Source organism: Lampetra fluviatilis, chromosome 64 (genome assembly GCF_964198595.1).
Source record: "Lampetra fluviatilis chromosome 64, kcLamFluv1.1, whole genome shotgun sequence".
NCBI classification, from domain to species: domain Eukaryota; kingdom Metazoa; phylum Chordata; class Hyperoartia; order Petromyzontiformes; family Petromyzontidae; genus Lampetra; species Lampetra fluviatilis.
Genome location: NC_136338.1, coordinates 2,505,973 through 2,578,061, shown reverse-complemented (window position 1 = coordinate 2,578,061; position 72,089 = coordinate 2,505,973). Strand labels below are relative to the sequence as shown.

The 72,089-nt window shown below is 50.3% G+C and overlaps 1 protein-coding gene across 17 annotated transcripts; it reads right to left on the bottom strand.

Moving 5' to 3' along the window:
* Nucleotides 1-11,451: 11,451 nt before the first annotated feature.
* On the bottom strand, nucleotides 11,452-60,454 carry CSDE1 (cold shock domain containing E1). 17 transcript variants are annotated; one of them, XM_078882185.1, is made up of 22 exons: nucleotides 60,383-60,454; nucleotides 50,268-50,800; nucleotides 41,986-42,169; nucleotides 40,974-41,098; nucleotides 34,298-34,387; nucleotides 33,417-33,548; nucleotides 32,002-32,099; nucleotides 31,266-31,359; nucleotides 30,375-30,503; nucleotides 29,437-29,562; nucleotides 28,400-28,612; nucleotides 27,039-27,212; nucleotides 25,718-25,873; nucleotides 25,209-25,220; nucleotides 23,180-23,293; nucleotides 21,145-21,389; nucleotides 20,022-20,134; nucleotides 18,484-18,603; nucleotides 17,041-17,231; nucleotides 15,700-15,863; nucleotides 14,834-14,966; nucleotides 11,452-13,820 (listed from the first exon to the last, which is right to left on the bottom strand). In XM_078882185.1, exons 3-22 carry the CDS (start codon nucleotides 42,167-42,169, stop codon nucleotides 13,773-13,775), a joined length of 2,661 nt encoding a protein of 886 aa, XP_078738311.1. In that variant the 5' UTR covers nucleotides 50,268-50,800; nucleotides 60,383-60,454; the 3' UTR covers nucleotides 11,452-13,772. The 17 variants fall into 17 exon arrangements, with proteins under 17 accessions (XP_078738311.1, XP_078738299.1, XP_078738300.1 ...); XM_078882173.1 differs by lacking the exons at nucleotides 50,268-50,800; nucleotides 60,383-60,454 and adding an exon at nucleotides 48,529-48,665 and having other exon boundaries at nucleotides 31,266-31,347; XM_078882174.1 differs by lacking the exons at nucleotides 50,268-50,800; nucleotides 60,383-60,454 and having other exon boundaries at nucleotides 27,069-27,212.
* Between the last annotated feature and the right edge of the window lie 11,635 nt (nucleotides 60,455-72,089).

Below are 72,089 nucleotides of genomic sequence, written 5' to 3'. Positions count from 1 at the left end.
TCATCTGGCCCAACACCATGTGAGACTAGGCTCTAAGGAAAGCTGTCTCGGGTGTGGACCAATCAACTTCAAGGATAGTGCATACATTATCAGAGTTATGTTTTTTTTGTTTGCATTATGGCTGCAGGTATTGTGGTCTATGCAAACATGACTCCTTGTAAAAAAGGTGTCAGTTTTGTTGCAGCGGTGTGGTTTATGCCAAAGCCGTAATTATAATATTCAAATATGCTCAAAATTCCCCCCCCCCCCCAATATATTGCTATACAAAAAAAAATTGCGATGCTATGTAGTGGAGTTTGTATGATCTCCCCCTGTTCTACAGAGTGTGAGTGAGTGGAGTTTGTACGATCTCCCTCTGTTCTACAGAGTGAGTGAGTGGAGTTTGCATGATCTCCCCCTGTCCTACAGAGTGGATGAGTCAGTGGAGTTTGTACGATCTCCCTCTGTTCTACAGAGTGAGTGAGTGGAGTTTGTATGATCTCCCCCTGTTCTACAGAGTGAGTGAGTGGAGTTTCTATGATCTCCCCCTGTTCTACAGAGTGTGAGTCACTGGAGTTTGTGTGATCTCCCTCTATTCTACAGTGTGAGTCACTGGAGTTTGTGTGATCTCCCTCTGTTCTACAGAGTGTGAGTGTAGTTTGGATGATCTCCCTCTGTTCTACAGTGTGAGTGAGTGGAGTTTGTATGATCTCCCTCTGTTCTACAGAGTGAGTGGAGTTTCTATGATCTCCCCCTGTTCTACAGAGTGTGAGTCACTGTAGTTTGTGTGATCTCCCTCTATTCTACAGAGTGTGAGTCAGTGGAGTTTGTACGATCTCCCTCTGTTCTACAGAGTGAGTGAGTGGAGTTTGTATGATCTCCCCCTGTCCTACAGAGTGGATGAGTCAGTGGAGTTTGTATGATCTCCCTCTGTTCTACAGAGTGAGTGAGTGGAGTTTGTATGATCTCCCCCTGTTCTACAGAGTGAGTGAGTGGAGTTTCTATGATCTCCCCCTGTTCTACAGAGTGTGAGTCACTGGAGTTTGTGTGATCTCCCTCTATTCTACAGAGAGCGAGTCACTGGAGTTTGTGTGATCTCCCTCTGTTCTACAGTGATTGAGTGGAGTTTGTATGATCTCCCTGTTCTACAGAGAGTGAGTGAGTGGAGTTTGTATGATCTTCTGTTCTACAGAGTGTGAGTGAGTGAGTGGAGTTTGTGTGATCTCCCTCTATTCTACAGAGTGAGTGAGTGGAGTTTATATGATCTCTCCCTGTTCTACAGAGTGTGAGTGAGTGAGTGGAGTTTGTGTGATCTCCCTCTATTCTACAGAGAGCGAGTGGAGTTAATATGATCTCTCCCTGTTCTACAGAGTGTGAGTGAGTGAGTGGAGTTTGTGTGATCTCCCTCTATTCTACAGAGTGAGTGAGTGGAGTTTATATGATCTCTCCCTGTTCTACAGAGTGTGAGTGAGTGAGTGAGTGGAGTTTGTGTGATCTCCCTCTATTCTACAGAGTGAGTGAGTGGAGTTTATATGATCTCTCCCTGTTCTACAGAGTGTGAGTGAGTGAGTGGAGTTTGTGTGATCTCCCTCTATTCTACAGAGAGCGAGTGGAGTTAATATGATCTCTCCCTGTTCTACAGAGTGTGAGTGAGTGAGTGGAGTTTGTGTGATCTCCCTCTATTCTACAGAGTGAGTGAGTGGAGTTTATATGATCTCTCCCTGTTCTACAGAGTGTGAGTGAGTGAGTGGAGTTTGTGTGATCTCCTTCTATTCTACAGAGTGAGTGAGTGGAGTTAATATGATCTCTCCCTGTTCTACAGAGTGTGAGTGAGTGAGTGGAGTTTGTGTGATCTCCCTCTATTCTACAGAGTGAGTGAGTGGAGTTTATATGATCTCTCCCTGTTCTACAGAGTGTGAGTAAGTGAGTGAGTGGAGTTTGTGTGATCTCCCTCTATTCTACAGAGAGCGAGTGGAGTTTATATGATCTCTCTCTGTTCTACAGAGTGTGAGTGAGTGAGTGGAGTTTGTGTGATCTCCCTCTATTCTACAGAGAGCGAGTGGAGTTTATATGATCTCTCCCTGTTCTACAGAATGTGAGTGAGTGAGTGGAGTTTGTGTGATCTCCCTCTATTCTACAGAGTGAGTGAGTGGAGTTTATATGATCTCTCCCTGTTCTACAGAGTGTGAGTGAGTGAGTGAGTGGAGTTTGTGTGATCTCCCTCTATTCTACAGAGAGCGAGTGGAGTTTGTATGATCTTCTGTTCTACAGAGTGTGAGTGAGTGAGTGGAGTTTGTGTGATCTCCCTCTATTCTACAGAGTGAGTGAGTGGAGTTTGTATGATCTTCTGTTCTACAGAGTGTGAGTGAGTGAGTGGAGTTTGTGTGATCTCCCTCTATTCTACAGAGTGAGTGAGTGGAGTTTGTATGATCTTCTGTTCTACAGAGTGTGAGTGAGTGAGTGGAGTTTGTATGATCTCTCCCTGTTCTACACGGGCTACCGCATTCGTTTTCCAGCCACCTCCCATCGCTGAAACAAATAAACTCATACTGAGCACACGAAAAATGCCCAATCAGAATCACTTGCCTGACGAGTACGCAGTTGTACGCATGCACGTGGAACTTCCTTCGCACCGTACGTAGCCAATCGTGCTCATCACAGCGGAAGAAATAACAAAGTGAAACACAGTTGGGAATCAAGACAAAGATCCCCCGTGTAGCCTTAACAGACTGTCGGGGCAAGTGCTGTTAGCGAGTAGCACCTATGAAGGCCGGAACGGCACACGAGGGGGTGGATGTCCAGCACCACGCCCGGCCGCCTTTGTCTCCCCAGTGGCGATGTTTACTACACACAAAATACAAAGATTCCCCGTGTAGCCTTAACAGACTGTTGGGGCAAGTGCTGTTAGCGAGCAGCACCTATGAAGGCCGGCACTGTGGCACACGAGGGGGTGGGTGGCCAGCACCACGCCCGGCCGCCTTTGTCTCCCCAGTGGCGATGTTTACTAGACAGACGCACCAGGGTACTCAATTTGAGACTGAGTCGACGTAAGGGAAGGCTCCTGAACCGGTTCAGATAAATCGTCACTGGGTGTTGGTGGCTGTGAGCGGGAATCGAACTCGGGTCGCCGGGCTCGTAGCAGCAGCAGCAGTGACGTCATCGCCTCCTGCCGCGAATACCGAGGGAGGACACTTCTGAGAAACACAACAAACGAAAAGTCTAGAAACTCATTGAGACTTTTTTTTCTGGGTAAACACGGCGTGATAATGGTGATGCTAGACAACTGGTGACGAAACCAAACACACACACACAAAAAACGTTCATGTGTATGCACAATGGCATGTGTTGGTTTTCACTAATTATGTTAGTGCTCCTTTATTCAACGAATTGACCACGTCTTGTTCACGGGACAAACCTTACTAATTGGCTGTGTCGGGTGGTGGTGGGTTGAACGACACATTTTTCTATTAACGCGATCTAACCCACCACCCCAACAAACATGGACGATATCGATCGCGAAAGCCACCGTCGTGTTAAACTCACATTTTACTTTCTTTGCACGTGGCGACACAAACACAGGCGGGGGGGGGGGTCCATGTCGTTCTAGCCCTGGAGAGAGAGAGATCACGTGGCCCCACACGGCTCTACAGCTGTGCGCGTGTACACGCGTAGCCTCGAACATCAAATCCTGCCCTGGTAGTCCCCGCTGGGACTTTTCGTTGCTCCAGCAAGGACGGAGATCACGTGGCCCCACACGGCTCTACAGCTGTGCGCGTGTACACGTGTAGCCTCGAACACCGAATCCTGCCCTGGTAGTCTCGCTGGGACTTTTCGTTGCTCCAGCAAGGACGGAGATCACGTGGCCCCACACGGCTCTAAAAGTGTGCGCGTGTACATGAGTAGCCTCGAACACCAAATCCTGCTCTGCGAGTTCCCGCTGGGACTGTCCGTTGCTCCAGCAAGGAGAGAGATCACGTGGCCCCACACGGCTCTAAAAGTGTGCGCGTGTACATGAGTAGCCTCGAACACCAAATCCTGCTCTGCGAGTTCCCGCTGGGACTGTCCGTTGCTCCAGCAAGGAGAGAGATCACGTGGCCCCACACGGCTCTAAAAGTGTGCGCGTGTACATGAGTAGCCTCGAACACCAAATCCTGCTCTGCGAGTTCCCGCTGGGACTGTCCGTTGCTCCAGCAAGGAGAGAGATCACGTGGCCCCACACGGCTCTAAAAGTGTGCGCGTGTACATGAGTAGCCTCGAACACCAAATCCTGCTCTGCGAGTTCCCGCTGGGACTGTCCGTTGCTCCAGCAAGGAGAGAGATCACGTGGCCCCACACGGCTCTAAAAGTGTGCGCGTGTACACGAGTAGCCTCGAACACCAAATCCTGCTCTGCGAGTTCCCGCTGGGACTGTCCGTTGCTCCAGCTTGCGTGAGTTAATCGGCGTAGCTGGGCCGCCTGGGGTGTCTCTCCCTCCTTAGCCCTCTACCCCCCCCCCCCACGTCTCATTCTCTCATTCTCATCAGCAGCCGCTCACGGCGGCTGTGTCGGCGTCAATGGGGAGTTGGGGGATTAGAAGGCGCTCGCCTATTCACGCGGAGTTGGCGGTCGCCTTCACGGGCTAACGGGGCAAGCCGAACGGCACAGCAAGCAGTGAGCACGCAAGTCGTCTGCCTTACTCCCCCACCCCTCCCCGCTATACACACACACACGGGTATACACACAAAGACACACACACACGGGTATACAGAGACACACACGGATACACACACAGACACACACGGATATACACACAGAGGCACACACACACACACGGGTATACAGAGGCACACACACGGATACACACACAGACACACACACACGGGTATACAGAGGCACACACACACACGGATACACACAGAGGCGCACACACACACACGCGGATACACACAGACACACACGGATATACACAGAGGTACACACACACACGGGTATACACACAGACACACACGGATATACACACACGGATATACACACACACGGGTATACACACAGACACACACGGATATATACACAGAGGCGCGCACACACACACGGATACACACAGACACACACGGATATACACAGAGGCACACACACACACGGATACACACAGACACACACGAATATACACACAGACACACACGGATATACACACAGAGACACACGGGTATACACACAGACACACACAGAGGCACACACACACACACGGATACACACAGACACACACGGATATACACACAGACACACACACGGATACACACGGATACACAAAGACACACACGAATATACACACAGACACACACGAATATACACACAGACACACACGAATATACACACAGACACACACGGATATACACACAGACACACACGGATATACACACAGACACACACGGATGTACACACAGACACACACGGATGTACACACAGACACACATGGATATACACACAGAGGCACACACGGATGTACACACAGACACACACGGATATACACACAAACACACACGGATATACACACAGACACACACGGATATACACACAGACACACACGGATATACACACAGACACACACGGATATACACACAGACACACACGGATATACACACAAACACACACGGATATACACACAAACACACACGGATATACACACAGACACACCCGGATATACACACAGACACACACGGATACACACAGACATACACGGATACACACAGACATACACGGATACACACAGACACACACGGATATACACACAAACACACACAAAGGCAAAGACCCCCCCCCCGCCCATAAAGCCTTAACAAATTGTTGGGGCAAGTGCTGTTAGCGAGCACCTATGAAGGCCGGCACGGCACACGAGGGGGTGGGTAGCCATGTTTACACACCGCACCAGGTACTCATTTCAGGCTGAGTCGATCTAGGGGAGGCCCAGGACCGGTTCAGATAATCGTCACTGGTGTTGGCCGTGGGCGGGAATCGAACCCGGGTCCGCAAGGTTCGTAGCGGAGCGACGCTAAACCTCTACACGACTGCTCCCCCACAACCAACTCACTCACACACTCACTCACACACTCATACACCCACTCACACACTCACTCATACACCCATTCACTCATACACACACACACTCACACCCACTCACTCATACACACACCCACTCACTCATACACACACTCACTCACACACACTCACTCTCACACCCACTCACACCCACTCACTCTCACTCCCACTCACTCACCCACTCTCACACACCCACTCACTCATACACCCACTCACTCATACACTCACACACACACCCACTCTCACACCCTCACTCACCCACCCACTCACTCTCACACCCACTCACTCTCACACCCACTCACTCTCACACCTACTCACTCACACACGCACTCATACACCCACTCACTCATACACACACCCACTCACTCACCCACCCTCGCAACCACTCACCCACTCACACACCCACACTCATTCACACACTCACTCACACGCTCTCACACCCACTCTCACACACACGCACCCATTCACGAACCCACTCTCATCCGCACTCACACACACTATCACCCACAAACTCTCACACCCACTCTCACCCCCACACACACACACTCACACCCCCACTCTCACCCCCACTCACAAACCCACGGTAATCTCCGTCCAACGCTAAGGAGGCAAAATCAGCCAAACGTTTCCCGATGGCTATTCAAAGGGCCCTATTTATTCAACCAACGGTCATTTACTCTCATAGAAGTCCATTAAAGTGCCCTCCCAAGACCCCCAGCCCATTGTACGAATTCTACGGCAATATCCCTCGTCTCGAGTCGGCCTAAGGGGTTAAGGTCGTTTACGATACAAAAGGAAATTGCGATTGAATTTGATAGCGGATTTGATGGTGGAGAGAGTCCATTGATTCTCACTTTAATAGATATCGTATGACAGCGGTGGTGGTAGTGGTGGAGAGTTCAATGGAGTGGACTTTAACATGCATCTTATCATAGTGATGGTGGTGGAGATTGTCCAACATTGCTCACTTAAACATATCTCTAAACATTGATGGTGGAGATAGCTAAATGGAGCTCACTTTAACAGATATCTTATCATAGTGATGGTGGTGGAGATAGTCCAACATTGCTCGCTTAAACAGATATCTTATTAGTGATGGTTGAGATATTCCAATGGAGATCACTTTAACAGACCTCTTAACATTGATGGTGGAGATAGTCAAATGGAGCTTACTTTAACAGGTTTCTTATCAGTGGTGGTGGAGATAGTCAACTGGAGCTTACTTTAACACATTCCTGCGGAGGGAGCTGGTAGGAACGTTGGGTTGCTCGGTCAATGGCCAGGGTCAATGGCGGCGTGGTGTATTCCGCAAATATGCCCGACTGTGAGGGCGGGCACAAGCCGGCGTGAGTAGGTTAAACGTTGAGTTTTATAAGGGCACCACGGGGTGACCAGCCTCTCCCCACCCAGCCCACCCCCCACTCAGCCACTCCCCACCCTCTCCACCCAGCCCTTCCCCACCCTCTCCACCCAGCCCCTCCCCACCCTCTCCACCCAGCCCCTCCCCACCCTCTCCACCCAGCCCCTCCCCACCCAGCCCCTCTCCACCCTCCCCACCCAGCCCCTCCCTACCCAGCCCCTCTCCACCCAGCCCACCCCTCCCATTTTTGGATGCACGACGGACGGACGGACACAATAATCCCCTGTGGGCTGGTGTAACCAGGAGGTTCCTACCAGTAACAGATCTCTCATCAGTGGTTGTAGAGCGCGCAGCTAACAATTGCCCAAGCTCTGCCGCCCTCTATATATTGATGTTCAGCCAATTCACTCGACAACATGTGGGGATGGAACCAGAGCGCAGCTGGAGAAAGCCCACGCAAGCGTGGGGAGTAGCAGCGTGGGACACGTGGAAGAGGTTAGTCCCAGAGATCGCAACCGGGTACCCGATACCCGTACCCTACCCGATACCCGTACCCTACCCGATACCCGTACCCTACCCGATACCCGGCTGGGTACGGGTACCCGTTTGCGACCCTGGTGCGGCCGGGTACGGGTAGGCCGTGAGTCACTGGTGAGTCACCGTTTGTCACTCATTTCCCAACGTCTTGTCTCTTCTCACAATTCAAGTTCCTAGAATCAACCCACCCGCGCCTGCAACATGGCTTCATCCCAGAGGTCGCAATTAGGTACCCGATACCCGTACCCTACCCGTACCCGGCCGGGTACGGGTAGGGTACGGGTAGGGTACGGGTACCCGTTTGCGACCCTGGTGCGGCCGGGTACGTGTAAGGAATCAAAACCCGTCGTGAGAATTATTGTTTTATTTTTATTATTTTATTATTTCCATTCTACGTGACTTTACCGAAAGATATTGTTAGGTTTTTTCGGTAAAGTCACGTAGGTAAAACATCAAAATTAATGAAAATAAAATCAAATAAAACAAAAATCACGACGTGGCTGTGACGGTCCCACCTGATGACGGAGATTTGTGTTGCCTCCGAAACGTCGTGATTTTTGTTTTATTTTATTTTCATTAATTTTGATGTTTTACCTACGTGACTTTACCGAAAAAACCTAAGAATATGATTCCTTGCAGTCACGAAAGCTTCAAATCTAGAATTTACCGAAAGAACCAAGAAGATTAATCAAAACCCGTTTGCGACCTCTGGCTCGTCATCATTTGGGGCTCCGTCGCGTTCCCCTGGAAAGCCACGGGATGGATCCTCCTCTGACACTCCACGGAACGGGACTTTGGCAACATTCGCGTGATCCACCAACACTCCCACCGCCCCAGCGCGCTGGGGTTACAGGCCACGCACGCGTGTAACCACCTCCGGCCGTCCTTGGCATGAGTTTAAAGCGCATTTGGCTGCTCGAAAGTACGCACATTTATTCCTTCCGAGGCCACAATGTGTTACCGACTAACGTGTTCCCGAGACGATTTAATCGCGCGCGCGCGCGCGCCACCACCACCAACGAATTTCTTCACAAAGATCGGCGGTGACCACCACAATCTCGACACACGAAGACACAACGGGGGTAGCGGTGGGGGGGGGGGGTCTTCTGCCGTGGCGCTGTCACGAGGACGCCGCGAGGCCTTTGTGGACGGTGCCGTCAGCTGGGGGGGGGACGCGCAGTGGGAGTCTATGGGGCTCTGTGGGAGTCTATGGGTTTCTGTGGGAGTCTGTGGGTCTCTGTGTGAGTCTGTGGGTCTCTGTGAGAGTCTATGGGGGTCTGGGAGTCTATGGGTCTCTGTGCGAGTCTATGGGTTTCTGTGGGAGTCTATGGGTGTCTGTGGGAGTCTATGGGGCTCTGTGGGTCTCTGTGGGAGTCTGTGGGTAGCTGTGTGAGTCTGTGGGTCTCTGTGGGAGTCTGTGGGTAGCTGTGTGAGTCTGTGGGTCTCTGTGGGAGTCCATGGGTGTGTAGGAGTCTATGGGTCTCTGTGTGAGTCTATAGGTCTCTGTGTGAGTCTATGGGTCTCTGTGGGAGTCTATGGGTCTCTGTGTATGTGGGTCTGTGTGAGTCTATGGGTCTCTGTGCGAGTTGAATTTTTTCACACCACACGTAGCCAACCCCGACTAATTGGAGGTGCTGGGGAAGGACAACTATGGGTCTGTGGGTGTCTATGGGTGTTCGTGGGAGTCCATGGGTGTCTGTGGGTGTATATGGGTGTCTATGGGTGTCTGTGTGAGTCTGTGGGAGTATATGGGTGTCTGTGCGAGTCTATGGGTGTCTGTGTGAGTCTATGGGTCTCTGTGCGAGTCTATGGGTCTCTGTGAGTCTATGGGTCTCTGTGCGAGTCTATGGGTGTCTGTGTGAGTCTATGGGTGTCTGTGCGAGTCTATGGGTCTCTGTGTGAGTCTATGGGTCTGTGCGAGTCTATGGGTGTCTGTGCGAGTCTATGGGTGTCTGTGTGAGTCTATGGGTGTCTGTGTGAGTCTATGGGTGTCTGTGTGAGTCTATGGGTGTCTGTGCGAGTCTATGGGTCTTTGTGCGAGTCTATGGGTCTCTGTGCGAGTCTATGGGTGTCTGTGCGAGTCTATGGGTCTCTGTGCGAGTCTATGGGTGTCTGTGTGAGTCTATGGGTGTCTGTGTGAGTCTATGGGTCTCTGTGCGAGTCTATGGGTGTCTGTGTGAGTCTATGGGTCTCTGTGCGAGTCTATGGGTGTCTGTGTGAGTCTATGGGTGTCTGTGTGAGTCTATGGGTGTCTGTGTGAGTCTATGGGTGTCTGTGCGAGTCTATGGGTCTCTGTGTGAGTCTATGGGTCTCTGTGCGAGTCTATGGGTCTCTGTGCGAGTCTATGGGTGTCTGTGTGAGTCTATGGGTCTCTGTGCGAGTCTATGGGTCTCTGTGTGAGTCTATGGGTCTCTGTGCGAGTCTATGGGTGTCTGTGCGAGTCTATGGGTGTCTGTGTGAGTCTATGGGTGTCTGTGCGAGTCTATGGGTGTCTGTGCGAGTCTATGGGTCTCTGTGTGAGTCTATGGTTCTCTGTGGGAGTCTATGGGTCTCTGTGGGAGTCTATGGGTGTCTGTACGAGTCTATGGGTCTCTGTGCGAGTCTATGGGCCTCTGTGTGAGTCTATGGGTCTCTGTGGGAGTCTATGGGTCTCTGTGGGAGTCTATGGGTGTCTGTACGAGTCTATGGGTGTCTGTGCGAGTCTATAGGTCTCTGTGTGAGTCTATGGGTCTGTGTGAGTCTATGGGTCTCTGTGGGAGTCTATGGGTGTCTGTACGAGTCTATAGGTCTCTGTGTGAGTCTATGGGTCTGTGTGAGTCTATGGGTCTCTGTGCGAGTTGAACTTTTTTCGCACCACACGTAGCCAACCCCGACTAATTGGAGGTGCTGGGGAAGGTCAACAAACTATGGGTCTGTGGGAGTCCGTGAGAGTCCGTGGGTGTGTGTGAGTCTATGGGTGTCTGTGGGAGTCTATGCGTGTCTGTGGGTGTCTATGGGAGTCCATGGGTGTCTGTGGGAGTCTGTGTGAGTCTATGGGTGTCTGTGTGAGTCTATGGGTGTCTGTGAGAGTATAGTCACTGTTCGAGTCTACGGGTCACTGTGCGAGTCCATGCACGTTGAACTTCTTTCGCACCGTACGTAGGCCTAACCACGGCGAATCGGAGGTTGCCGTGTGACGCGTCGACGCGCCCGGCTCAGCCAAGGAGCGCGAGCTGCGTTCCCGAGCGCGGAGTCCTCTGAGCGGCACCCCCCACCCCCCCCAACACGCCAGCAGCAATCGACCGCTGGCACCTATGGCTGCTGGCGCGGCTGCCCTAGACGCCTCACCGATGCCCTCACCGATGCCCTCACCGATGCCCTCACCGATGCCCTCACCGATGCCCTCACCGATGCCCTCACCGATGCCCTCACCGATGCCCTCACCGCCCTTCGGCTCCTCCGTGGACGTGGAGCCGACGACGACGCAGCAGCAGCAGCAGCGAGAATTAGACGTTGCACACTTTATTAGGTATTACTTTATTTTTGCATTTCATTTTAACTGCTTCGGTTGTGTACTGCTTTACAAACTTTGAACAGCTTTTCAAACGAAAAAAAAAATGTCCTCGGCGATTCTGTTTCCGTGTTATTTTTCGTCGATGTTGTTATATATCTTTTTTTTTGGAGTTTTCATTTTATTCGTTAATCAGGCAATTTTTTTTATTTTATTATTCCGTAACCCCCGCGCGTCTCCCTCTCCTCCGTCCTCTTCCCGGCTCCCGGCTCCGCCGAAGCGCGGCACAAAATCAGGAGGAACACACCCCAAGCGCTCGTGTCGTTACGCGAGAGAGAGGCAGAGGAGGGGGCGGACGGAGCAACGCTTGCGACTCGCCAATGATTTCCACGGTGAAATGCTCGAGCATCTAGGCACACGTACACGCTCTCACGACACGCCCTGGGCCGCAAGAATCCTCGCCCCGGAATCCCAACGGATCACCCGCCCCCCCCCCACCCCGGTTCTCTTCCCCGCCCCAGAATCCCAAATCCATCTCCGGAACACTCTTCCCCGCCCGGGAATCCCAACAATCCCCGACTTGTTTCGCTCTCCAGAACCTCAACGATTCTCGACTTCTTTTCTCTCCGGAATCAAAGCGATTCCCGGATGTCCCCCCCCCCCCCACTCCCTTCTCGTGTCAGAATCCCAACGATTCCGGACTTGTTTCCTTTCTGGAATGCCAACGATTCCAGACTCGTTTTCTCTCTAGAATCCCACGCTATTCCAGACTCGCTTTCTCTCCAGAATCCCAAGCGATCCCAGACTGTGTTTTCCCCGCCGGGGAAATCCACAACGATCCCGGAGTTCTTTCACGCCCCGGGTGAAATTCCACGTCGATTCCCGGGGGCTTGTATATACGGTGCCACGCTTTAACACCAAACTAAACTTTTGGAGAAAAATGAAATACAAAATAGATGGCGGGCGGGCGACGCATTTCTCTCCCCACCCAATATCTTCAGTTATTAATTTTTTTTTTGGTAAAATTATCGCTTCAAAGGTTTACCGGCCTTAACACAAAAAAAAAATTAAAGGGACAAGGCGCGCGATTACAAGCAACATCTCAAAAGGCTGATGATCAGTTTGGGGGGGGGGGAGGGGGGGGGAAGGCGACGGAAAGGAATGGAAAATGAAAAAGGTGGGGAGGGAGGGTGGTAGGGGGATGCGGGGTAAGGAGGTGTGCAATTTCCCATCATTAAATAAAACGAACGATTTTTTGAAAAATTGGAGAAAAAAAAACAAACCCCAAAGTTGACGTCGTTGAACTCGCCCCTCTCCCCCGCATCCCCCCCCCTCCCTCCTCCAGTGCCGTTCAGCGGCAAACCAAAAAAAAACAAAGCAGCGGCAAATCTTCTCCGAGCTGATGATGGCGACACACACGTGCGCCCGGATACCACACACAGACACACACTCAGGCAGGCGTACACACACACCACACAGACTCTACAGCGGAGTAGCAGCAGCACCTATGAAGGCCGGCACGGCACAAGAGGGGGGGGGGGGGTCCAGGGTGGCCAGTATGATGTTGAGGCCACGCTTTGTCTCCCCAGTGGCGATGTTTACTACACACCGCACCAGGTACTCATTTGAGGCCGAGTCGACCAAGGGGAGGACCAGGACCGGTTCGGATAATCGTCACCGATGTTGGTGGCCGTGAGAGCGGGTCGCCGGGTTCGTAGCGCAGCGTTGCGCTAACCGCTGCACCCCACTGACACACACACACACACGCAAACACCTCCCGACACAAAAAAGCAGATGCGCGCGCGCACACACACATGCCCACACACACAAGGTCACACATCTGAAACCACACGGACACACACGCTGACAAACGGCACAAACACAGATACCACCTACGTGGACAGCCACACGGAGAAACATGGACACACACGCACGGAGGGGGGTCAGGCAAGGCCAAGGTGGGACGGATGGAGCTGGGATAGTAGGGGTGAGCTGGGCAGGGTTACAATGCCGTAGGGGAGGGGGGGGGGGTTGAGGGGGATGGTGGTGGTCGGGAGTGGTGCGATGCGGCACGGGTGGCCTATTGCAGCAGCAGACGGGGCAACGAGAGAGAGAGCTGATGAGCACGTGGCGCATGGGGCCGGCTGCGTTATAAACACGGGGGCGGCAGGAGACCGGCAGAGCCGTGGCTGAGCGTGCGGTTGAGCGGTAGCAGCGGCATGCGGCGACGACGACGGGGGTCAGACACACGGCAGCGGCCCCCCCGCTCCCACCCCCCCCGACGCGTCGCGAGTCTACGCCGCCGCCGCTCCTCGCTCGCCCGGCACCACTTTACTCCGCCACCCCGACCTGACGCAGCACTCGCTCCATGGTGAAGCCCTGCGCACGCGCACACACGCGCACACACACATGCGCACATGCGCACACACACATGCGCACAAACACACACACACGCGCACACACGCACACGCACACACACCCGGGGGAAGAGGTCACGGGCGGTCGGACGCAATCGGAGGCCAGGAGCGCGACCGGTAGACGTGGCCGGACGAAACTGAACGGAACGTGACGACGATCGCCGCTGGTATCGCGCGCCAATCTGCGACGGCGGCCGGCAGGCACGTGACACAATTGCCGTGAGGACGGTTGTAAATTCTGAGTTTAAGAATTAAAAGGCAGGTTGGGGAAAAAAACAAGCGGACTAATCACCATCTGTTACGTCTGTTTGGGATAGAGCGTTGCCCCCTCGCACGCTCCGGTTTCCTTTCACGTTTAAAACACTCATCAAGTGTTCTTGGTTCTTTCGGTAAAGTCACGTAGAAGGGAGGGGGGGGGGGTTAGAATTAGCGCCGGGTCACCGCGTCGACTGTGCGGTGGGGGCGTGTTACAACCTTACATCATTGTCGTGATCACCGTCGTAACCGTCATTATTGTTGATTTTAAAATAAAACAAAACAAATCACGACGTTTCGATCGCAAAACACAAGCGCTCGAAACATCGTCATTTGTCTTCTTGGTTCTTTCGGTAAAGTCACGTAGAAGGGAAGTAATAAAATAATACAAACAAAACATATTAAAATAATTCTCACGACGTTTCGGCCACAACGCAAGCAGCCGTCCGACAGACCTGGTCTTCACCTGAGGATGGCTGCTTGCGTTGTGGCCGAAACGTCGTGAGAATTATTTTATTATGTTTTATTTTTGTTATTTTATTACTTCCCTTCTACGTGACTTTACCGAAAGAACCAAGAAGATGAATCCCTGCAGTCACGAAAGCTTTAAATCGAAAGTCGTCATTTGTTTCATTTTATTTCTAACTACGTGACTTTACCATAAGAACCAGAGTTTTATTGTTGTTGTTATTCGAACACTTGGGCCCTCCTCCTCCTCACCTTGGTGCTGTCGGGGCCGCGAGGCTGTCGCGTGACGGTGAGGCGCGGGGCGCTGTTGTCGTCCAGGGTGAGGCTCTTGAGACGGCTCACCAGACGCTCTGGCCGCGGGGACGGAGTCATCTTCGACGCCTCGCTGCGTGTCGGGGGGCCGACAAGGGGGGGGGCAGGGGCGGGCAGGAAGTTGGCAGAGGGGCAGGGAGGGGGCAGGTGGCAGAGGGGTAGGCGAGTCGATCAGAGGGTGTACTTTCAAACCCCCTGGGGTCTGGCGTCTCTCACTTGATCGCCCTCTTCTCAGATGCGATTAAACTGGACAATGATGATGTTGATGCACAAACGGGAAATTGACAAACTCTCCACGCAGTGCGCGGCGAATGTGGTCACCACCCAGAACAGAACCGTGCACACGTCATGACGTCGACTCGGCGAGCGATTCACAAACACGGAGAGGGGGGGGGGGCGTCACAACACTCTGCTACTCCTGACGCAATCATCTGGCTCGACCACTACAGTGAGTAAAATCATAGCCGTACGTAGCTAACCGTGCTAATCAGAGGTGCGGAGGAAGGACAACAAACTCTGGGTCTCCGTGCGAGTCTATGGGTCTCCGTGTGGGTCTATGGGTCTCCATGTGAATTAATGGGTCTCTGTGTGAGTCTATGGGTCTCTGTGCGAGTCTATGGTTCTCCGTGCGAGTCTATGGTTCTCCGTGCGAGTCTAAGTATATATGAATGTTGACCTTCTTTGGCACCGCACGTGCCAAAGCGACGAACGAGAAGCAGACTCGTCATCGCGGCAACGATTTCGTCACGTCAATGGGAGTGCGAGAAAGCTTAGCGGCCGAGGCGCGCGCAAGCGTGTCGGCGTACCCGATGCGGCGCACGTTACAGGCACTGCTCTTGCTGGTGCGCGGGTTGAAGACGACGTGGAACTCCACCTCGTCGTTGGGCATCAGCTCGAGGCCGTCCAGCACCTCGCTCACGTGGAAGAAGAGCTTCTTGCTGTCGCCGACCTCGTACGCGATGAAGCCGAACTGAGCGCGTGCCGGAAGCGGAGGAAAGAAAAAATGCACAGCGATGAGAGTCGGAATCGGAGTCTGATTCCGATTTATCCCGGAGGAGTGTCGTCGATGGGAGCCGTGCGTTCGGTCGGGGTACGGGGTCGGCGGGTGGCATCGACAAACCGTACCAAACAAAAGTCGCTAAATATAAAGTAGACAAGTGTAAGGGTCACACGGCGTCACAAGAAGTCAGACCACCCCTGAAATATGATGTTACGAAGCTCTACCCACCCCCCCACAAAAAAAATGCTTCAAATCGCTTTAAACTATTGTCATTGTAGTGCGTATTTAATGTGGCGCTGCACTCTGATGTTGTAGGAGAAAACATTTATTAAAAAGTATATTTGATTAAGTAGAACGTGTTGTCTATATTTATTTATAAAGTTGCGTATTTTGAGTGACGTCACATTTCTCAAACCCCCCCCCACCCCACCTCGTCACACATCGTCACAAATGTCTGACCCCCCCCACCCCCCAGGTGCGTGACGTCATTTATGGACTGCCCCTTATCCAACAAGTGCCGCCTTTGCACGCGTACATCAGCTAAAACGTGGAGTGGTCCTGGGACCGCTGCCTTGCCCCCAAAGCTCGTGTTTTGGGTTTCGACAAATGGGCAGGAATTTACGAATCGTATTTGCCCGCCGTGAATGTCCACGCGATGATGATGATGCCGCTTCATCGTTGAGCCATAATTCGTGGCCCAGGTGGCTCAGTGTCTGTCAAAAAAACCCGAGCTACAGAGCTCAGCGGGGAGGGGGGGGCCTTACCTGTTAAATAAAAACATAGTTTGGAAGGCCTCGCCACAGAGACGATCTACCTCTCTGTGCCTATGTGTTACTCTCTCTCTGTGTATCTTGGTGATATCTGTCTGCTTATATGTCTGTCTATAGTTTTCTGGTTAGATTTTTGTTGCTATATCAGTTATACCTGATGACGATTGCTTGTGTTGCAATCGAAACGTCGTAGTGTGCTATTATTTAATTTATTACTTTATCTTTATACGTCACTTTACCCAAAGAACCAAAGAGTAGTTGGAAGCAGTAGTTAATTAACGCCACGCCCGCAGCATTAACCGGGGCGGACACCCGGCTGGAACCACGGACCCCCACACTTCATGCAATAACGCGAAAGATAGCGGAGTCACACCCACCTCACTCTTGACCGAGTCGATGTAGGCCCTCTCGAGCTTGCGCATGGGCGTGATGTTGCAGGCCATGAGCCCCCCCCCAGTGGCCGTGACGGTGCACAGCTGGAACTTGACGTTCTCGCCCTTCTGCAGGTACTCGCAGCGGCTCGCCAGCCCCACCACGCCGTACGGGAAAGTGTCGCCCTTCAGGGCGCCTGCAACAAATACGTGAGTCGATCGATCGCTCGCTCGCACGGGCGGCAAGATTCTAGCTGGCTTTCCAACAGGGTGTGCTATTCCATCGCCCCCCCGCCCGCGCACCCGATTTGATTTGTCTAGAATAGGGGCAGGGAAACTTTTTTCTGCCAAGGGCCATTTGTGTATTTATAACATCATTCGCTGGCCATACAAAATCATCAACTTAAAAATTAGCCTGTTATATTTGTTCTAGATTTGAAGCTTTCGTGACTGCAAGGATTCATACTCTTAGTTTTTTTCGGTAAAGTCACGTAGGTAAAAAATAAAATTTATGAAAGTAATAGAAAAAACAATAAAATAATTTATTACTTTATTTTATTTCTATTATTACTTTTATTAATTTTAATTTTATTTTTTTACCTACGTGACTTTACCGAAAAAACCTAAGAGTATGGTATTGATGATGTTGCTACTCGCAACTGCTTTTCCAGGTTTGCTCCTAGATTTATTGAATTTTGAGTCCCGCCTGCGGTTGCCTTGACAGGGCCAGACCAAATGATTTCGCGGGCCTTACACGGCCCACGGGCCGGACGTTCCCCACCCCTGGTCTAGAAGAACACCCCCACAGTGGCAACCCTTTCTGTGCGGCAAAAGTTGACAGGGCAACTGGCCCGTGAGCGGGCATGAGTGTGTCTGTAAGGAGGCGATGATTGCTGTTAATTGGTCTAGCCTAGGACACACCCCCATTGGCAGCTCTCCCTGTGCGGGGCACAAGGTTGACTTGGCATCACGTGAAAAGTGGCGCACCACAGTGGCGAGGAGATGTTAACTGCCTCGCTTGGTATACAGGAGGTCGTGGGTTCAATCACAACCCTGACCCCCTGTATATTTGAAGTTTGCATGTTTTCCCTGTGGAACGTGAGAATTTTTCCCCGGGTCCTCCGGTTTTTACATCCAACATTGACAATCGACGTCACGCGTTTAGAGTATATGGCTGCTACACATTTCCACGTGATGAGCCACTGCGTTGGGCGATCATGTGTGGCCGGGTCGCTTCTGAAAAAGAGTTACGCAGCTTCGGTGAGAGGGCCTTACACCACCGGGCGAAATAAAAAAAATAGTCCAGCTTTGTGAAAAGCGATTCCCCAGAATCGCTCGCTTAACAGGAGACTCTACAACAAAAAACAAATCGCGATGGCCGTCAAGGTTCGTGCGATAGCGGAAGGTCAGCGTCTTCAGCGAGGGGGGGGAGGGGTGAAAGGTACGCACAGTCCTCGGTGACCTCCACCAGCCCCTGGTATTCAGCCTGTTGGGGATCGACGCTGCGGAGAGGCCGGGCCACTTTGCCCAGGTAAATCGTCGGCTGCACGTCGTCCTTGGGTACGTTTCCTGCGCGGGGAGGGAGGGAGGGGGGGGGGGACCCACGGACATACCGGACACGCGTCTTTTTCACGAACCCGCGTGCTTTTCAGACGGCAAGCTTTCGGTAAAGCCGTCGAACAAAGGACGGGTCGGTCTTCGCCGCGTCGCTTCAAGGTGCGCTTCTGCGGCCGTCTGGAAAGCTCTTGCCTTCCGATATTAGGAAGCCACTGGGCAGCTATGCACTTTTAAATCATCATCACCATCATCTAGATTGATAAACTCATTTCATTAGAACTGTTGTCACACCCCCCCCGCACCTCCGATTAGCACGGTTGGCTACGTACGTTGCGCGAAACATACATATAAACCATCGTAAAAAAAACGCTGCCCCAACCGCCCAACTTCACGAGTGGACAAAGGCACGTCCACTACAGCCGGGCCATGCAGTTTAACGCCGTGCCAGGCCACGGTCATGTCATGCCGAGCCACGCTCTGCCATGCTGAGTCATACTTTTTCATGCTGTGCCAGGCCATTCCAGGCCATGCCAGACCACACCGTATCACGCTGAGCCAAAAATGGTAAATGTTGTGGTTTCACTCTTCAACACACCGGTGGGCTAAAGCAGTGAACTATTTGTCTTTTGTCAACGTGACACTTTTTTGCTGATTGGCCGTGTCGGGTGGTGGAGGGTTACGACACATTTATAAATAACGCGATCTAAACCTTTTAGCATGTGACCTGTTGTTCTCTTTTAGCCCCACCCCCCCCCCCCCTCAATACGTTCCATTCATTGGCTACCACACTCAGATAAGCTCCTCCCCCCCTCCTCTTGTATTTATGAACTTGTATCTTGAATGTTTTGCCTCACTTGATGCAGTAAATCTGGCTGTGACGGTCCCAACTGATGACGGAGACTTGTACTGCCTCCGAAACGTCGTGATTTATTATTTTATTTCTCTTCTTGGTTCTTTCGGTAAAGTCACGTAGAAGGGAAGTAATAAAATAATAAAAATAAAACATAAAATAATTCTCATGACGTTTCGGCAACAACGCAAGCAGCCGTCCTCAGGTGAAAACCAGGTCTGAAAACGGCTGCTTGCGTTGTGGCCGAAACGTTGTGAGAATTATTTTATTATGTTTTATTTTTATTATTTTATTACTTCCCTAAAGAACCAAGAAGATGAATCCTTGCAGTCACGAAAGCTTTAAATAGATATTTTATTTCTATTATTACTTTTATAAATTTCAGTTTTGTTTTTTACCTACGCGACTTTACCCAAAAATCCTAAGAGTGTGCCACACGATGCCACGCTGCGCCAGGCCACGCCGTGCCCCGCCGAGCGATGCTGAGCAACGCTACGCCGGGCTGCGTGACGCCACGCTGTGCTAGTCCACGTCCAACCAGGCCAAGCCACCCCGTGCCGCCCCGGCCGGAGCGACTCACCGCTGGTGATCTTGGACACCTTGTCCGCGCTCGTCTTGTTCGCCTTGGTCTTGGACAGCGAGTACTCCACGGCGTCACCCACTTCCAGCAAGTCCACGTCGCCGTTGTACTCGCTGTGCACGCACACAGATTCCCCCCCGTATAGGCTCAACGGAACGTTGGGGCGAGAGTGCTGTTAGCAGACCGAGCAGCAGCTACGAAGGCCAATACGGTACACAACAGGGGATGGGGTGGTCAGCAACACGCCCGGTCACCTTTGTCTCCCCGGCGATGATGTTTGATACACACCGCACCAGGCACTCGTTTAAAAGGCCGAGCCGACGTCGGTTCAGATAATCTTCACCGACGTTGGCGTTTGAGCAGGATTCAAACTCGGGTCTCCGGGTTCGTCCCGCAAGGACGCTAACGATTGCACTACCGCTCTCCCCACGCGTGCACACACACGCGCACACATACGCAGGCGGTCCCCCCCCCCCCCACTCTTACGACGTTACAATGAGTCCCTGGAAACGGCGTTGTCGTAATTTTCATTTTAGACCGAGTTGTGATTAAAGCGGGCTCTCAAGTGCAGCGGGTTCGATGGTCTCCGCCCGGCCACCAATCGCCGCACAAAGAACCCCACCGGTGTTACACCGCCACTCGTGACTCGCTTGCCCACTCGGGCACCCACCGTGGCCCCCCGTGGTTCCCTTGCCCCCGTGGCCCACGGGTAAGATTTCAAAAAGTGTATTGGTTTAGCCATGTTTGTTTGTTGTAGTACATAGTTAGACTGATGGCCTTAATCTAAGTTGTCTTGTGGTTGTTGTTGTTGCTTGTTTGACTTGCATCCCACTGGGATTTTTGCACACAGCGTTGGTGTACGGTGTTTTTTTCTGCAATATTTTGCTGTCTTTTTTGTATTTTCTGTTTGCACTCAGTCACATAGTCACTTTAAGATGTTTTCTTGTTCATGTTTTTGTTTTTTGTTTGTTGCTGTTGCACCCGATTCAAGAGCCGAATGGCTCACAGGGCTACACCTAATAAATGAACTTGAACCCATCCCCCCCCCGTGGGCCGTGCCCCCGTGACCCCGCGACCGAGTGGCCCGCGCGCAACCCCCCCCCCCACCCCGGCCCCCCGTCACCTGTAGTGGAAGAAGATCTCGGCGTTGTGCTGGATGTTCTCGATGAAGCCGAAGTTGTCCTTGAGCGTGGCGATGAAGCCCACCTGCCGTTTGCCACCACCGCCACCGCCGCCGCCGGAGATGGTGACACCTGCGCCGCCGCTGCTGCTGTTGCCCAAGCCGCCACTGGTGAGGCGGGTCAGCACCCGGACACAGGCGGCGCTGCGTTGCCCGCTCCTCTTCACCTCCGCGATGCTGAACTCCACCTGGTGGAAGCGAGAGAAGCGGGGGGGGGGGGGGCAGGGACGCGCAAAGCTTTCGTATCATTACATCGTCGTCGTAGTCATCGTCGTCATGATCGAACAACGTCAAGTTCAAGTTTATTTATTTGGTATAGCCCCTGTGAGCCATTCGGCTCTTGAATCGGGTGCAACCGCAACAAACAAAAAACATGAAGAAAAAACATTTTAAAGTGAATATGTGACCGAGTGCAAACAGAAAATCCAAGAAAAGACAGTAAAATATTGCAGAAAAAGCACCGTACACAAAAATGTGCAAAAATCTCAGTGGGATGCAAGTCAAACAACAACAACCACAAGACAACTTAGATTAAGGCCATCAGTGTAACTCTGTACTACAACAAACAAACATGGCCAAACCAAAAAACTTATCGAAAAATCACCAAAATAAAGCCATAAAAGCAAATGAAACCGTGGTCATAGGAACTGTGACCGAATTTTCACAATAAACGACGTAAACAACATGTACGACCAAACTCTGCAGCCATAGCTGGCTGCATGGGTCACACTCCACAACAGCAGGAGCATCAGTCGATTTCCTGCCGGGTGAAGCGACGCCACCGTAGCGGCCCATGGTGGCTAGGAGATGTTCACTACCTCGCCTGGTACACAGGAGGCCGTGGGTTCCCGACCCTGACGCCTGTTGCTGCTGTAATATTTAAATCCTTTATATTAAGTTCACTTGCTTGCGCGCTTACGACCGTGCAAATCTTTCAGTCGTTTTTAAACCCACTTCCCGTGATCCAATCGAGCTGACATTTTGCACACAGACTCGTTGTGCGTGACAATTTATTTTCGTGAAAATTTTTTTCCAAAATTTTACACTTTTTAGGAAAAAATAAATTATATTTAATTACCAATTGCTTAATGGTGGCAGGCAATCATCTGACCCATAGGTGGCAGCCATCTCAAGCCAGAGGACGAGAGGACTCTAGCCGCCACGCATATAAAGGATTTATAGTGAAAAACTTTGTTTTTACGGGTAAAATTTTGTTTGTTTGTATATTCTCCCCGTGGGTCGCGTGGATTTGTCTCCGGGTCCTGCGGTTTTTCCCCCCCACGTTTAGAATCAACGTGCCTTTAGATTATTTGGCCGTTATAAATTTCCACGTCGTGATACGCCACTTCGTTGAGCTATCATTTGTGGCCAGGTCGCTTCTGAAGAGCAATATAGCGCTCAGTGGGCCTCACCTCATAAGATAAATATTGTTGAAATTTAGATTTAAAGCTTTCGTGACTGCATGGATTCATATTCTTGGTTCTTTCGGTAAAGTCACGTAGAAGGGAAATAATAAAATTATAAAAATAAAACATTCAAAAATTCTCACGACGTTTCGGCCACAACACAAGCAGCCGTCCTCAGGTGAAGAACAGGGCTGTCGGGAAGACTGCGTCCTAATGAACGCTGCTAAGTTTGGCAGCGTATTTTAAGCTGTTCTTCACCTGAGGACGGCTGCTTGCATTGTGGCCGAAACGTCGTGAGAATAATTTTATTGTTTTATTTGTATTATTTTATTACTTCCCTTCTACGTGACTTTACCGAAAGAACCAAGAAGACAAATGACGACGTTTCGAGCGCTTGTGTTTTGCGATCGAAACGTCGTGATTTGTTTTGTTTTATTTTATGATCAACAATAATAACGACAATGAGGACAGCTGCTTGCGTTGAGAATTATTTTATTATGTTTTATTTTTATTATTTTATTACTTCCCTTCTACGTGCCTTTACCGAAAGAATCAATAAGATGAAGCCGTACCTTGTCGCCGACTTTGGGCGCTCCGCGTCCCTCCACGTCCTTGCACAGGTACGAGATGGTCATCTTCTCGCCCTCCTCCTCCTCCTCGTAAGCGATGATCCCCGGCTCCTGGTCCTGCGCAGGTGGGAGAGGCCTCGCAAGAGTCAGGTCAAATCTAGGCCCCCCCCTCCTCCTCGCCACTGCTGTTACAACGGACGTCGTCACGGCCGTTCTGCCGTGCGGCTTGCTCTCTCTCTCGCTCTCTCTCTCTCCCTTCCTCTCATTCTCCCTTTCTCTCGCTCTCTCTTTCTCTCTGCTCCGATGCGAGTTCGGGTTGTAACCGCGGCGCTGTCCGGCGCGATGTCCTCCCAAGTTCTGGTCTCCATGTGCCGGAACCTTCTTTGGGAAACTCGAATCCCGATTTCACCCTCGCGCAATTTCACAAACTGGGCCCCCCCCCCACTTCTCAACAAAAACCACGTAGCTGCATTACACAAAAAAGTGTTTCTGTTCCGGCAATATGAATAACTTTGTATTTCTGGTATTTAGAGAGAGAAGTGAATGCGTTTTGTCACGCGGGGTGGGTTGGGGGTCCGCGGGAATATTTGCATCGATCGAGAGGTGCTGGGTGGCAGGCCAAAAAAGAGTTTGGACAAAAACCGCCCCGGCGGGGAGACCTTTCAATCGGGAGCGACGAGAATAAACGAACCACCGGGCCCGTACCCTCTATCAATGATTTACCTCCACTTGAAAATGTTCCGAGCTTCATGTCGTTTAGCCCGGCGGTTCACAGCCGTTGTTCTGCTAACACTACCCAGTGGGGGGGGAGGGGGGCGTGAGGTTTTCCTGAAGCGATTCGGTTCGGCGTGGCTGTCAATTGCCTGTGGAGTGACACAGCACATGGAGACCACAGGCCACCGCAGTTCCAGCACGGCCGATTGGTCACTGCGTGGAATTATTGGCCATGTTTAAAAAAAATAAATATATATACGAGATGGACTTTGGAAAGTTTGGCTGTTCAGCAAGAAAAGACCGTGAATCTGAATTTGTAACAATTAAAACGTAAATAATAATAACACAGTGAAGTTATGAGAAGGTGCGGTGGATAAACACACACACACACAAGCGTGCACACACACACACGCGCGTGTGTGATTTCATGCGAGCACGCTTTACACAACGCACCAGCATAAACAAAAGCGCAGGGAAGGCAGTCGCTAATTGAGGAAAAGCACTGGTCAATTCCAAGCAGTCAAATGTCTTGTTATAGGGCATTCAATTTGTCAAAGCACCCCCCCCCCGCCTCTCTCTCTCTCCAACGGGTATAGAGGTGGATGAATGGTCACTTAGTTAACCGGGGTTTGATGGGCCAATGGAGCATGGTCCCATCCTGAAAAAATGGTCAGGAGACTGCAGGGATTCATATTCTTGGTTCTTTCGGTAAAGTCACGTAGAAGGGAAATAATAAAATAATACAAATATAAAACAATAAAAATTCTCACGACGTTTCGACCGCAACACAAGCAATCATCATCGGGTGTGAAATCCACAGCAAGAACATTTTCTTGCCGTGGATTTCCCACATGATGTTTAATATTTTTATCATTTGATTATTTCCCTTCTACGTGACTTTAGCGAAAGAAAACTTAATTTGGAGCTTTCGTGACATTTCGAAATTTTGCTAGGTTATTTAATTCAGTGTGTCTCTCTCCCTGTCTCCTCTTTTTTCAAGCTTTTGCACCGTGCCACTCATTGACATGCTAATTTCTCTAACCCCTCCCTCTCTCTCCGCCCCCGCGGGGGTCCCGTGTTCGACATCCGTCATCTCGTCAGCAGTGTCAGCGAGCTGCCAGATGCTATCCTTGGCAAGGGCCCGCTCGCTTTTAACACGTGGGTCTGATGCGTAACCAAAAAATAATCATCGTTAGCGTGCTTAGGCGAGGGGCGAGTTCTGCGTGCGTGGCAAGGATGGAACACCGCAGTGGGGATGGGGTTAGCGGGGGCGGTGGGGGGGTGGGGACCATGCAAGTGCAGCCCAACACGGACGTACCCGCTCCCTCTTCTGCGGCGAAACAAGCGCGCGAGTGCGCATGCGTGCGCGGCGTGGGGAGGGGAGAAGAAGAAAAATAAAAAGTCACTGCACTGACGCAGGCAGCGGTGGTAGATGAAAACACAGAGGAAGAGGAGGATGATAATAACCGACGACAACAAGTGGGGAAGGACAACGAGCGTAACCGTGGTGAACGAACGCGCGCGGAAAGTAACGACCCAAGCGGTTGCGATGATGCAGCACTGCCGGTGATTGGGGGGTTTGGGGTCGTGGTTTTGATGGCGCTGGCGACGGTTGGTGACGACTGTTTGCGACGACGGCACCGACGGTGACGATGGTAGCGGTTGACAGCACCTGCGGTGGTGGCGGTGAACTACCGTCACGGTGAACTACCGTCACGGTGAAAGCAGTGGCGGCGGTGGCAACGAACAACAGTGGCTGTCGGTGGTACCGGTTGTGATCAGCAATAAGACTACGAGGTTGGATGGTGGTGGGGGGGGGTATCTCACCTTCTCCTTGGCCTTGGAGGGGCTGGGGGCGGCTCCGATGGCCTCGCGCTCCACAACCCCCACGTAGCGCTCGTCCAGGCGGGTGCTGAACGACACCGAGCCCTTGGGCAGGCGCCGGATCCGCACCGCGTGGTTCCGTTGCGGCAGCATCGCGTCCTGATCGGCGGGGACAAAGGGGGCGAAGGGGTCAAAATCGCGGGGGTTCAAACGCACGGAGGGAGGTCAAACGTGCTGGGGTGGGGGGGGGGGGGGTCGAACGTGCTGGGCTGGGGGAGGGGGAGTCAAACGCGTGGTCCTGACAATCGCGCCACACGCTCACAGGGGCCAAGGAACGATCGACCGCTCATCGCGTGACAATTCCAACGGCAGGGTTTTGTTCAGTTCGGCGACGTCGTACGCATCACCGTAGCCATGAGAAGCGCTGATCCTTGCTGACCGCCCACACCCCCCCCCGCCCCCCCTTACTCGACATCACAAGCTCGCCCCCCCCCCCTCACCTCATTTACCTTCCCTCTACTTTTGCTTCCTATTCTTTTACACCATTGGAACCTCATTTGCCAGTAAAAAATATAATTGGTTTTTTACCCTTCTATCTGGCAACAAAAATGACACCTTTTTTACAAGGAGTCATGTTTGCATAGACCACAATACCTGCAGTCATAATGCAAACAAAAAACATAACTCTGATAATGTGCACTGTCCTTGAAGTTGATTGGTCCACACCCGAGACAGCTTTCCTTAGAGCCTAGTCTCACATGGTGTTGGGCCAGATGACGCCAAAAGGCGCACAACTCAAAGACAACGCACCATCAGAGTATGAGAGCTCGGGGTAAGCATTTACACCATGAGCCGTAACAAAAGAGCTTTGTTACGGCTCATCGGGTTCCTCCTCCGGAAGTAAATATTCTGAATTGGATAAAGATTCTTACTCCACTGACCAATCTAAGAATTTGATGTTTCCATCAGCGAATCGTTGATTTTTAACTCAAACGATTCCACGCGTTGACGAATCCTAACAAGTCCGGTATTCGAGAGCAAATCCAAGCAAACGCTGCTCCTCCCCCTCTTCTCGCTCACCAACTCACTCCTCCGTCCACTAGCTCGTCCGCCAACCAGCTCATCCATCCGCTCGCTCTTTAACCAACTCGCTCAACTCCCCGCTCACTCACCCACTCGCTCGTTTGCCAACCAGCCAGCTCACTTACCAACACACTCACACACTCGCCTTCCTGCCTGCCTGCCTACTTACCGACTTCGCTCATCCGCCCGCCCGCTCACCCGCCCGCTCGCTCGCTCCGCACACACTTGCCGGCCCACTCACCTGCCCGCCCGCCCGCTCGCCCGTGCGTACCGGGATGACGGTGAACTCGACTTCGTCGGAGATGCGCAGGGCTTGCGGGTCGTCCATCACCTCGCTGTAGTGGAAGAACATGCGCTGCTCCCGCTCCACGCACTTGATGAAGCCAAAGCCGTCACGGAGGGCCGCCACCACGCCCTGCGGCGCGATCCAACGAAGACGACGACACCGACGACGATACCGACAACGAGAAAACGACGTTCGGTCTTACCGTCCCCGCGCCGTGAGCGAGCGAGCGCTTAGCAAGGCCACCGTGCGCGCAGATTTTGCGGTCGTGCTAGGAGAGCGTCTCTCCCAAGCTTGCAAGTGGCGGTGTGCGGCCAACACCACGCCCGCACAAAGAAAAAGATCCCCCGTATAGCCTTTAACAGACCGTTGGGCCAAGTGGCGGCAGCGAGCACCTACGAAGGCTGCAACGGATACACAGGAAGTGGGGTGGGGGGTGGCCACCAACACAACGCCCTCCGTCTCCCCCAGTGCCGATTATTTGCGTACACCGCACCAAGCACAGGGACTCATCGACTTACGAACTTTCAGAGATACGAACAAGCCTGTCCTGTATGTCAGTCGCCCGTTCGGACCGAGAGTCGTGAATTCGACCACCGTGCAATAGAGATGGCGGTAGATGCAACTGGCTCTTCATGTGAAGAACCAGATGGAGATGCCAATGCTTCTTCATGTTCTGCAGATGTCGATGGCATCTACATCTGCAGAACGTGAAGAACCAGTGGCATCTACATCTGCAGAACGTGAAGAACCAGTGGCATCTACATCTGCAGAACGTGAAGAACCAGCGGCATCTACATCTGCAGAACGTGAAGAACCAGTGGCATCTACATCTGCAGAACGTGAAGAACCAGTGGCGTCTACATCTGCAGAACGTGAAGAACCAGTGGCATCTACATCTGCAGAACGTGAAGAACCAGTGGCATCTACATCTGCAGAACGTGAAGAACCAGCGGCATCTACATCTGCAGAACGTGAAGAACCAGCGGCATCTACACCTACAGAAGATTATAACACCTTTAAAGTCTTCCCCCGTGTTGAGTGTACACGCCGTACAACACCTTTGGCATCAACAGGAGTAAAGTTTGGACTTACGATCAAATCGACTTACAAACAGACCTCTGTAACCTAACTCGTTCGTAAGTTTAGGAGTTCCCGTACTTTTTTTTTTAAAGGACCAAGTCGACCTAAGGGAAAGGCCTCGGACCGGTTCAAACTCTCTCCACTCGTCGGTCTTGAGCGGCAAAATCAAACCTCCGTGGGGGACGGGGACGGGGGGGACGGGGGTGGATTCGCCGCACGCAAAAAAAAACGCTCACCACTTCTCTCTTTTCGTCGGAGGCGGTGAAGGTCTCTGACATCAAGGTGATGGTGGTGGCACGCTCCAGCCCGTCGCGCCGGTCCGTCGAGATGCTGAACTCCACCTGGTCCCCCGGCAGCAGCGTCACCTTGGTGCGCGTGTCCTTCTCGCCGTACGGGAGGTCCCGCGCCGTCGGGAACTCCATGTGGATCCGGCCCGGCAAGGGGTCAGACTGCGTGCGGCACAGCGTGGTGGGGGCGAGACGTTGACTACCTCGCCTGGCGCGCAGGAGGTCCGTGGGTTCGATCGCGACCCTGACGCCTGCTGTATATTTGGGAGTTTGCGTGTCTCTCTCCCTCGCTCTCGTTCTTACCTTCTGTAGATTTATATAGCGGCGCTTTAATCCCAGGAGCTTTACAACAATTATAAAATTGTACATAAGATGATAGTGGTTGAGATAATAAGTGGGGTAGTTATTAAAAGTGGTGGTCTAGTTAAGAGTTTATTGTCCTTCACACGCAACATCTTATTAGCATGGTTGCCTACGTCCGGTTGTAAAGAAGTTCAACATACACGCATACATAGACTCAGAGAGACCCATAGACTCACAGAGACCCATAGACTCACACAGAGACCCATAAACTCACACGGAGACCCATAGACTCACACGGAAACCCATAGACTCACACAGAGACCCACAGACTCGCAGAGACCCATAGACTCACACAGAGACCCATAGACTCACAGAGACCCACAGACTCACAGAGACACTCACACATAAACCCATAGACTCACACAGAGACCCACAGACTCGCACAGAGACCCACAGACTCACACAGAGAGCCATATACTCACACAGAAACCCATAGACTCACAGAGACACTCACACAAAAACCCATAGACTCACACACAGACCCATAGTTTGTTGCCATTCCCCCACAACCTCTGCTTCGTGCGGTTGGATACGTACGGTGCGACAATAAGTTCACACGCACGCAACACACAAAGCCAAACAAGCGAGGCAACAGCAGCACGACCCCTTGCGGGAGAACGCACCAGGTTCTTGCTGGGCGCCTTGGGCAGCACGCACAGCACCTCGCCCTTGAAGCGCTCGATGCTGATGTCCTCGAAGATCACCGTGCCCTCCGGCAGCAGTCGGATGTCCGTCGCCACCTCTTTGTTCTGCCGGGATGAAAGACAAAGGCGGTGACTCCGCGCCGTTTCAAGCGGTACACGTGTGACCGCCTCGACGGTGGTGCCGGCCCGGTTTTTGCGAGTGCCGGGGGTTCGGTATCGTCCCGGCTGTGGCCACAGGGGGCTGCCTGACGTGGTGGTTGGTTTGGATGAAGGGGCCGTGGGGTAGGGTGATGAACTGGGATATTGCCACGAGACATTCCAAGTCGCTGGAAGGGGAAGGCAGCTTCCGTCCGGTAGTGGATTGAGAACGGTTGTGATGGGCATTACGGTTTACACGGCTGAACTATCGTGCTCACCTTGCCACTCACTCATTCAATCATCCACACGCTCACTCACATTCACACTCACCCGCTCAGTCATTAATTCAACCACTCTCCAACAACTACTCAAGCTAAAGTACCCACGAATTCACCTACCCACTCAGTCTCCAAACCACTTAACCCACCTCTCCCCCTCCGATTCACCCACTCAGCCACTCATCCACCCTGTCTCTCCCACCCTTTCCTCCCACTCACCCCCTCTTCCACTCAATGTATGTAGAACTTCTTTCACACCGTACATAGCCAACTGTGCTAATCGGAGGTGCGGGGGAAGGACAACAAAATCACCCACCCTCTTCCCCCACTCACTCATCCACCCCCCCCCTCCTCCTATCTCTCAAACATTCGCTTTCACACCCACCCACTCAACCACGCACCCTCTAAATCGCTCACTCATTCATCTACCATCTCCTACCAACACTCATCGTGACTCTCCCGCCCAACCGTCCGCCCCACCCGCACGACGGAGCCACTCACGTTGCGATCCTGGATGCTGAACTCCACGTCGTCCCCAGGCTGCAGGGTCTCCAGGTTGCCCTTGTACTCGCTGTAGTGGAAGAAGATCTCCTTCACCTGGTCCCCTCGCTCGATGAATCCAAACGTCTCCTGAGCGACGCGGAGAAGCCGGCAAGGGGCCCGTGTGTGCGAGGTCCAGCGACGAGCATCTCGCGCGCACACTCACGACCCCACGACCGCCCCCCCCCCCCCTAATCCCAGCCCCCCAAACCGCCGCCCCAACCCCCACCTATTTCCACCGGCACATGCGAGCAAAGCCAGCGCGGGTGGGGGTGGCGGCTTTTTCCACTGGCTCTATGCGGAATCGAGCCAGAACCAAACCGTGACAAGCTGCTGCTGTCCTCCAAACGTCTAAATCTGGCTCAGGGCCAAGCAGGGCCAGGGGGCGGGGCTAACGAGAAGTGACGTCAGTCAGTAGCACGCCCCGAGGGCCGCATCTGTTATTTTATTGCGTAAAATTGCAAAAAGTATTAACTTTGGCATAAAATTAATGAGTGGCAAAACCCCCAAAAATCGAATCATTGTGTTCGTAAGAAAAATAAAAGGAGCTGCACTTTTACCCAGCGACACAGATCCCTCTCGTCGTGGCAGCAGCAGCAGCAGCATGACCAGCACTGGCATTGACCTCCTGAACCACAAGACAGCGCTGCTGCTTGCTGCCATCACCACGCGCAAGAACAAATCAGCCCCACCTGCTGGTCTTGCCCCCTTCACGCAACCCCCTCCTCTCCCCACACCACCGTGGTGGTGTCGCTCAGCCACTGCCGCCCCCGCGAGACGGAAACGGCGGCGGTGGCGGCACCGGCGACGGTGCCGTGTGGGTGTCGCCAGCGTTGCCGCGGCAAGACGTACCTTCATGGCGCACACGACGCCCTGGAAGCGGTCGGGGCGCTTGCGCTCCATGAGCTTCACGCCGCTGGCGCTCATGAACCCGCTGCTCCCCACGCTCCAGGGATGAACGCGACCGTTAGGAAGGCGCACGCCGTTGTGGTTCGAGGTGGTGGTGGTGACGACGAGGTGTGGGTGGGGAAGAGATCGGGGGTGGTGGAGGTGGGGGGGAAAACGTGGGGAGCAAACGGGGAAGAACGCACGGAGCTCAGATTAGTTGCCTGGTTACGGTCACCCAAGTTAGCAGGCGACAGTGATTGCTTTGTTTATGGAATCGACGGCTGGTTAACATCTCCCCTAGGTCGACTCGGCCTCGAATGAGTACCTGTGTGGGGTGTGTAAACATCACCACTGGGAGAGACAAAGGCGGCTGGGCGTGGTGTTGGCCACCCACCCCCTCGTGCGCCGTGCCGGCCTTCATAGGTGCTGCTCGCTAACAGCACTTGCCCCAACAGTCTGTTCAGGCTATACAAGGGAACTTTGTCTTTGTGTCTATGTTGGGTGCCCAGTGCTGTGTGCGCGTGCCGGTGCATGTCGGTGTGCGTGTGTGTGTGCGTGCCGGTTTTGTCATTGCCTGTGTGTGTGCATGTCGGTGTTTGTCGGTGTGTGTGTGCGCAGGTGTTTGTCGTTGTGCGTGTGTGTGAGTGCCGGTGTTTGTCGATATGCGTGTGTGTGTGCGTGTCGGGTGCCCGGTGCTTACGGCTTGTTCGTGGCCACGGTGAAGGAGACCTTATCTCCCACTTCCATATCGATGGCGTCCTCCACGTCGTCGCACGAGAAGTTCAGGTAGAACACCTCCTACCGTCGCGACGAGGTGGCAGGGAGGGCGGGGAGGGCGGAATGGGAGGGGGGGGAACCGCGACGTTTTTGAAGCGACGAGCGAGTTTCCACACAGCCGCCAGCCTCGGCAAACACTTCCCACCGCCACCGCCCAACACATCCCCTCCAGCCCGCACAAGTTCACGCGATACTTCTATCAAATGTATATTACGTGTATGTAAACAAAGTAAGAAAAATCGTGGATTTCGCAACTCTTTCCAACAGGCGTTTGTCCGCGCAAAGTATTTAATTGGCGATCGTAACGTTACGCTTCGAGGCGCGCGGACTGGGCGACGTCGCACGGGAAATTGTCGCCTTGGCCGAGCAAGCCGAGAACTTTGAGCGCCGGTTTTCTGTCGTCGTCGTCGTCGTAATTGGCAAAGTTTTGGGGCAAGTAACCCTGCGATTATTTCCTTTCCGGGTCTCTCGTATAACAAGTCCTCGGCAAGCGACACAGCTTTACATTAAAATTCTGCCGACGTTGGATCGACTTTACAAGAGTTATCGTGACCACCACCACTCCCCCTCCTCTCTCCTTACAAATCGACAAGACGGGACGCGGCTAACGCGTTGAACAGCTTTCAACCGTTAGCTTCTTCGCCTTGAAGAACGATCATTTGTCGGGGGATAGAATGCCCACGGATTGGCTGGGGGGGGGGGGGGTGGTTGGAACCTGCCTTGTCCACCAACAGTAACTAAGGCCGCACGGTGGACCTGTGGTTACAACGCTCCACTCGCTGCAAGGTCGCGAGTTCAATTGCCGGTTGGGCGTCCACATGACCCCTCGATTCCACCCCCGCCATTGTTTGGGTTCGATAAAACGATTACCCACTCCCTGCGGGGAAATAAATGCGCCAATTCCCCCCTTTCAAAGGGAACGTGGAATTGCCGGTAACTGGCTCGCGGGCGGGGGACGAGCGAACGATAGAGCGCGAACCCAGGAGCGGCCGGGCGAGGTGCCAACGTTGTTGCGAATTTGAGCGGCGGCACATTGCAGAAGCCGTTCAGGTGGACGCGCGGGGAACTTTAAAAGGCCGTTAAATTATCCGAGGGTGGTAAAAAGGCAGCTGGGGGCTGGTTCGTGACGTTTTAGCCGATGCCGTGCGAACAAACAAGACGCGACGGCCCTCATCGTCGCCGACGCTCACGCTTTGCTCGTGCGCCGATGACATCAACGCCGGCACTTTTCGTGACATCGCAGCAACGACGAGTGGCGGCAACAACAACGCCGCCCCGCGTCTCTCCTCGGCACAATCACAATTCGGCGAGGCGTCGCGGTGCCGAGATGTTAACTACCTCGCCGGGAATGCAGGAGGGCGTGGGTTCGCTCCCGACCCTGACGCCTGCTGCTGTATATCTGGAGTTTGCGTGTCTCTCTCTCTCTCCCAGTGGTCGCGTAGACTTTTCTCCGGGTCCTCCGGTTTTTCCCTCCACATTTAGAAACAACGTGCATTTAGAGTATTTGGCTGATATACATTTCCACATGATAAGCCACTTTGTTGAGCTAATATTTGCTACAGAGCTATAGAGCTCCAGTGGGCCTTACCTAGAAAAATTTAAATAGTTTAAAGTTTTAGTTTGCGGTGGGGCTAGCGATGAACGCGAGTGCTAGGAGCACTCCTTCCTGCATCACCTTCAGGATATTCAGCGAGTTGACAAAAACAGAATACCCAATTTCATGCTCAATGTTAACCCTATTTTCCATATTATAAGATGCGGGCATACCACTTGGCGGAGCGCCTTACGAGTTGGTAGGTGCACACGTCTGTACGTAGAACTTGGTTTCGCACCGCACGCTGTCAACCGCGCTAGGTCGTTGGTGTGCGACTTGTCTAATGTTAATGACGCCGGGAATACGTCTGGGGGGGAGGGGGGAGGGTTCGAGCCTTACAATCGTGAGAACACTGCAACCGAACCGGCGAGCGTGCAACTATCATTATACCTCGCAAGCGCGCGCTCAATACGGGGACAATACGGTAGAGGCGTACGTTCACGAAAGCGTTCCTCTACGGGCGAAACTTTAAACGTCGACAGAGCGTTCGCGTTTTGGTTTTCCTCTCCGTCGACCGCGCGATGTTCCGTCGTCGCTATACTCATCACCGTCGTCATCGTAATCGTCGTCGTCACGGTTACCGTCGTCATGGTTACCATCGAAATCATCGCGCCGGTATCCTCACCCCGTTGCGCTCATAGCAAACGCTGCCCTTGTGCAGCGCGCCGACACCGCACCCTTCCTTGCCCCCGACGGACGGGATGGCTGCCACCACCTAATGCCGCCACCGCCGTCGTCGCCACCGCAACCACCGCCACACGGCCACAAACAACACAAAACACCAGTCACACAGGCGGTACACCCAGCCGGTAATCTAGCCAACCCATCGCTGCGCACGCGCACACGCAGACGGCCGGCCGGCTGACCGACCGACGGGCGGGGGGGACTGATCGAATTCGCTATTGCGTTTCGACCGACGCTTCTGCGATTAGAGTCGAAACGCGCTAAAAAGACACGAAGGCAAGACGCAACCCAAAAAGGTAAAATTAAGCTCTCGATCGGCGAAAGTTGACGTGCGTCACGAAATCAAAGCGCCACCATCTCCCCCCGCACTCCAAATGGAAGGGCCGCCTCCGTTGGAAACAATCGTGGGGGAAAAACCCAGCCCCCCACTTTCGATTCCCCAAGTCTCATTAAAGCAAGGGGTTGATGGGACGAAACAAAAACACTTTTCCATTTCACAGCGGTAACAAACGATCCGTACGTTTCGTTATTTATGACCCTGTTGTAGATACGCACCCAGGCTTGTGTGTGTCCCAAATTTGTCCAAGAGTCAGTCAAGATTTTGAAGGAAACCAAACTCGGGTCGGGGAGCCCCCTACGCTTACGAACGCAACGCCGATGTCAACGGCGGCGGCGCATCTGACCGCGATGTCGATGAGAGTTTATTCAGCGCTGTCCAAACCCGCAGTTGACCAAGCATTTATGCGTTTACCTCTGTCTGTCAGTCACACGATGGGGTGGGTGGGGGGGGAGATGGGGGAGAGGTCACGATAAATCTCGTAGAAACAATACCAATAACGGAACCAAACTTTGCCGCGAAAGTTGCGTTGCCGTTATTTTACGAATGTCGGAAAAACCGGCCAAATTCATCACGCCAAATGCTCCCCCCCCCTTCCCCTCAAAAAAACGCAAATACACAAACCGGGTGAACGAGCAGCGGGCACGTTTGCAAGCGTGCAAAGGGTGTCCCGGAACTCGAAGCTAACCCCCGTCCGTCGGCTTTTTCGGACCGCCTACAAATACGAAGACCAAACGCGCGTTGGAAAGGGGCTACGTAAATCCACACGCGTGCATTGTTTCTCTTACTCGTTTCTAACGCGGCTCCAACACAACAAAAAAAACACGCGTGTGCCGGTCGGAGAGACACACAAACAGCCCCGGGCGTGCATCTATCAGACGAGAGCGGTCCCACTTCTTAGGTTGCGTCTTCTCGTAACGAACGTGTCTTAGAATGAAAAACAATAATAGGTTTTTTTTTACCCTTTTTCTGGCAGTAAAACCGGAGGTGTTAAAATGTCCAAACGCCAAGGAATCAAAGTCTGTTACTCGTACACCAACTGATGATTGGCCTACACCAGAGGCAGCCTTCTTTAGGGCCTCGTCTCAACGGCAAAAGGGCGAACGGCACGAAGACGATGCACGTATCAGAGCATTGAGAGCTCGGGGTGAGCAAAGAGAGAATTGGACCTTTTTGCCAGTATCTAAGTATGAAATATAAGAACAGGCTTTTACCCCTTCTTGGTTCTTTTGGTAAAGTCACGTAGAATGGAAATAGTAAAATTAAACCATAATAAATTAATTCTCACGACGTTTCGGCCACAACGCAAGCAGCCGTCCTCAAGTGGAGAACAGGTCTGTCGAGAAGACAGAGTCTGAATACCATTCAGACTCTGTCTTCTCGACAGACCTCGACAGACCTGTTCTCCACCTGAGGACGGCTGCTTGCGTTGTGGCCGAAACGTCGTGAGAATTATTTTATTATGTTTTATTTTTATTATTTTATTATTTCCCTTCTACGTGACTTTACCGAAAGAACCAAGAAGATGAATCCCTGCAGTCACGAAAGCTTTAAATCGAGGTTTTTACCCATTTCTGGCAATAAAAAACGGCGGTGTTAAGATGTTCAAACACCAAATTGAATAGATCTTTTTGCAAGGAATCAAGTACTGCATTAACCACACACATACTTTCTGTTGGTGAACGTGCAAGCAAAACATGATGCGATAATACGTGCAATGTCTTTGGAATTGTTTGGCCTACACCAAAAATTATTTCACGTTGCGTGCTTGCGTGGGAGGAAATCCGAGTAATTCCGACAGGAAAACCCCGGCTGCCATACGCCGAAAAAAGCCTCCGCACGGGCGAGTTCGCAAATCTCTACGCGATCCACCAACCATTGGCGCCAACGCTCCGCATGATCGCATGACAACAGCCAGAGAGGCGACAGCCAAAACGGCGGTGGATGGCGGCCAGGAGAAAGTGGTACAAGCGAATCATACTCTGGTTTTTTCGGTAAAGTCACGTAGGTAAAAATTTTTTTTTAAATTAAATCACGATGTTTTGGAAGCAACACAAGCCTCCGTCATCAGGTGTAACTGCTCCAGTAAAATTGCTGTTACACCTGACGACGGAGGCTTGTGTTGCTTCCGAAAACGTCGCGAGTTAATTTATTTAATTTTTTACCTACGTGACTTTACCGAAAAAACCAAAGAGGATGAATCCTTGCAAGTTACGAAAACTTCAAATCTAGAATTGGTACAAGCGAAGTTATGGAGTAGCAAATCATCTCTCCCGTCTGCACGGGAGAGCGTTGCACCATCGCACAAGCGTAGGTTTTCTTTGGAGGGTGGCATTTCGGTTTCCTCCCGCGTGCATAAAAGGTCTCATCAATTGTCTGAACGCATCTTAATAACGGGGAGCTTGGGCAACATGTGAGGCTTTCCCAGGTGAACAAGCGTTATAGATAACAAGTCGTACAAATAATAACGGCGAGATAGAAAGACATAGGAAGGAAAACAGAAGGTGGGGGAGGGGGGGGATGAGGTTATGAAATTGGCAAAGACAAAAAGTAAAACCAAAAACGAACCAACAATGTGTATGGGGTGGGGGGGTGTGGGGGGGCATTTATGAACACATTTCATGAGCATGTTCATCATTTCACAAATGTATTACCTGCGGATAAAAAAAAAAACATTGCGGGAAGAAAAAAACGAGCATCGGGACAATCACGGCGCGGCGGGGAAAAAAAAAGCCAGCGACGCCACGATCGTCGCCGATCTAAACATCGAACGGCGGTGGATCGTATCAAGTTGGCGCGACCCTCCAGCCAACGTCGGCAGTGACCCACAGCCTCGATACCGGCCTACAAGAACCGCTGATTCTACAGAAATAGCACCGTGTGCTAAAACACCGGAAAATCACATCATCGATGTTAAAAAAAAATATCGCTTATTTTAAAATAAAACATAATAAAATAAATTTATTTTATTATGTTTTATTTGTATTATTTTATTAGAAGGGAAATAATAAAATAATAAAAAATTTACATAAAAAAAGACATTTATTTTATTGTTTTATTTTTATTATTTTATTTTATTATGTTTTCTTTTTATTATTTTATTATGTGACTTTACCGAAAGAACCAAGAAGATGAATCCCTATTTTATTATGTTTTATTTTATTATTTCCCTTCTACGCGACTTTACCGAAAGAACCAAGAAGGTTTTAAATTTGTTCACCACGTGAAATTGGCATGAACATACAAAGACAAAAATAAATATATACTACTTTTAAAAGTTACCGTGTTTTACTGTACCGTACTTACCGCTCTAATCTCGAAGACTCTGCATGGGCTAATGTATGTACGTGCAGAATTTTCATTAAGTTGTTGTATGTAGTGTATAATGTAGTGTATATAATATTTAACACTGATAATCAAGCATAGCTACTTTTTTTGACACGCACAGTGCCGATTGCCGGGCTTGGTTACAGCCTTTGGAGCAGTTTCGCTGAATCGGCCCAGGACCACCCGGTAATTTTGGAAGCAGCAGGATAATCGATAATTGCCGATCAACTGTATGTTCAACTTCTTTCGGACCGTACGTAGCACAAACCGTGCTAATCAGAGGCAAGGGGGGAGATTGGAGGTGCTGGATAATCTGGTAGGGTCTATGAAGGAAGATTGGCTGTGATGGCAGTGATGGTGATAGCAGTGATAGTGGTGGCAATGATGTCTGTAGTAGTGATGGGGCCTTGGAAGGAAATATACAGGCAGTCCTCTACTAACGATGGAGATGCGTTACGACGACCCCATCGTAAGTCAACAATATCGTAAGTCGAAGATGGCCTAGCCTGCCCAGGAGTCTTAAAGAACGGTGATAATTTATCAAAACAGAGAAATTTACAGTTCCGTACTGTATAAACTATATACTGCATGTATTTTAATTACAATATTGTATTGCACAGTGAAATGTAAAGTAAAAAAAAACAAAAGTCAATTCTTAGCCCACCTATATGAACTGCAATTTAATAGAAAGTTTTTTCAGGAAACAATCCTATCTGCATCACGCGAGGCGGGAGATGCGTACATCCCAGCAGCGTCCCAACGTACAGCATCGTACCTCGTACGCTGCTGCGTTTGCCTGCCGCGCGGAATTTAAAATATTTAACAATTTTGTCGTATCGTCGTCGTAAGATCGAAATATCGTAAGTGGGACCGTCGTAACTCGAGGACTATATTTGTATACTCATGTACTCCTCGACTTACGAACGGGGTTGCGTTCCCGATTCCCATTCGCAAGTCGGTTTTGTTTGTATCTCAGAACTCAATATTTAATTGTACGATCAGTGTCACGGATTGTGTTACGGTTCAACAATGAAAGGGAAGCAGAATTGTTAAAACTCATAAATAAGGATATATTCTACGGGCAGCCCTCTGGTTACGAGTGGACCGGTTCCGTAAGTTGGAAGCACAGCAATGCACTGCATTTATATGCCCATAACATCAGCGTTATGGAATGTGTTACAGTTCAACAAGGGAAGCGTTGCTAAACTTATAAACAAGAAGATTGTTCACGAGTTTACAGCAAGTAAAATTAGCTAACGTGAAAAGAAGAAAAAAAACAAATCCGTTTTACTTTCACTCATCTCCAGTCCCGACGCTGGCTGGCTTTGCTTGTCGGAAGGGGCGGCGGGGACTCGCCGTCGTCGGAACGATCACGCGGGGGAGGGATGCGGGGGAGGGATGCTGGGACTGAAAAACCTCGAGCGAGCCCTGCGCCACCACGGTTTAGAGCAACGTCCCTCCTAATAATTTTACGGTGGCCAAAATGATTACCGCTCGACCGACCGTCCTACGCAGACATCGGGTGGGAGTGGCGGCCGCCCCCTTTCAAGGGAATGTGGAATTTCCAACGCTGGCTCGGTGGGGGCGGGGCGGGGGACGACAAGAGCGACGGGAGCCACCGGTTGCTCCCCTTGAGCGTGGACGATGGATGACACGCGATGCCTTATCGTGCACCGCGACCCGCTCAAGCTGGCCAGTCGGTCTTGGAAAAGGGTTGGGAGTAGCCGCACCTTGGGAGTGATTTATTAACCCTGTTTTGGGGCTCCCCCCAAGGTTGACTCGCCCTATTGAAGGCCGCTCCGGCCTTCAATAGGCCTCGCTAACGTATGCAGGTACGTACGTATGTTGAACTTCTTTCGCACGTAGCCAACCGTACTAATCGAAGGTGCGGGGGGGGGGCGAAGGACAAACAAAATGCCAAAAGCGGTCCTAAAGAAATGAGTTTTCAATCTAGATGATGATTTAAAAGGGGCGTAGATCACAGCGGCTTCCTAATATCGGAAGGAAGAGCATTCCAGACGGCCGCGGAAGCGCGTCTGAAAGCACCACGAGATGCGGTGACCGTCTTTGTTCGATGGGCAGCCAAAAATCTTTGCTGCTGCGAGGATGACCAGAGTTTGCGTGATGGTTTATGGTCCGTGACAAGATCAGTGAGGTGTTGTGCGATTAAACCCCTTAACCCATACCACCATCGCACGCAACCTTCCAAGCGGTGATTGGAAAGTGTGGCTCTGCCGCCTACCCCTTCCAAAATGTAATTTCAAGGGCATGACAAAAAACAAATGAATAAACGAACCATACCCACGGGAATTTCCGGTTTAAGCGCCAGTCAAGAGGTGGGTAGGAGATGTTAACTACCTCGCCTGGTATACAGGAGGTCGTGGGTTCGATCCCGACCCTGACGCCTGCTGCTGTATATTTAGAGTCTGCATGTCTCTCTCTCTCCCCGTGGTCGCGTGGATTTTTCCCCGGGCCACCCGGTTTTCCCCCTCCCTACATTTAGAATCAACAACGCGCGGCGTGTCGAGCATTTGAGCTGCCATACATTTTCACGCGATAAGCCACTTCGTCGAGATATCGTCTGTGGCCGGGTCGGCTTTTGAAAACAAGAGCTATACAGTGGAGCCTTACCTGGTAAAATAAAAAAAAATAGTACAAATGGCTAAAATTTCGATTTAAAGCTTTCGTGACTGCAGGGATTCATCTTCTTGGTTCTTTCGGTAAAGTCACGTAGAAGGGAAGTAATATTTTTATTATTTTATTACTTCCCTTCTACGTGACTTTACCGAAAGAACCAAGAAGATGGCTAAAATTTACTACCGGGGAGGGGGTGGGCGCCTTGCCATTGTGCCCATCCCAACTCGCTCTCCCACGCCGCCATGCGACCCAGGCCGAGCGAGGCCCGTGGGCCGGCCCTGCCCGCGGGGCGATCGGCGCGCACAGCCCCTCTCACCTGCCCCACGATGCGTTCCTCCGTGGGCATCTCGAACGAATTGACTGGTGGCTTCACCTTGAGCAGGTTGACGGCGATGGGCTTGCCTGTCTTGCGGTCGGTGGACACCTCGAACTCCACGTCGTCTGCGGCGAGGGGTGGGGGGTGCGAGGGGGGGGCATGCGGGGGGGGGGGGGGCACGTGTGAGAGGACACGCAATGGGGGGGGGGGGGATCATCGAGCCGTGGGCTCCAGGTTCAGGGGGGCTACGAACGACCATCGCCCGGGCGTTGCTTGGTGAGCGGATCGACTTTCGAAATTCCTGCGTGCCATTTTCTCCCCCCCCCCCGCACTGTGTCTTCCGACCTCGCTCAAATCAATAAACGTCAGCCTCTCATCTGTTGCACCGCCGCCTTCAGTTGTTCACGGTGTCTTTGGGGCCTCCGGGCCTGTGCTCGGGAACTCTCGTAAATGATCGAGAGGTTCCACGGAGCGAGCGCGCGGCCACCATGCGCTTACGTGGGTAGGGTGGCGAGTGGTTGGGGGTTCAGAGACTGAATGTGGAGGAGGTGGCGGGAGGGAGGGGATGACGCAGTGACTTGGCCCAACGTCAACCGCTGGTTGCAAGCACGGTTCCCCGCGGCCGCCCACCAAGTAATACCGTGGGCGAGTGATCCCCGCGATAAAAGATCTCTCCCCGTGACGCCAGGACACAAGGGTGAGTGAGCCCCGTTCATTGTGTGTGCTGGCGTCACGGTCCAAAATTTGCCAAATAGAAAAAAAACACTGCTAATTACTCAATCGAACTATAAGCACATGTAGTAATCACTGCCCCTACGGGGGACGACTCGGCAGGACACTCCTGAAAAACAAAACCGCGAGACTGAGCGAGATCACGCTCGGAAATACAAGCGGAATAATAAACAATAACGGCAATTACGGAGGCGTCGCACCTCCGATTAGCGCGGCTGCCTACGTGCGGCGCTCTTCAAGCTCAACGTACGCACACACGGAACGCGCGCGCGCTGCTCACCTCCGACCTTGAGGTCCTGCACGTGTCCGCGGAACTGCGAGTAGTGGAAGAAGAGGCGCGCCTGACGCTCGTAGCACTTGACAAAGCCGTAGGATTGCATCAGCTTCTCGACGCAGCCGGTCTCGCGCAGCACCGGGCCCACCGTCACGCCGTCCCCGTTCAACAGGCTCGCGTCGTAGCTCATCTGCGCCCGAGAGGGAGGGGGCAGCGAGCGGCATTGTTCCCCAGCAGCGCTCAACGATGGATAACGGGCGAGCGAGAGGAGGTGACGGCTTCTCCCCCCCACCACCCGCCCGCCCCCGCCGCCCGACTCGGAGGACTTGCAAAGAGAGACGCTTTGGATTCGAAGTCCTAATTGCGACAGCATCTCAAGTCAAGTGTGGGAGCGCACGCCCAGACAGCGCCGCGTAGCAGAGGTCGCAAACGGGTTTTGATTCATTACCCGTACCCGGCCGCACCAGGGTCGCAAACGGGTACCCGTACCCGGCCGGGTACGGGTAGCCGGGTATCGGGTAGGGTACAGGTATCGGGTACCCGGTTGCGACCTCTGCCGCGTAGTAGTAGTAGCACCTACACTCAAGTGGTAACTGCTAGGGGTCACTCCTGGCAAAGCCCCCGAGTAAAGCCCCCTTCTTTGGGGATCCCTCCTGGCAAAGTCTCCAAGCGAAGTCTCCTCTCTAGGGGTCCACCCTCCCTGGCATTGCCCAAACAAAATTCCCTTCCTAGGGGTCCCCGACTGTTCGAGCCCCCCAAGAGAGCCCCCCCTTTCTATCGCAGAGTCTCGACAGCAGCGGTCGATCCGACGCAGCCTCGAAACTGTGGCCGACCCCTCAGCTTCCCCCTATCTCACTCCTTCACCCACGTGGTTCTCGAGCTCACAGAGAGAACCCGCTGAGCGAGGTCAAGCAAGAGGGAAAGCCAGGAGCCACGTGTCCCAAGAGCCAGAGTCGGCATTCCCTCGTCATGCGCAGCTCCCGCGGGGGTTTAAACGCGTTCATCTCCATCAAAGGGAGTCAGAAAGGCACGCCCCGCCTGTTGGATGGCACGCCATGCCAACGACCTGTCATTCACAAGTGCAAAAGACAGGAATATGATAATTGGTTTTTTTACCCTTTTATCTGGCAACAAAACTGACACCTTTTTTACAAGGAGTCATGTTTGCATTGACCACAATACCTGCAGTCGGAATGCCTTTTGGCGTCATCTGGTCCAACACCATGTGAGACTAGGCTCTAAGAAAAGCTGTCTCGGGTGTGGACCAATCAACGTCAAGGACAGTACATACATTATCAGAGTTGTGTTTTTTGTTAGATTCCCACTGCAGGTATTGTGGTCAATGCAAACATGACTCCTTGTAAAAAAAGGTGTCAGTTTTGTTGCCAGATAAAAGGGTAAAAAAACAATTATCATATTTTGCTACTGGCAAATGAGGTTCCAATGGTGTAAAGACAGGAATAGTTCGATTATCCGTGGGTGGATTATCCAAATGAGGTTAACCGCTGCTTGCCAAACCCGTTGACGTCCTAAAGCGCCGCTCCTCGCTCGTCGGTGGCTCACCGGGGGCCCGGTGCTCACGCGACGGCAAAACCACCGGTGAGAGTTCAAACGCCGCTGACTTTAGGAGGAAATAAAAATCAGAAGGCGAATCCATTCCAAGTTCATTAACCCCTCGTTTGAGGACCTTAATCAATCGGTACGTTTTCACTAGCCTCATTCACGCAAGTTTATTTTCCTGCCTTTATAATAATTATCCGCGTTTTTTTTTGTTCGATCTGGGCCGCCCTTCCCCTCTCTCGCTACCGCGGATAAATCGAGAGTTGTCTTGTAGTGCCTGAAGTCACGGGGAGGGCGGGGGGGGCGCGGTTAGTGGGGTTGTTGTCGCCGCTGGGTGCGCACGCGCGACGACACGATCGCTTCAACGGGAGTGCACAACAACAAAAACAACCATCTCACACCGAGCCATGCACCCACCAGGGGTGTGTCGTTAGCGAGCACCTGTTAAGAGCAGTCAAAGTCGCACACGGATTGGTGTTGGGCGAAAACACCACCAACCCAAGCACTAACAACAACCATCGATCACACGCTACGTACTCATGTTAGGCCGAGCTGACCTTTGCAAGGCCTCCAGACCGGTTTAAGAATTCAATCGCAAGCGGTGTGCACGGCCAGGTATCTGCTGCATACCACCAAACACATTTCGTGCAGTTCCACACCCAACTTTATAACCACAGCGGCGATGTTCACAAAATGCACAAGGTACTGAATTAAGGCCGAGTCGACCTAGGGAAACGCCGTTACAGATAATCTCCACCTGGTTGCCGTTGGCCACGAGCGGGAATTTAATTCGGGTCACTGGCTGGGTTTGTGGCACAGCGCGCTAACCACTACACTACTGCTCCCCAAGCATTGCACACTCATGCACGCGCGCAAAGTCCCCTTCTTGCAAAAAAAACTGGCAGAACCTGTTGTTTGAAGCGTTAATACCGACGTGCCCAAACACACGCGCGCACCACCGCCCACATTGGGCACAACACCATGTGCCTCCTCGTCAAGCTGGCGCACGTAGCGCGCAGAGACGGCTCCCACCTGGACCGCGCCAACCGACGGCGGGCAGACGAGTAGGCAGGCAAGGGCGGGCAAGAGCGGGCAAGATAGCTAGAAGTGAAAATGTGTACGCGTAGTAGGCTTTTCGCAGCTGGCATTAATGATTTCGCAGTCGATTTTTTTTTGGGGTAAGGCCACGTCAACGATCGGCCCGAAAATTTGTTTTGGTCGGGACCCGCCACCACCCGAGAATCAATTATCATATTTTTTACTGGCAAATGAGGTTCCCATAGTGTAGATGCTTGCCCCGAGCTCTCATACTCTGATGGTGCATTGTCTTTGAGTTGTGCGCCTTTTGGCGTCATCTGGTCCAACCCATATGAGACTAGGCTCTAAGGAAAGCTGTCTCGGGTGTGGATCAATCAACGTTAAGGACAGTGCACATTATCAGAGTTATGTTCTTTGTTTGTATTATGACTGCAGGTATTGCGGTCTATGCAAACATGACTCATTGTAAAAAGGTGTCAGTCTTGTTGCCAGATAGAAGGGTAAAGAATCAATTATCAGATTTTGTCTTATTTGTTTGGCTAGATCGGGTTCTGGGGGGGGGGGGTCTTAATGGCACAAATTTGGCCAGATCATTGCACAGCCTGACCCAAAAAAAAAGAATAATAAAAGCGAGGCATTATGAACTGCACTACCAAACTGCTGAACACAAACCGTAAAACTTAACCCCTAGCAGGGCCGATGGGGGTGGGGGGGTGGGGAGCTGAGGTTAGAGATGGTCAGAAACCCCCCCCCCCAACCATTCTCATCGACGGTGTGGCCGCAATGCTCGTGCCAACTCCTCTGGCAGCGCGTGGGCACGCGCGTGTTGGGGTCATCGGAGGCCCGGGGCGTGGGGGGGGGGGGTGAGAGGTTAGGGAGCATTTTCAAAAAGGTTTCAGGCCAGCCACCCTCGGTCAACCTTGTGGCTGTGGGGTTGCACAACACAAAATTACATCTTCTTGGTTCTTTCGGTAAAGTAACGTAGAATGGAAATAATAAAATAATAAAAATAAAACATAATAAAATAATTTTCACGACGTTTCGGCCACATTGCAAGCAGCCGTCCTCAGGTGGAGAACAGGTCTGTCGACGGCTGCTTGTGTTGTGGCCGAAACGTCGTGAGAATTATTTTATTATGTCTTATTTTTATTATTTCCATTCTACATGACTTTACCGAAAGAACCAAGAAGATGAATCCCTGCAGTCACGAAAGCTTTAAATCGAAACAAAATTACATCTTCATAATGTAAAGCATGAAAAGGAGTTGGGCACGAACGGGGTTAAGATAAACAAAAAATAAACATAAAACGTTTTAGCCGCACGAAAACAAATAACCGAAAACAAGTGCTGCCTACGACTCTGAATGCACGAGAGGGCATTACGGAGAACGCAGATCATTACGTCAAACTCTACAGGGACTCCTCTACTTACGAACGAGTTAGGTTCGAGGTCTGTTCGTAAGTCGATTTTGTTCTTAAGTCCAACTTGACTTCTGTCGATTCCGAACGTTGTTGTATGGCGTGTACACTAAACACGGGGAATAGATTTTAAAGTTGTATAATCTACTGCAGATGTAGATGCCACTGGTTTTTCATGTTCTACAGATGTAGATGCTACTGGTTCTTCATGTTTTACAGATGTAGATGCTCATTCCCCTTTGGTGCTCATGTTTACTCTCTATTCCCTTGAAAAACTTACCAAGAGATGTCTGCACAATTGCTCTCTTCATAAATCAACTTGCGACGGGAAACAGCATTGTGAACAGCTGCCGACACCTCAGTAAACCTTTCCGTGTTTGGGTCCTGAGACTCAAAACAAAGCAGTGCCTTCTCCATGCAGACATGCTGGCAATGACACCGAACAACCACCGCCATATCTATTGCGCGGCGGTTGAACTTACGACTCTCATTCCGAGCAGGCTACTGGACGTACAGACCAGGTTTGTTCATATCTGAAAGTTCGCAAGCAGAGTCCCTGATAATATCGCCACTGCCCGACAGTCGCACACATTTGCTCAAATTGATTTTGACGGCGACCACAGAGGAGAGGACCACAATGCACTTCTTCAGGTACCCGCTGCTGTTCCGTTTTCCAATGCGGTTTGATTTTTTGTCGTCGTCGTCATTTGCGCATTCGATTAGTGGGCACACGGCACACAGGCAAGGCAAGGCCAGGCACGTTAGTAGTTTGGGATCGTTGGTTGCGAGGGCGGCCTTCCCTTCACCCCCGGTCCGTCACAGAGGCGCGCCACACACCGCCCCCCCGCTGGCGGTTTAAGCGTCTCGGGGGCGACTTACTGAGCGCTGGTACAGTGGCTTGCGTCTGCGCTGAGCAGGGTGCTGGCTGGAGGACGGATGTGCGCGGGACTGGAGGAGGATGGAAAAGAGGAGTGAAGATGGAAGTGGTGGAGGGGAGGGGGGTGTGGGCAGGAGTTGGGTAGAGGGGGCACCAAGGAAACAGAAACAAGGAACCACGCCCCCCCCCCGCCGCCGACAATTGTCCAAGCTCTGGTCCTACACGTTGGTTATGTTCGAAGGTAGGGTTTGACGCGATATCACTTTTCGCTAGACTCGATGGGTAACAAATTCTCACGACTTGACAATTAGAGACATCAGTTCCCCATGACTCTGTAAAAGTTGCAATGCACGTTTGTACTGCATTGCTTTCGTCCTCCCAAGTAGGTAAAAAGCGCGAAAAATTATGAACGCAGGCCACGCAACATTAAGTGCCGTACCATGCCTTCTCATAATTATTGCAACTTTGCAGGCTATATCGGCAGGCTGTCAGGAAACGATGATGCGAAATGTAACAGCTGTGGTGCCTTTAAAAAGCACAGATTTAAATGGGAGATACCTATTTATTTATAGCTTTAAACCATAAGCGAAAATCTTTGCTATTTCGTTGCATATTTTGCCACGAAATTAATCGTGGGGAGAAAATTTAACGGGCAATGACGACGATCGGGGGAAAAAGCAACATCTTGCAAGACGGACGATACGATAAACCGCGGCGATTGCCTCGATCGACGCCAACATTTTTCAAGTGACCAATCGACCACAAATGCCTTGCTCGACTTACAAATCGATTTGTGCGCTCACTGCGCGCGCACGGCATCCCGGCAACGTGCGAAACGATCGTTGTCGTGTTGTACTCGTCGTCATGCTATTGGTTCACGTGATCCTCTCCCCCCCCACAGCCAAAAAATGCGCTACAATACACCGCAATGCCAAATAAAAACTATAATCGCAACGACTTCCCGAATTGTAACTCCCGAGCGACTGCTTGCCCAACAAGGTTGCGTGCAACTAAATGACGCTTGTGTGGATGTCGCGCAAACTGGTTGCTTGACGCGGCGACAGATTGTGCTACCCCTATCCCCTCCCTTTGATGCTGCTAATCCTGCATAATATGACTTTGAAACCCCCCGCCCAATTCCTACGCATTTCACAAGTAGTACTAATCCCATATCTGCATTTCCCATAAATATGCTAAATTCCTCTTGATATGCAAATTATTTTGTCAAGGCGCTCTTCCCCCTCCAACCCAGCAGCTTAAATGTACGCTGCCAAGCCTGGTGGTGTTTTATTCAGACGCTGTCTTCCCGACAGACCTGTTCTCCACCTGAGGACGGCTGCTTGCGTTGTGGCCGAAACGTCGTGAGAATTACTTTATGTTTTATTTTTATTATTTTATTATTTCCCTTCTACGTGATGACTTTACCGAAAGAACCAAGAAGATTGTGCCTCCTGTTGAGCGATTCGGCTAAGCAACCGTTCGCTAACCGGCGTGAACCCGCGCCGTTTTTCCCCGTCGCGCGCGACCAGTGGCGACCCACGGAGAAACGTTGGCCAAGCGAATTGCCGCCGCCCACCGCGACAGAAACGCTGTGCCACGGAAAAAACCCCGGCGCGGACGTGGAGTCGAACCCAGGCGTCGTCGACGCACACTCACGGCGGAGCGGTGCGACGGGGAGACGCCCAGAGCGTGGGACGCGCGGACTGGCACGGGGCACCCACCACCAACGACACCACCGCTGCCGCCGCCGCCGCCATCAGGACCCACGCACTCCAAGGGGCAGAGGGACACGGGGAACTCGGCCGTGGAGGAGAAACCCTTCCAAGCGTCGGCCATCGTCACAACCGCAGGGCGACTTTTATGGAGAAGGTGACCGAGCGGGAAGGGGGGGGGAGGCAGCAGCAGCATATGGAGAGAGGACAGTGCAGCGCAAGGTGCGTGTGGAGAGATGGATTTTTATCTTGTCCCGTCGGCTACAGCTCCGCCCGTAGGTGATAATTTTGACAATTTTTTTTACTTAAACCCCCCAATAGAAATCCGACCGTGCTATCCACGTCACGTCAAGACATGACGAATCCACCAGAAACTCTCACCGTGAGCAGCGCATCACACCCCCCGTGTGAGAATACGGCCCCCATCAAAGCGAATCTCAACGGAACTCCCAAGATGCCTCCAACTGCCCTTCCTAACCACGTATCAAGAGCGGGCACACACCTTCCCACCCGAGCTACTTCCGAGAAAATGTTGTATTTGAGTGCAGGATGCCTGGGGATTTCACAGAAGGAGATTGGGGGGAGGATGCGAGCAACTTGGGAGGTTTCCGAATGGAGCGTGGCACGAGAGTGTTACGGACTCATCTTCTTGGTTCTTTCGGTAAAGTCACGTAGAAGGGAAATAATAAAACATAATAAAATAATTCTCACGACGTTTCGGCCACAACGCAAGCAGCCGTCCTCAGGTGAAGAACAGGTCTGTCGGGAAGACAGCGTCTGAATTCTTCACCTGAGGACGGCTGCTTGCGTTGTGGCCAAAACGTCGTGAGAATTATTGTATAATGTTTAATTTTTATTATTTTATTATTTCCCTTCTACGTGACTTTACCGAAAGAACCAAGAAGATGAATCCCTGCAGTCACGAAAGCTTTAAATCGAGAGTTACGGACGTCAGAATCGATCATACATCTGATGAGTCGTAACAACGCTCTTTCTCACAGATGTCCAGTAAGGGAGGGGGGGGGCACAGGGTCAGAAAGTTTCCACAAACAAACAATACTCAAGAAAACACGACGGGGTGCAAAGTAGAGGGAAGGTAAATGAGGAAAGGGGGAGAGGTAGTGATGGGTGGGACGCTTGCGCAGGATTGAGGGGAGGGGCAGGTGACCAAAACAAGTGACGAACTACAGCAGGGGTTCTACCCTAGAGGGGGGGTGGGGCGCGGATCCTCAAGGGATCGTAACAGCTGATAGCGGACGACAACATTGTAGCTCTTGCACCCTGGGTATTTTCATCAAGTGTCAAACAAAAAACGAGCAAAGAACCACGTTGGGATTGGTTGGGGTGTAAAGGAACAACGTGGTTATAGGGGACAGGCTACCATTTACTCTTCCGAAAGCGCCGACCCCCGTTTGACCACCCACCAAAATCCCGAAATTGAAGGGTGTGCGCGGCAGTGGTTGACATCCTGAAAAGAGCTCCGGACGGGGCAGTCACGTGCAAACATCGGAAGAAAAACCCATCACCGGTATGAGAGAGGGGTTAAAAGGAGGCACGACCGCTCAACGGAGAAACCTGCCGAAGGAAAAAAAAAGGGGCGCAACGAGCGCGGACGCTCGGCGGTTCAACGGCGTTGGAGGGGGGAGAGGGGGCGCACACGGAGGGCGGAAGCGTGGTACGCACCTTGCTCGCGTTATATTTTTTACTCGTATCGGAAATTGCAGTAGAAGGTATCTTCGTAAAGAGGTGCACGTTTCGTCACTTTGCTTTGCTTTGCTTGCTTGTGATTTTGAGGAGGAGGCCGCGCGCGACAGCTGTTGGGCTCACGCGGCGGTGCGCGGTGGGGTACACGGCACGCGCTGGCACACACGTACCACCACAGCGTACCACCACAGCGGCTGCTCGGTTGTTGTTGTTGTTTTTTTTGTTAAAAGAGGTTGTGTAGACTGCAGCAGCCAGAGTGCCGATTGGAAGCTGTTGAGTAGGTACAAACTTGGCGACGCTGGATTCAAACTTGATTCGTCTTAAAGATTACAATTTTTACGTTCCCTTGTAGTTGTTCTCTGCTCGGTTTCTTTGGTATCTTTCTTGGCGCGGTGGAAATTTTTTACTTTTTTCTTTAGTTTTTACGTCGTTAGGTTGAGCAGCGTTTTCGTTTGTTTTTGTTCTCTTTATACCTCGACTTCAGATGGAATCCCACTTTACTTCACAGCATACTGCAACAACATGCGCACACACACAAAGCAGCAGCAGACACACGTTAGAACTTTCATCTTATAAACTAAACTACTAAACAACGTTGTATTTTATCAAGTAAGGCACAGAGCTATAGAGCTCTTTTTCAGGAGTGACCTGTCCACAAATGATAGCTCAACGAAGTTGCTTATCACGTGGAAATTTATAGCAGCCAAAATGTGGAGGGAAAAACCGAATGACCCGGTAAAAAAATCCACGCGACCACGGGAGAACAGGCAAACTCCATATATACAGGCGTCAGGGTAGGGATCAAACCCACGACCTCCTGTACACCAGGGCAAGGTAGTTAACATCTCCTAGCCACCGTGATGATGATGAGAGAGAGAACAGGCAAACTCTATGTATACAGCAGCAGGCGTCAGGGTTGGGATCGAACCCACGACCTCCTGTACACCAAGCGAGGTAGTTAACATCTCCGAGCCACCGTTGGCACCTTATTTTAATGTATATACTTCCTTGACTAAGGCGCTGAAAAAGGAATTATACATTTCTACAGCAGAAGATGATAATGCGTAACAAATAATGACACGCGAAATAAAATGATGAAACCGACGATGAACGAGTACGACGAGGAGGTAGGGGATGGAGTTAGTGATGGGGAAGGAAGAGGAGGATGAGGAGCTTGGGGTAAGCGAATGAACGAGGGTTTTAAGGGAAGAACAAAATTTGAACAGCGAGGCCGATTGTTCGCCGCGTAGGGGCAGTTGGTTTCGGGTGTAAGGGGGAGCCAGAAGCGAGAGAAAAAAATGGAACGGTGATTGGGCACAAGGAGGAGGAACAGACAGCGAGACAGCTGGGATGGTGAGCGGAGGGGAGCGTTGAACGAAAGGAGAGAAGCGAGATACGTTGGGGCCAGACCACGGAGGGATTTAACTGCACGAGGGTTATCCCCTCGCGGGCGCGATAGCTTGCGCTGAAAACAGACATCTACAGTAAAACCTTGGATTGCGAGTAACTTGGTCTGCGAGTGTTTTGCAAGACGAGCAAAAATTGTAAATAAATATTAATTTGATAAACGAGCGAGGTCTTGCAATACGAGCAGTACGTGCATACGCTTTGTCTGCCGAGCGTCACGTGATCACAACTGATATATACGAGTGCTTTGATATACGAGTGCTTTGGATTACAAACACGTTTCCAGAACGAATTATGTCTCGCAATCCAAGGTTTTACTGTACTAGAAAACGCACTTCTCAACAATGAACAAATGCACTTATTATTTTTCGCCAACGCTAGCAGCGCGCAGTCCAAAGGCCGTGGATGGACCTCATGCCCTCCCTCCCTCCTAGCCAGCCAGCCAGCCAAACTTTTCTCAAACATAGTATGATAGTGAGAATAGGTTTTGCCCTTTGCTGGCAACAAAACAAGTGTTAAGATGTTAAAACACCAAACTGAAACCTTTTACAAGGAATCATGTCTGCATTAACCACAATACTTGTGGCCAGAATGCAAAAAAAACATACTCTGATGTTTTAACATCTTAACACAACTGTTTTGTTGCCAGAAAAGGGGAAAACCTATTCTCATATTTTGGTACTGGCAAAGGAGGTCCCATGATATAGTATGACAGTGTTATAAAGTATCCGGCACATTTGCACAGCATCCAAGGCCGGGGTGGTGGAGAGCGATTGGGGTGGGGGGGGCGTGAGATGAGTGCAATGCAGGAATCAGACTCAACGCTGTGGGATTGCGTGCGATGTCATTGATGTCATTGCGCAAGAATCCAGCCAGCACAACTTTCTTTTCCTTGACATGATAACGAGTTATTGCACAACACACACGTCCAAGACGCTCAAAGCGTACATCTGAACACCACATTTTAGATTTGTTTACCATTGCCTCCGGTTGTGTAGATTACTTCATGGGTCAGCATTGCAACAAGCTGCCAATTCAAACACTCGTCTCAATCCGTAACAACTCAACGGCATTTGGAGGGCTGGGTTATCGACTTTGCTACGATGGACCCCAGCAGCAGCAGCAGCAGCCGTCAAGACGATGGTCAAAGTGTGGTGGCGAGACACATTTTGTCGTTGCTCACGTGACAGCTGAACTTTGCGCTTATTCTCAGTGCGCCTTATAGCGTCATCTGGTCCAACACCATGTGAGACTAGGCTCTAAGAAAAGCTGTCTCGGGTGTGGACCAATCAATTTCAAGGACAGTGCATACATTATCAGAGTTGTGTTTTTTGTTTGCATTCCGACCGCAGGTATTGTGGTCAATGCAAACATGACTTGTAAAAAAGAAGTGTAAGTTTTGTTGCCAGAAAAAAGGGTAAAAAAAAACAATTACCTTATTCTCAGTCTTATTCGTAATGGTCAAAACGACACGCGCGGACGCCCATCAAAAAAGATACACACGTTTCATATGCAGGTCTATTCCGGTAGAATTTGCATTAAAAGTCACCGACGCAACAACAGAAATCCAGTTGGTATCCAGATTTGATTTTTTTGCGGGTGTGGAATTACTTTGCTCGATCTGGAATGCGAACGAAGCTATTTTTGGGGCATGGTAAATCCACTCCAGTTGGCAACTGCAAAACGCCAAGCCGTGTGCGGGAGACTTAAGAGCAACAGCATGTGAACTATGTTAGAGATTGTCGCTGGCTTAAGGGTGACCCCCCCCCCCCCCAACATGCAAGCAGTTGAGATAGAGAGAGGGCCTCCAGTGGAACCTTATCGCGCTCGAGAAACACGCTTTCATTTTAGTCCAAGCTTCTCCGCGCTCAAAGCAACACATCGCCGGCTCTGCTCACCACTGTCCACGACTGGCCACCGAGCCAACGGTGGAAATTCCACCACTGCTACGACCGACCGGGGCAAGCCTTCGCGCAGACCCCACGGCTGCTGCGTGAGGCACGGGTTTGCCCCAGGTTGAGAGATTATATCCCGCGAGATGAGCGGTACAGCATATTAAACTAATCGATTCGGTGCGGTGCGTTTTGACTGTGCATAACTCCAGTGGCTTCCTAATATCGGAAGAGCGTTCCAGACGGCCGCAGAAGCGCATCTGAAAGTGCGCGATGGGGTGATCACCGTCAATGCGCGATGGCTCAGCCAAAAGCCCCTGCGAGGATAACCGGAGTTCGTGTGATGATGATTTATGCTCCTTGACGAGATTAGCAGGGTATTGTGATTCATGTGGCAAGCGCTTTGTGTGTGTGTAGTGAACGCGACCTCATGACGTATTCGTTCGGCAACGGGAAGCCACTGGACGATTCCTAGAGGCCCTTTATAAATGGCAGCCTCGCCCCACATCATACTTCCTGAGCGCGACCAACGCTCTGCTTGACGCGGCTGACGACGCCTCCCGTCCAGCGGCAACGCATGGTTGCAGAGGTTAAGGTTTTTTTATATTTTTCCCCGTACCAAACTACGTTTGTGTTATCAGATATGAGCAGGCATCAAACCCAATAATCGGCAGCGCAACCGATTATTGAACTAGCCGAATGACCCCGGTGTACTCGTGCATGATTATTAAGCCATGCTACGGCTTCGGTGGTGCCGAGCACAAATAAGAAAACGACTCAACGACCACGTCAACGGCACTGCCTTGAGAATGAAAAGGTGTAGTAAAATGGGCTGTGTTTGGGGAAAAGGGCCCTTCATAACAGAGGGGGAGAGAGGCCTGAGGCTCCATAAACCAGTTTACACAACGAGAAACGAGAGTGAAAATGCAGGGCATCCTTTTTTGTTGCCCTGTAGCGACACTTCCCGTATCTGCAGGGGACATTTTAAACCGTTAGCTTAAGATGACTAACGTTCCAGGCAGCAATGCGGCGATCCTAAAATAAAAGCAACAGAAATAACTATGACATAACAGGAAAAACACAACTGTTGACGCATTACCTAGAGCTTTTGAAATAAATAAAATGTGACTCGCCATGTAAAAATGTAATATGTTTTAGTCCATCGGCCCGTGTGGTTTTCAGACCAATATTATCCGGAGGCATTTGTTTAGGCAGGCATATTATGGGCAAGTTTTCGATCGTTTGGATCTCATCAGCAGTCAAGGCTTTGCTCTGGAATGTCACAGTGCCAGAGCAGCGCTTTTGAAAATCAGGGCCCTGATCAATCCAGAAGTGTTCACTGGCTTAACACAGCCGATGATACAAAAATGGTTGAACCAGTCCAGCAAGTGCTTGTTTAATATTGGATGATAAACAATATTGGTCCAAAACAACAGTAGGCTGCTCAATTAAAACAGCGATCCATTTACGACCGAATTCTCCTTAATATAATACCCACTTATTTCCCTGTATTTAAATAAAATGCTGGCGGTGCATTTTATAATCTAGGAGGTATGCGTTTGTGTGCGTGTGTAATCACATTTGGGTAACTTCATTGACATCGGGCACAAGTTTGGGGTCGATTTTACTTTCAGGAGAGCGTTTTTTTTTCTAATCCAGGGAAGACGATACCTATAATATCCTGCGCACCTCCAATTAGCACGGTTGGCTATGTACGGAGTTCAACATACATAAATACATTCCACAAAAATGCAAAATTCGTGTTTTTCATATATCTCTTCAACCTCATGGTTCAGTCCTCCCAGCACTATTTAATGCGCGTTTCTTTACAGCACATGATCTGACAGGCCATCATTAGCAGCAGCAGCGGTCACGCCACTGGCGAATGGCCTCCACATACGATCGCCAACCGTCACAGTCTTGTGACTTGGCCGATACAACGCGACACTGACCCCTGCAAATAGACAAGGCGAAGCCAATGAAGTGTGCTTCAAACTTAAGTGGGGGACCTTTCAAAACGTTCGCAAGGTGGTGTATGAACACTGACAAAGTGTCTGCTTCGATAACCATCTCCGGGTCCTCAGCAGCACCGCACGGTGGCGAGATGTTGACTACCTCGCCTCATATGCAGGAGGTCATGGGTTCGATGGAAACCCTGATGCCTGTTGTATATTTGGGAGTTTGCGTGTCAATCTCCCCCTCCGCGTGGCCGTGTGGATTTTTCTCCGGGTCCTCCGGTGGCAAGATGTTAACTACCTCACCTCATATGCAGGAGGTTGCGGGTTCGATCACGATCTTGACGCCTGTTGTATATTTGGGAGCTTGCGTGCCTCTCCCTCTCGCTCCACCCCGTGGTCACGTGAATTTGTCAGAGTCCTCCAGTTTTTCCCCTCCACATTTTGAATCGATACGCATTTTAGAGTATTTGGCTGCTATACATTTCCACGTGACAGGTCACTTCGTTGGGCTATCATTTGTCGCCAGGTGGCCTCTGAAAAAGAGCTGTATAGCTCAGTGGGCCCTAACTGGTAAAATAAAAATCAAGACACACCGATTTCACACCCAGTGATTCGTAACCGGAAACAAAGGCGACAGAGACCCGTTTCCCAATTCTTAGGATGTTCTTCTTTCGTATGGCTGCTGATGGAGATGCAGAGAAACAACTACAATTTCACATTCAGGTGGTCAAAGCCAGATAACTGCGTCAGGAGCAGCGGAGTATCGGTGTGATGTCTCCTTCATGTTTGCAGATCGGTCATTGCGTCGTTATATGGTCTGTTCTGGATGACCACAGTCGCACACTAGGGAGTTGTTCATTTTCCATTTGTGCAGTGGATGCAATTTAGGGTCGCCCATGAGCTTCGTAGAATATAAAACCCAGGGATCTTCTGCGTTGGCTGCGAGTTCTTTCAAAACTCCATTCTGATCTCCAATCTTCATCGCGGGTGGCAATGTAGATCCCACGCATCTACATGGCCACGCAACACGTTTGGTGAATTTCGGCGTACCAGGCGATTGCGGGCCATGGCTCAGGGCTGTTCTACGACCGCAAGATGACGAGTGGCCATACTTCACGATGCTGGCGAGTTGCGGGTTGAGTTTCACCATGCCGTGAAACTCACACTGGGGAAACCCCCAGCCTCACCGGGGCTAACCAAGCACACGTCGAAACGGCTGCAATGATGTGTTAACCTAACAAAAAGTCGGCCACAGTAATAACAATTACAGCTTACATATCATCACCTTTCATAAAACCTCAAGGCATTTTACATTGATGATAATGGTCTGGGGGGGGGGTAACAAGTGGCTACGTAAAAATAATATTGTATCGTGTCATTATTTACCATGTTGTTTCATTGCATTCGAATGATTTTATTACATTCTTTCAAAGTTACGGGTACATAATTATGCCAACTCCACACAATCTCTAATTTACGTTACGGAAAAAGATAAATACCTGTCAATGTAGAACGATTGAGCAAGGTTGAGTTGAGAAGATATTTTACTATTAGCCGTAACTAACGATAGAATTCTAGGTCTCGCTAGTTTACAATAGATATAAGTCATGTTTTAAGATCATCAAAGGAATACTTTAATCTCTATATCGATCTGCTTTTATTGTTTTCTACGGTATATGTAATTGTAGTACTTTCTGTTTAACACCTTCCTATTGGTTACTGTTATGATAATACATTACTGTATAGACAATAAACACAACAGCAGCATTGCTTATTTGGAAAAGAAAAGTGTCATCATTAAGAGGTCAACGAACCACATGGGCAGACCGTGTTTATGAAAGGTTCCTCCGAGTGCCGACACATTCTATCTCATATTAAAAGGAATATACTCTTTGGGTATTTCGGTAAAATCACGTAGATAGAAAAAAAATAAAGAATAAAATATCACGACTTTTCGATCGCAAAACAAGCAATCGTCCGATTGCTTGTGTTGCGATCGAAACGTCGTGATATATTTTTCTTTTTCTATCTACGTGACTTTACCGAAAGACCCAAAGAGTATGAATTCCTGCAGTCACGAAAGCGTTAAGTGAAGCTTTAAAAGGAATACTCGAATAAAAGTAAAATACTTATTTCCAGGCCTTTGTAAACCATGACAAGGCGTATGACTTGAGAAAATTTGATCGAGTTATCCAAGCTCTGAGAAACCAAGGCACTAAAAATATATATATTTTAAACTATATTTTTTACAAACACTGAATAGGTCAACAGTACGGTACACAATGAGGCTACATGAAGGTAAAGAAAATACGTATTTTATACAAATACCTACCAGGGTAAAGCAACGAGAAACGCTTTCACGTGCCATTCGAGGCAGCGTGACAAGTTTTTTTTGGAAAATAGTTTGGGAGAAATGAACCTTGAAAACATAAATGGGGTATTTATATATACTCTATGGTTCTTTCGGTAAAGTCACGTAGAAAGAGAAAGTAACAAATTAACTAATAGCATACGACGTTTCGATTGCAACACAAGCAATCATCATCAGGTACAAATGAAAGAGAAAACAAAACCCAGTAAACTTAGAAACATAATGTAATGCAACACAGATAGTCGGCTAATATAACAGTCAACACCCTACCTGGTTGATTACGTTCTTCCAACGATTGCTAAATTTAAGCGAGAGATTAAACACAGACACGGAGACACACATACAGACACACAAGTAGAGAGACACAACAGAGACACACAGAGAGAGACAGATACATATAAACTCAAGATTTGCTGATGTAAGTCATGAGAATAACCAAAAGAAATATACTCCAGGAAGAGAGTTGAACCGAATTAAGAGGATTGCTCAGATGGTTTAACAGTCGGCAAACCATGAGAAAACCCACGGGATGGACAACTGGAAATCATCATCTCAGAATATGAATGTTTACTTCTTTGAGTTATTGTAGGCCCACGAGGCTACGAGCAGGTTAGAGCCGCTTTTGCCCACTATATTTTGACAAATAAAGCAACGTATACAGCACCAAATGACCTAACAAAGAACAGTTTTCTCACGCGTACAGATGACGTCCAATGACACATGTGGCCAAGAAACACGTAAACCGAACCAAAACTTGACATTAAAGTTTGAAAGTGCGCAAAAGAAGCATAGAGTGGTGAACGAGGGAATTGCATTGCGAAAATATTAAAAGGGGGCACACACACGCGCAAAAGATCAGCGAAGAAGATGCGCAATTTTTGACCGGGACCATGGTGACTTAACAAAACTCGGTGGGGCTAGGGCAGGCCACGCTGCTGCAAGCGTTGGTCGGTAGCTGGTTGGGTTCATAAATTCGCGACTGAGAGAATCATTCACCGACAGAGATGGAGGCACGAAATCCCCCCCCCTAAAAAATAAGACGTTGTCAAGGAGCAAAATGGAATTGGATGAGGGATGGGGATATGGACACAGAGAGAGGCCTGAATCCAGCAGTGATTATAAGATCGCGGCAGATATGTAACATTATTTAATAGTGTTTTTTCCGTGTATTAATTAATACACGTATGCGTCCAATATCGATCAAGTATTCAAGGGCTTAAAGCAGTTGTTTTGTTCGCACGTCAAGGTAGTGTGTGCTCAGCGAGGGAGCATGACAAATATGTTTTGCGATATTTGTGTTGGTCGTGCCAACCTAGCACAAATAACAAACTCCCGCACGCGAATGACAACCGCCCTAATAAAGAGAGCGAGGCGACGTTTCGGTAAATGCCCCTTTTAAAGGAGACCTGCAGCGCTCTCTTGCCATTAACGTCGCCCGATAACATTGCCGATTATTGTTTTTTTTAAATTGGGCAGTCGTATTGACAGACTAATGTGGCGAAGCTTGTTTTGTTTTACCAACTCAAGACCAAGTGGGGGATATAAGTTGTAAAGCGTGGGGAGGCAGTCATCCAGCAGTGGATTGGAATTGTCTGACACTCAAACAAACGTGGCGCGCTTCCCGTATGAGCCACATCACACAATAATCACGTTCTCCCATCTCCTGTATTCCTAAACAAAAAGTCGCGGTCGCGTCTTATTATCCGCTGGTTTGTATAACTTTGGGAGCTTTTTTTGCCAGTATCAAAGTATGATATATTATTATTAATATATTATATATTATCAGAGCATTTTTGTTTGCATGTCCACTGCATTTACCGTGTGGTTAACGCAGTAACAGGATTCCTTGCAAAAGCTTTCTATTTGGCGTTTGAACATCTTAGCACCTGCTTTCTTGCTAGAAAGGATAAAACCTATTTTTTCACAACTGTATAACTTACTTGACAACGGACACGCAATTGTGGTGCGTTTTATTCCCCTAGCTTCTTACAATGCGTACATGCGTATGAATGTATACGTACTGCGTGAACATAACCTTTGGCCTATAGGGGCACATGTTTTTCATGTTATGCTGGAGAGGGGGGGGGTCCCAAATATCGCTAACTACTTACGTAACGCCTCTCAAGTAAACACAATCGCCACAACAATAAACGCGAAGTCTGAAAAACATCAACGAACTAAAAGCGACCAAATCCGAAGCGGATCTCTCCACCCCGAAAGCTTTTTCCTCGCAGCCACCGCGGTCTTGCCTGACGCTCCCTGGCGGGAGGCCTACACGCAGGCTCCGGGCGGCATGCTCAGGCAAGCGAGGCCGCACACGCGTAACGCCACTGCCGTCTAGCGAACGGCTCGAGCTGCCCCCGCCACGCGACGCTCGGCGCGGGATGCCGAGGCGCTACGGAGCAGCGGCGCTCGATGAAGCGAGCCGGGAGATCGGCCGAGCGAGTCAAAAGAACAAAGGCTTACCCCAACAGCACACAGCAACTCCGCGCCGCCATATGCAGCACGGCACTTTTAGGGGGGGAGGGGGGAGAGTGAGGGAGGGGTGGGCGCGCGTCCGCTTAGCCAATTAGAGAGCTCCGTCGAACCACGCGTGCTACGTCATTGCGTACTCATTGCAAGCCGCGTGCGTCTGTTGTGACGGGCGCATGGAAATTGGCTCGTGACGTCATCACGTCAAGCATCACCCTTCACTTGACGTCATCACGTCAAACAGTCCCATCGGCCACGCCTCCTGACGTCATCGCGTGGGTCTTGCCGAGCGTGAGGTCGCCTACGCAGTTTAAAATGTTACACGACGTCATTGCGCACACCGCCACCTGTTGGATCTGCGCGTGACGTCGTTACGTCGGCCCCCCCCTGACGTCATCACGTAGGGTCTTGCCGAGCGAGAGGTCGCCTACGCAGGTTTAAAAAGTTACACTACGTCATTGCGCAAAACCCCCGCCCCATCCCCCCCCCCCGTTGTATTGCACGTGTTGTCATTACGTCAAACCGCCGTGGTCTGTGTGCGCAGCCTGAAATGTGGCTCTGTCGAAGACGCCATTGCGTTGTGGTTAATGTTGCTGTGACGTCACCACGCAAAGCTAACGCGCGAGCGTCCTGACGTCATCGCGTCGGCTCGTTGCCATTAACGGGTGACGTCATCCATAAAAACCACGTATACAAACCGCGTGAAGTGTGCGTCGTGACGTCATCGCGCCACGTGCTTTCGTCTACGTCAAATCAAGATTGATTTCCTCCACGTGTTTATGAGTAAAATATCGCGGGTCCGCTATAGGCCACGTTGTCAGCAGAGGGCAGTGCAGTAACATAAGCACCGTACAAGGAACTCCTCTAGCTACGAACGAGTTAGGTTAGAGTTTTCATTTATTTATTTCATTTGATTTAATTTCAATTATTTGGTATAGCCCTGTGAGCCATTCGGCTCTTGAATCGGGTGCAACCGCAACAAATAAAAAAACATGAACAAGAAAACATCTTAAAGTGGCAAATGAGGTTCCAATGATCTTAAAGTGATTATGTGACTATGTGCAAACAGAGGTCTGTTCGTAAGTCGATTTGTTCGTAAGTCCAAACTTTACTCATGTCGATTCCAAACGTGTTGTACGGCGTGTACACGAAACACGGGGGAAGGCTTTAAAGGTGTTATAATCTCCTGCAGATGTAGATGCCACTGGTTCTTCACGTTCTGCAGATGTAGATGCCACTGGTTCTTCACGTTCTGCAGATGTAGATGCCACTGGTTCTTCACGTTCTGACTTTACCGAAAAAACCTAAGAGTATGAATCCTTGCAGTCACAAAAGCTTCAAGTCTAGAATCTTCACGTTCTACAGATGTAGATGCCACTGGTTCTTCACGTTCTACAGATGTAGATGCCACTGGCTCTTCACGTTCTGCAGTTGTAGATGCCACTGGTTCTTCATTCAAGTTCAGGTTCATGTATTAGGTATAGCCATGTGAGCCATTCGGCTCTTGAATCGGGTGCAACCGCAACAAACAAAAACAAAAACATGAACAAAAAACATCTTAAAGTGAATATGTGATTAAGTGCAAACAGAAAATCCAAGAAAAGACTGCAAAATATTGCAGAAAAAAACACCGTACACCAACGCTGTGTGCAAAAATCCCAGTGGGATGCAAGTCAAACAACAACAACCACAAGACAACTTAGATTAAGGCCACCAGTCTAACTCTGTACTACAACAAACAAACCACTTTTTAAAATTTTCTTGCCGTGGTTTTCACACCTGATGATGATTGCTTGTGTTGCAATCGAAACGTCGTGAGAATTTTATTGTTTTATATTTGTATTATTTTATTGTTTCCCTTCTACGTGACTTTACCGAAAGAACCAAGAATATCTTAACACCTGTTTAATTGCCAGAAAGGGTGAACTATCTTCTTATGTATCACAGCTATCTATGGGACCTTATCGCCAGAATCAAAGTATGAAAACGAATAATAGGAATTAAAAATAACAATCGTTTTTTACTCTCAATAAAAGAGATACCTTGCAAAAGGTGTACATATCTTAACCAACTACCCAGCTCGTTTGAATAGTTTACGTTTTTAAAAATAGTTTTTAACAGAATGATGTCCTGTGTATCTAAGGGCATGACAACCTCTGAGATGACAACAACCACTTAACCAACTCTCGTAACCCAGGAGGGTTTATTTGAACACGTCCTGTTCAAACAAGCTGATGAGTGGTGGAAACATGTCCACAGTGTTGCTTGCGTAACCAACTACTGCTGAATGATATTGGTCTGGGAAATCAGTAGTCCGATTAACTAAAACATTTGTATTTATGCGCGGAGACTCGGAACGGAGTCAATTCTGCTATGGACTTTTAAATCTAAAATTAAAACTAATTTCTTTAGAACTGCTTTGCTTCGTGTTGTGTTCAGTTTGTCGTCCTTCTCGCCGCACCTCCGATTATCACGGTTGTCTATGTTCGGTGCGAAAGAAGCCCAACGTGCAGACATCGACTCACACAGAGACCCATAGACTCACACAGAGACCCATAGACTCACACAGAGACCCATAGACTCACACAAAGACCCATAGACTCACACATAGACCCACATACTCACACATAGACCCATAGACTCACACAGAGCCCCATAGACTCACACAGAGACCCATATACTCACACAGAGACCCAAAGACTCACACAGAGACGCACAGACTCACATAGAGACCCATAGACTCACACAGAGACCCATAGACTCAAACAGAGACCCACAGACTCACACAGAGACCCAGAGACTCACACATAGACCCATAGACTCACACAGAGACCCATAGACTCACACAGAGCCCCATAGACTAACACAGAGACCCATAGACTCACACAGAGACCCACAGACTCACATAGAGACCCATAGACTCACACAGAGACCCATAGACTCACACAGAGCCCCATAGACTAACACAGAGACCCATAGACTCACACAGAGACCCACAGACTCACATAGAGACCCATAGACTCACACAGAGACCCATAGACTCACACAGAGACCCATAGACTCACACAGAGCCCCATAGACTCACACAGAGACGCAAAGACTCACACAGAGACCCATAGACTCACACAGAGACCCAGAGACTCACACATAGACCCATAGACTCACACATAGACCCATAGACTCACACAGAGCCCCATAGACTCACAGAGACCCACAGACTCACATAGAGACCCATATACTCACACAGAGACCCATAGACTCACACAGAGACCCATAGACTCACACATAGACCCATAGACTCACACAGAGACCCATATACTCACAGAGAGACCCATATACTCACACAGAGACCCATAGACTCACACAGAGACCCATAGACTCACACATTGCCCCATAGACTCACACAGAGACCCACAAACTCACAAAGAGACCCACAGACTCACACATAGACCCATAGACTCACGCAGAGACCCATATACTCACACATAGACCCATAGACTTCGTAATCATCACCATCATCGATACCCTCCGTCACCATTGTGTTCATTTTCATCGTTATCAGTGTCATCATCATCCTGATTGGTATTATTATAATCCTCCTCATCATTGTAATCATCACTATTATCAATGTCCTCTGCAATAATTGTCATCATCATCAATGTCATCTTCGTCATAATAAACAATTGTTGTCGTTATCATCATCATCGGTAACATCCTTCGGCATGAGGGAAGTAAGACTGCATCTAGTTTCATAAATACAATTTTTTTTATTATGTGCGCGCATGTTGTCTCCACGTGTTCGGTTCATCCGGATAATCGATCGGGGCGGATGATGCATTCGTTTACAACACCCTTGAAAACTTCCAGACGCAACTGTTTTCTCTCTCTCTCCATCTCTCTCCTCTTTCACAGGCCTAAGTTTAAGAATAAGAAAGTAAAAAAAAAATCCAGTGCCCCTCTGCCAGTTTCAAAAATAGCTGCTGCTGCTGCTTCGAATGACACTCCTGGTGACTCGATTCGTAGCGCGTTGCGCTCGCCACAGCGCCACCGCTCCACGCCCAGCTTAATTTAGCCGCAGTGAAGGCGCCTAATTCGTCCGAGGCGTGATGTTAAAGACCTCATCTGGCGATGGCGTCATCCAAGACACGGACTCCTGGGCAATCGGCGAGGGATGAGCCACCTCTCAAGTTGTGGCTCAGAAACCTTTGCTGCTGAGTGTGGCGAGAACTCAAGAGACCAGGATGTGTCTCACGTTGACGAGTGACCTGCGGTATTAGTCTGCCATCATTATCACGGTGGCTAGGAGATGTTAACTACCTCGCCTGGTATACAGGAGGTCGTGGGTTCGATCCCGACCCTGACGCCTGCTGCTGTATATTTGGAGTTTGCGTTTCTCATCATCATCACGGTGGCTATGAGATGTTAACTACCTCGCCTGGTATACAGGAGGTCGTGGGGTCGATCCCGATCCTGACGCCTGCTGTATATTTGGAGTTTGCGTATCACGGTGGCTATGAGATGTTAACTACCTCGCCTGATACGCAGGAGGTCGTGGGTTCGATCCCGACCCTGATGCCTGCTCTATATTTGGAGTTTGCGGTGTCCCTCTCTCCCCCTGTGGTCTGGTGAATTTTCTCCGGGTCATCCGGTTATCCTTCTCCACGTTTAGAAGCACGCGTGTAGAGTATTTGGCCGCTATAAATTTCCACACGACAAGCCACTGTGTTGAGCTATCCTTCGTATGACCGGGTCGCTTCTGAACAAAAGCCAGTGGAGCCTGACTTGTTGATAAAATAAAACGTGGTTTCGTTTTTAGTTTAATAGTTTTGGGCGATGATTGCGACCTTTTCAGTCGTTCCAGGACAGACGGTGGTGGCATACATAGACTCACACAGAGACCCATAGACTCACACAGAGACCCATAGACTCACACAGAGACCCATAGACTCACACAGAGACCCATAGACTCACACATAGACCCATAGACTCACACAGAGACCCATAGACTCACACATAGACCCATAGACTCACACAGAGACCCATAGACTCACACAGAGACCCATAGACTCACACAGAGACCCATAGACTCACACAGAGACCCATAGACTCACACGGAGACCCATAGACTTACACGGAGACCCATAGACTCACACAAAGACCCATAGACTCACACGGAGACCCATAGACTCACACAGAGACCCATAGACTCACACAGAGACCCATAGACTCACACAGAGACCCATAGACCCACACAGAGACCCATAGACCCACACATAGACACATAGACTCACACAGAGACCCATAGACTCACACAGAGACCCATAGACTCACACAGAGACCTATAGACTCACACATAGACACAATGACTCACACGGAGACCCATAGACACACACAGAGACCCATAGACTCACACAGAGACCCATAGACTCACACAGAGACCCATAGACTCACACAGAGACCCATAGACTCACACATAGACCCATAGACTCACACAGAGACCCATAGGCACACACAGAGACCCATAGACCCACACATAGACACATAGACTCACACAGAGACCCATAGACTCACACAGAGACCCATAGACTCACACATAGACACATAGACTCACACAGAGACCCATAGACCCACACATAGACACATAGACTCACACAGAGACCCATAGACTCATACAGAGACCCATAGACTCATACAGAGAGCCATAGACTCCCACGGAAACCCATAGACTAACACAGAGACCCATAGACACACACAGAGACCCGGATGAGTGAGCATGTGGGTGAGCGTGTGGGCGAGCGAGCGAGTGGGCCAGTGAGCGAGTGGGCGAGTGACAGGGCGAGTAAGCGAATGGGCGACGGCGTGTTGGTGGTTGTACACAGTGTGTCGGATGAGACGAAACCGTGAGGTGGTGGTGGCAATACAAGCAGGGCCGGATTGAGAGTGTGTAGGCCCCTGGTCTACAGGTACTGACTGTTGAAGCCCCCAGTAAGATTTTCAAAAGGAAAACAAAGTTAAAGAAAGATTAAATTGATTTTTTTTTCACAAGGCTAACAACAAATAAAATGCAGCATTCACAAGTGAAATCACTTTTCACTTCATCTCTGAAGGCCAGAGGTGGGACAAAGTCATTGTTATGCAAGTCCAAGTCGAGTCGCAAGTCATCAAATTCATGACTCGAGTCTGACTCGAGTCCAAGTCACATGACTCGAGTCCACATCTCATAGGTGGGACAAAGTCATTGTTATGCAAGTCCAAGTCGAGTCGCAAGTCATCAAATTCATGACTCGAGTCTGACTCGAGTCCAAGTCACATGACTCGAGTCCACACCTCTGCTGAAGGCTCTCTCCAGTTGGCAGAGGCCCCTGGGCTGCAGCTCTTAAAGTCTCCGTGCCTTAATCCGGCCCTTGGATACAAGCCGAGGGATAAGGAGGCATAGGCCAATGACCAAGAACATTATAAAATAATTCTCACGACGTTTCGGCCACAACGCAAGCAGACGTCCTCAGGTGAAGAACAGGTCTGTCGGAAAGACAGCGTCCGACAGACCTGTTCTTCACCTGAGGACGGCTGCTTGCGTTGTGGCCGAAACGTCGTGAGAATTATTTTATAATGTTTTATTTTCATTATTTTATAATTTCCCTTCTACGTGACTTTACCGAAAGAACCAAGAAGATTAATCCCTGCAGTCACGAAAGCTTTAAATCAAAATTTAACTTTTTCAGAATTTTTTCTAAAAAAAAATCACACACACAGCCACCGTCGCCGCAGCAGTGCCACGATTATTAATTTCACGACGTAAAAATAGCAGCCATGAGCTCAGGAGGGCCTTAAAAATGTTGCTGCTCGTTCAGCGATAAGTGAGGCTTGAGGGCCACGCACACGTGGCGGTGGTGGTGCCTTGAAGGTGTCAAGTGTCCCCCCTCGCTGCTATTCTTGGAAGTGGCCCGCGTTGGGCCCATGTTGAGCCCGGCAGCTGCTATAAGGGCGCCTGGCTCCTCATCCCACGGCTCTTCCATCGAGTGCTCCAAGTCGACAAGATCAGCCACCCCCCGTCCGTTCTCTCCTCTCTCTCACTAGACAGGTACCCGACATCACACAGACACACACGCACAGATACACGCGCGCGCGGTGGCTATGCGATGGTTACTACCTCGCCTGGTATGAAGGAGGTCGTGGGTTCGATCCGGACCCTGACGCCTGCTGCTGCTGCATATTTGGAGTTTGCGTCTCTTATCATCATCACGGTGGCTAGGAGATGTTAACTCCCTCGGCTGGTATACAGGAGGTCATGGGTTCGATCCGGACCCTGACGCCTGCTGCTGCTGTATATTTGGAGTTTGCGTCTCTTATCATCATCACGGTGGCTAGGAGATGTTAACTCCCTCGGCTGGTATACAGGAGGTCATGGGTTCGATCCGGACCCTGACGCCTGCTGCTGTGTATTTGGAGTTTGCGTCTCTTATCATCATCACGGTGACTAGGAGATGTTAACTCCCTCGCCTGGTGTACAAGAAGTCGTGGGTTCGATCCGGACCCTGACGCCTGCTGCTGCTGCTGTATATTTGGAGTTTGCGTCTCTTATCATCATCACGGTGGCTACGAGATGTTAACTCCCTTGGCTGGTATGCAGGAGGTCGTGGGTTCGACCCCGATCCTGACGCCTGCTGCTGCTGTATATTTAGAGTTTGCGGTGTCTCTCTTTCCCCTCGCCCACCGCGTGGTCGAGGGGATTTTTCTCCGGGTCCCCCCGTCCCCCCACGTTGAGAATCAACATCCACGTGTTTAGAGTATTTGAGCGCAGCCAAACATTTCCCTCGCGATGAGCCGCTGCGTTGAATTCGACGGAACATTTAGAAACACGCGTTTAGAGTGTTTGGCTCCTATAAATGTCCACGTGATGATGATGATTATAAGCCAACTTCGTTGAGCTATCAGTTGTGATGGTTAGGTCGCTTCTAAAAAATTAACCCGTAAAAACAAAGTTTTTCACTATAAATCCTTTATATGCGTGGCGGCTAGAGTCCTCTCGTCCTCTGGCTTGAGATGGCTGCCACCTATGGGTCAGATGATTGCCTGCCACCATTAAGCAATTGGTAATTAAATATCATTTTTTTTTTCCTAAAAAGTGTAAAATTTTGGGAAAAAAATTTCACGAAAATTAATTGTCACGCACAACGAGTCTGTGTGCAAAATGTCAGCTCGATTGGATCACGGGAAGTGGGTTAAAAAACGACCGAAAGATTTGCACGGTCGTAAGCGCGCAAGCAAGCAAGCAAGTGAACTTAATATAAAGGATTTAAAAAAGAGCTACACAGCCCAGTGGCGCCTTACCTGGTGAAATGTAAAAAAAGTTAAATGCAAAAACAAAGATACCCCCCCGTATAGCTTTAACATACTTTCGAGGCAAGTGGCTGTTAGCGAGCACCTATGAAGGCCGGGGGTGGGGTGGCCAGCACCACGCCCGGCCGCCTTTGTCTCCCTAGTAGTATCATAATCCGTTGTGGATAACGAGCGCTATCTTGTACCCAAGTGGTCAGTGCCTTGCGCCGATGAGCATCACATTGGAAGCCCAGCCGAGCTAGCAGCGAGCGGCGTTCCGGCAAAAAACCCGAGCGAGACCTAAAATCGTGTGCGATCGATAGGCATTTCGGTACAAGGCCGTAATGATAATATATATTGGGGGGATGTGTGTCCTTCCCAATATTCAAATATACTCAAAATGCCCCCCCTCCCCCCAATATATTGATATAGAATGTATTTCTGTTCAAATGATTGTGGTTATGGTTGTACTTTAATAATCCCTAATCTCTGCCATTACATACAATGAAACAAGAAAAGGTAAAAAATTAAGAAAAACAGAGCAATGTAATACAATACACTATTAGACATTGTTGTAAAAAATAAATAAAAAGTCCATCCGATGTGTTTGTGAATTTTTTTTATATTTTAGGCAGGAAATTCGTTTTCAAATGTAGATATTTTTCTGGGTTGGGACCCACTGGAAGATTTGGTCCCCTCCAATGTTGACTCCATGGCTACGGCCTTGGTTCGGTATATCAAAGACGCGGCATCACCTTGCTTGTGCGTTCCGCTCATTTACGTGCCGAAATAAATAAAAAAAATTGGTTCGTTTTAACTAAGGTTTTTTTAGTTGTTGCTGCTTTTACAATTCGTGCATGACGTGCGTCAAACTCAATGCATGAATGAGAATAGATGCTACTACTTATATCATTCCGAGACAATGCCCCCAAGGCTGAAAATTCCGTCACCGCAGAGCGCATCATGTCAGTACATGCGTAACAAATGCTACGTAATGTATGTACTCGTGTAATGTGTGTGTACTCGCACATGTTACGTATGCGCTCTGCGCGTGTCAACACGTGCAGAGCGTGGCGAGGTTCACAGAGGTGTGACTGATGGGAATTCTCAGGGTGTTCTCGCAGGGCCTAGAGAGCTGAGTGAGTGATGAACATTCTAATGATGCCCTAGAAAGGCTGGAGAACTGAGTGAGTGGGTTACATTCTAATAATGCTCTAGAAGGGCTAGAGAGCTGAGTGAGCGATGCCTATTCTAATGATGCCCTAGAAAGGCTGGCGAACTGAGTGAGTGGGTTACATTCTAATAATGCTCTAGAAGGGCTAGAGAGCTGAGTGAGCGATGCCTATTCTAATGATGCCCTAAAAAGGCTGGCGAACTGAGTGAGTGGGTTACATTCTAATAATGCTCTAGAAGGGCTAGAGAGCTGAGTGAGCGATGCCTATTCTAATGATGCTCTTGAAATGCTAGAGAGCTGAGTGAGTGATGTTACATTCTAATGATGCTCTGGAAGGGCTAGAGTGACGAGTGAGTGATGTTACATTCCAATGATGCCCTAGATGGGCTAGAGTGCTGAGTGAGTGATGTTACATTCTAATGATGCTCTTGAAATGCTAGAGAGCTGAGTGAGTGATGTTACATTCTAATGATGCTCTTGAAATGCTAGAGAGCTGAGTGAGTGATGTTACATTCTAATGATGCTCTGGAAGGGCTAGAGTGACGAGTGAGTGATGTTACATTCCAATGATGCCCTAGATGGGCTAGAGTGCTGAGTGAGTGATGTTACATTCTAATGATGCTCTTGAAATGCTAGAGAGCTGAGTGAGTGATGAGCATTCCAATGATGCCCTAGATGGGCTAGAGTGCTGAGTGAGTGATGTTACATTCTAATGATGCCCTAGAAGGGCTACAGAGCTTTAGTGAGTGATTGGAATCTCGAACGACGTTTCAGTGGTGCTAGAGCGGTGAGTGAGTGATGTAAACTCTGCTGCAGGTGCTCTAGAAGGGCCCAGAAAAGACGACGCGACTCGCGATCGACAAACATAATGGGCCCCCTCCGCCCATCGCTAAGTTTCGGCGAATTGAATGTTTCTTGCGAGAACAAAGACCCGTGATTAGCGATGGTTCGTGAGATGCCACGTGCAGCGGGCGCGAGGAGAGAGCAGAGAGAGTCTTTTGACTTTTTAAGCAACTTTTATTGCCGCCAGCAGCAACAGCACTGGAGGCGATTCCGATACGAAATACACAAAGTCACCAGCAACACAAATGAAAACAAACGCTACAAATCCACGCGCCGTGGCGCTAAATGCACCGCGCACAACACGAAAGAAAAGCCACGTGGTGGTGGTGGTGGTGGTCATCGCGCACGCCACGGTGACGAGCGAGCGCTTCAGAAGGTGAACACCACGAGGGTGCCGTCCACGCTGGTACAGAGAGGGGCTTGTCCGGCTCCCCAGCGTTCGAAGAAGACGCGCACATCACCGACGTGTGAGCAGAGAGAGAGCAGAGAGAGATTATCCTAAGAGAGGAGGGGAGAGCGAGGGGGAGAGGGGGCCAGCGAGCATATTGCGTGAACGTCGACCAAAGTATCGAAGCGTGCTCACTGATTGCCAATGAAGGTGCCACCACAATTGCGTGCAGTGCAGGCTTGGGAGGTAATTCCCCACGATCGATGTGCACGTGTGTGTACTCACTGCGCTACGAACCCGGCGACCCGAGTTCGATCCCCTCTCGCGGCCACCAACACCAGGTGACGATTATCTGAACCGGTCCTGGGCCCTTCACTAGGTCGCCTCAGCCTTAAATGAGTCGGCCGGGCGTGGTGTTGGCCACCCTGCCCCATATTGTGCCGTGACGGCCTTAATAGATGCTACTCGCTAACAGCAAAGCACTTGCCCCAACAATCTGTTGACAGGCTATACGGGGGACCTTTGTCTTTGTGTATATTGGAACTTACTTCTCAACCTTGACCGAGTGCCCTTCTCTTCACGCACGTGAATTGCGTTGATCGTCGACATCATCATCGTCATCATCATCGTCATCGCCATCATCACCATCATCATCATCGCCATCATCACCATCATCATCGTCATCATCATCGTCATCGTCATCGCCATCACCATCATCATCATCGTCATCGCCATCATCATCATCATCGCCATCATCATCATCGCCATCGCCGCTATTCTGTCACGATCGATCCACTGCTGAATAAAGGTCTCACACCCCCCTCCCCTCCTCCCCCAAGCTGTAGCCACATCTCTATCTCGATTTAAAGCTTTCGTGACTGCAGGGATTCATATTCTTGGTTCTCTCGGTAAAGTCACGTAGAAGGGAAATAATACAATAATAAAAATAAAACACAATAAGATTCTGACGACGTTTC

Coding starts and splice junctions, on each gene's coding strand:
- CSDE1 (XM_078882185.1), bottom strand. CDS start 42,169: ATGAGCTACGACGCGAGCCTGTTGAACGGGGACGGCGTGACGGTGGGC. Junction 32,100..33,416: donor CCTCCTGCATTCCCGGCGAG/GTAGTTAACATC, acceptor TCGCGACGGTAG/GAGGTGTTCTACCTGAACTT. Junction 18,604..20,021: donor GGTGTCCAAGATCACCAGCG/GTGAGTCGCTCC, acceptor CTCCCCGCGCAG/GAAACGTACCCAAGGACGAC.